The sequence below is a fragment of the Lissotriton vulgaris genome, chromosome 2_1, assembly GCF_964263255.1.
Source record: "Lissotriton vulgaris chromosome 2_1, aLisVul1.2, whole genome shotgun sequence".
Taxonomy (NCBI): domain Eukaryota; kingdom Metazoa; phylum Chordata; class Amphibia; order Caudata; family Salamandridae; genus Lissotriton; species Lissotriton vulgaris.
In genome coordinates, this window is record NC_141687.1 from 1,733,424,464 (window position 1) to 1,733,496,552 (window position 72,089).

The window sequence follows — 72,089 nt, forward strand, 5'->3', positions numbered from 1 at the left end:
TTGCCTGACGCCCCGGAGGAGGAAGGCCCTCAGAGGCGTTGTGGAGGGACACGCTCTAGGCACACCTAGAGAACTGTAATCACCACTGGCACAGGCTGAGGTCAAGCCTGGCAAGCACAGCAGTATGGCGTAATACTGTTTGTGGGACTAATTTGGCACAGACCCTTATATTTACTTTTGTGAATAGAACACGTACTTTGATTTTGACCTTTGGCACAGACCCTTATATATACTTTTGTGATTTGAACAAATACATTTATTTTGACCTTTGGCACAGACCCTTATATATACTTTTGTGATTTGAACAAATACATTTATTTTGACCTTTGGCACAGACCCTTATATATACTTTTGTGATTTGAACAAATACATTTATTTTCCTACACACATTAGCGTTGTGTCATCATTACATTTTGCATGCATTGTTGATTAGTGGGGTGATGGCAGTGGTTGTACTAGAAACTGTTCACTGTGATGTGGTTGCGACGTCTGTGCCCTTCTGCTGGGGTCTCCCCTTGTGCATGGCGCGCATGTGCAGGTGGCCGGTTGTCCCCCTCAGATTCACTGCCAGAGATGTCAACAGGTATCCGGCGCTTGGTTGCAATGTTATGTAGTATTGCGCAGACAGCCACTATGCGGCAGCACTTTGCAGGACTGTAATACATGGCCCCACCTGTCTTGTGCAGTATGCGGAACCTGCTCTTGAGCAGGCCAAATGTCCTTTCTATGCAATTCCTTGTCCGTATGTGAGCAATATTGTAGCGCCGTTGCTGGGGTGTAGCAGGGTTGAGGTATGGGGTCAGGAGGTATTCACGGAGGGCGTAGCCACTGTCACCTGTATGAGAGGAGCAGATGGTGATTGCCTGTGCTGCGCTGTTACATCTTTGCAATGTGACATTTCAATCAAAGTGTACTTACCAAGTAGGTGTCCTTCCCCAAACTCTCCCCTGACCAGCCGTGTGTGGAGTCCGCTGTGCCGGAAGATAAAGGAGTCATGGGTACTCCCTGGGTACCGTGAGACGATGTCAGTGATGTATGTCTTGGCATTGCAGACCATCTGGATGTTGAGGGAGTGGTAGCACTTTCTATTGCGGAACATATACTCCATGCCAGCTGGTGGGCAGATGGCGACGTGGGTACAGTCTATACATCCGAGCACATGTGGAAAATGGGCTACATTGTAGAATTGTAGCTTTGTCATGTCCAATTCCTGTTGGCTGGCGGGGAATTTGATGTGACGGTGTAGCTGGGTGAGCATGGCGTCAACAAAACTGTTGAGGCAGCGTGACATGGTGGGCTGGGATATTCCCCCAGCAGCCGCTACTACCCCCTGGAAGCTTCCGGAGGCCAGGAGGTGCAGGCTACACAATACCTGCACATGTGTAGGCACCGCATTGGTATGGTTTGTTGGGTGCTGCATCAGGGGGTCAAGGTCCTGTATTAGCTGCATTATCATTTCCCCATTCAGCCTGTATTTAGCATATATCTGCTCTCTGGTTTGGCCCAGCAAGGTGACCCGCTGGCGGAATATCCTGGCCTGGATCCTGCGTCTCCTCCGTGCTAATCGCTGTAGCCTGCGACGCCTCACCACCATGTACATTCCTGGCATTGTGGGGCTCCTAATGCTGCTGCTGATGGTCCTTATGTGTGATTGGTCAGGCCAGTACCTGTTGGTGATAGGACAACGGTTTTTTGAAAAAAAAATTCAATGGCTTTCATGGTTACCACCTGCTTTGAGTTGTCCTTATTTTGCGCCGTGCAAATAGCGATTTTTGGGTTTTTCGCTAATTGCGATTTTTCATGAATGCCGATAGCGATTAATTTAGCGAATTCGCTATTATTTTCGCAGATTCCGTGGTGTGTCGCTATTTCCGATTCGCTAATGCTCTGCGGCAGGGATTCTGCGATTATATTAGCGAATTCGCTAATATGTGTTTGCGAATTCGCTATTTTCTTGTTGAATGCCGATTACGGAAATTGCGCCCGCATTTGCGTTTTCGCAGCGATTGCGGGCGCAATTTCACTTCATGAATCAGGCTGTTAGCTCTTCCTGAAGCTTAGCTTCAACAAGGTACTTTCCCATATTTTGTTTCTATCTTTTTTTTAGGAAACATGAGGGGAAACAATTAAAAAGATAGGTTAATTTTGGTAAAACCATCATTTTAATCAAGTTCACCCGCCCATAAATCAACAGTGGTAAGTTTCTCCAACTCATAAGGAGCGATCAATCTCCTTTGCCACATTTCTCATATGATGTGATGGAACAATCCCCAATGAATGAACTTTTGCGATGTCCAAATACTTAAATTCAGTCACCTCCCGATCCCAATTGCTAATATTTCAGCACTAGGGGCTCATTAGGATTGTGGTTTTTCCGCATCCTCGGAGCCGGTGGAAGCCACCGCCGGCCCAGAGGATGCGGAAAAACCGCAGCGGACTGACCAAAGACCCACCGCCACATTAGGATGGCTGGTGGGTCCTGGTTTCCGTCCGCAGCTTTTCCGCCGCGGCTGGGTTACAACCGCGGCGGAAAAGCTCTAATCTGGTGACGGTGTCTCTCAGACACTGTCAGGCAGATTAGGATGGGATGTAAAACATGCTTTTCCGCGGCGGCTTTTCCGCCGTGGAAAAGCATGTGTAAGTTCACTGCGGGGGCCCGTTGCGGGCCCCCTAGGTGAAGGGTGGGTGGGGGGTGCACATGGGGGGTACCTTGTATGCAGAAAGCGGCAGGCACCGCGAGGTGACGGCCTCTTTTTGCATGCAAATGCAATGACTGCATTTTTAACATTGCCGCGGGTGCAGCTTGAAGCCGCACCCGCCGCAATGTTAAAAATAGAGGATGTGACCGCCAGGGTGGCGGTCACATCCTAATCGCACAGGAGGGGACTCCGCAGCCCATGCGGACGTCCCCTCCTCCTCAGTGATCGCGGACGGACGCAAGTCCGTCCGCGATCATAATCGGCCCCTAATCTCTAATTTAGTTGTATTCATGGAATAACCTGACAGTGCCCCAAATTATTCTATTATTTTTTCCAAACTGGGCATTATTTGAAAGGGGTCTGATGTATAGATTATTAAATCACCTGTGTAGAGTGCTATCTTATTCCTTAATTGTTGGATGGAAAAGGGGTTTACCTGGGGGCCTCTTCTAAATAACTGGGCAAATTGTTCAATATAAATATCAAACAAAGGAGGAGAGAGAAGTCACTCCTGCCTCGTACCCCTAGTAATCCTAAAATTCTTTGTCAGAGCACCAATAAATACAATTTGCACTGGCAAGTTTGCATACATTCTCTGAAGAGTCAGAATAAAACATGGGCTAAACCTTAATACTGCCAAGACATCCCACAAATACACCCAACAGACATGGTCAAAGGCCTTGGCAGCATCTATTGAAGCAACAGCCATTGGATTTGAGTGAGCCATGGCCAGATCGATGCATCTAATGAATTGCTGATTGAGATCATAGATTTGATGGTTAGGGACAAACCCATTCTGATCGGGATGAATTATTTGTGGAGCCAGTTCAGCCAACCGACTTGCCAAAATACTGGCAAAAACATGGTAATCCGCAATTAGAAGAGAAAGTGGCCTATATGAGTCTTCCTTGTTAGGATCTTTAGCGGGTTTCAAAAGCAGCAGTAACGTGGCTTCCCTCAATGACTTCGGAATCTTGGGATTCTCAAGACAGATAGAATCAAACAATTTCCCCCGGAACTGAATCACCACCTTCTTTTGTATGTTATATGGCTCAGTGGAAATAATATCAGGCCTGCAACTTTCCCATTCTTAGTCTGTCTCAAATGCTCCCAAATGTCAGCCTCCATAATTTGTTCTTCAAGATACTACCATTGTGTCTCTGTAAGACCCCGGAGCACCTTATCACGGAGCCACCCCCTAAGATTCTACAGGTCTGGAGTAATCTCCTCATTCAAAAAGAACAATTAATGGACAGAATGCAGAACAATATCATACATTCACTCCAGTACAGGGATCTGGGCTTAAATACATAGTTTTTTTCTCATCATGCCATTTCAGTTTGGACCCAGCCATATGCAAATCAGTCTTGACCCTGCGCCAAATGGGAAAGTCCAGTCCGAACTGCCAGGCCAGGTCCTCCCTGTACTGGAAACAAGCATCCTATGACAGGTTTTGGGGTTTCACCCCCTATCAGCCAGGATAGCTTGACTCCAGTGGCATGGAGAGCACGGGACCCATGTCTGGGCATACCCATCCCACTCTGGGTGACAAATGCAAAAAGAACAGTTGATGGACAGAAAGCAGTACAATGTCATACATTCACCCAGGTACAGAGAACTGGGCTTAAATCCATAGTTTTTTTTATCACCATGCTATTCCATTCCAGAAATCTCCTTGGCATATAATGCAGGAAAAAGGGAAACCAGATGACCTTGCATCTCCCCTGCATTTTTGGAGGTGTCACCCTGCGAGTTGATGATTAACTCCTTAATATTATTCCATGACCGCTATGATCAAGATTTCCAGGCTAGACGTGCTCCTGCTGTCTCCCTGTATTCAAAGAGATTCATACTCTTGGCTTGTCACCTATCCCTACACTTCTTTTCCAGCTTGAGATTGAACATTAGGTGGGCATCCTCTAGCCTCTTTCTCGCTCGATCCCTGCCCAGGGGGTACTTTTTTTTTGTTTTACCTCATTCGCCACTAACATCACTTCACTTTGCACCCTAGATGTCTATATCGTTACACAACAACCTGAGAAAGGTAGGCAATTGGAAATTGCCTACCTACAGGTATCATTACCTACTTGGGTGCTAATGAAAACCAACTGAGATAACTCTTCCACATAGCTCCAAGAGCTAGATGACAATCGTCCTGATACTTCCAGGGCCAAGCTGAGAGTAACCGACTTAGCCTGAAGAGTATTAAGGCAGCATAATCATAGGACTCAGAAGAGAGATAAAAAAGAAGAAAAAAAAAACTAATAGTCTAGTTCTGAGCCCAATCTGAGTTGCCACAAGTCCCATACTGCTGTCCTCTGCTTACTGCATGATCTAGCTAGGTCCAGCTTAGAAACCGCCAACACCGAGGTCAGCCAATCTGAAAAGGAGGGGGGAGTGGATTCTGTCCATCTTTTACAGATTTGTCTCCTGGCAAGCAGGATAGCATAGAAAAGCAACAATCTGGATGGGCCCATAACTTTGTGTGTGAAGCCAAAAATAATCAAAGATAAGTCAATGTGACTTGGTCACCCCAAAATGCTCACCAAAAAATTTCCAACACTATCCCAAAAGGTAGCCAAAGCGGAGCATTCTTTAAACATGTGAGTGTCTGAAGCCAAAGCCAGCCCACAATTTGTACAGCTGACCGGTGGGCCTTTAATGATTTTAGAAAGTTTTTTGGGGAAGAAATAAGCCCTGTCAATGGTAAACAGGTGGTTCCTTTTCAGCCATGCCGGTATGACTATCTCATAGAGGATCTTACAGGAATTCTGCCATAGATAGTCACAATCTTGTGCAGGTAAGGAACTCCCCACAGTTCCTTGGCCAGTTTCCTCGGCCAGCCTGATACCAAAAAGAAACCTCCTTCCTCCCACGTGGCTTGGCCATAGGCTGATGTTCTAAAAAGCTGCCACTCCCTACTGGGTTCCTGTGATTTAATTTTGATTGGGCCCAAGTTTTCAACCAAAGATATTTAAACCTTAAGAGGCCTACACCAACTTTGTCCTTAAGGTGTTCCCATGAAACCAGAATGCCGTCAAAGACCAGGTCCCCTCAAACTGCCAGCCCAGCTTCTCTAAAAAGTACAGCCAGCAGATCTCTCGGACACTCAGGGGCACCAGGAGAATCCCAAAGAGAAGCCTGGCTAGAAAAATAACTGAACGCAGCCGACCCCCAAGTTTAGCCCAAGTCTTGGCAAAGCCCTGAAGAACCTTCAACTTGACCTATTAAAAAAAATGTGGGTCATCAAATTTGAACAAAAATCCCACCTCAGGTAAGTTAGCTCTCCTAAGCATGGCAATAAACATCTCCCCACACAGAACTAATAGGCATCTTCAAGAGCATATGCGAATGTGTAAGTTGAAAGGCCCAAGCATAAAGCTGGAGAACGGGCAGGACGAGGCTTCCTTTCTCTCTACTCTGCCTCAGCTTTTTCCATGCTATTCTTGTTGATTTGTACACCCAAACAAATGAATTAATATCCCGCTGTAGCTTGTCTATAGCAGATTTTTCAAAGGGAAGGGGAATGCAATTAAAGAGAAAGGTGACCTTAGGGAGTATCGACATATTAACTATGTTGACCCTCCCAAGAATGGATGAAGGAAGTTGAGCCCAGAATTTCATCAGCCTCTGGCACTCCCTAGCCACCATAGCTAGATTGGTCTCAGCAATCCTTGTGATATCTTGCACAATGTTAATCCCCAAATATCTCATTTTAGAGATGATCTGGTGCTGATGCTGTGTCCTCTCATGGTTCCAGAACATGATTTCTGTCTTCGAGGCATTGATCTCTTAGCCTGAGACAAGACCAACCTCCTGTGCCAGGCTTACCATGGCTGTAAATGCTGTTTGCAGGTTGGCCCAAAAACTAAAATATCGTCAGCATACAGGGCGACCTTCCTCTCCCACTCCCCTTACTTAAAAGACTGGATCTAAGAATCATCCCTGAGCCATTGAGCAAATGGCTCAATATATAAGTCAAAGAGGAGAGGGGAGAGTGGGCAGCCTGCCTGGTCCCCCTCGAGATCTTAAAAGGATCAGTACTATTACAACTAACAAAAAGTCTAGCTGTTGGTTCCTGGTATATCAACTGGATTGTTCGACAAAACTTTTCCCTTAGGTTAAATTTCCCCAAGAATTCAGCCAGATAGGTCCATTTCACCCTGTCTGATGCCTTAGTGGCGTCTAAGGTCATAGCTGCTAATGGGAGAGAATTTGTGGAGGTCAGGTCAATCACCCCTATAAAGTCTTAAGTAAGATCTGATAACTGCCGTCCCCTGACAAAGCCCTTATGATCCAGATGGAGAATGTCCCCTGCCACAAGTCCCAATTTAGCCAACAATAATGAAGCGAAGATTTTTATAGTCCGCAGTCAAAAGTGAAATGGGCCTGTAAGACCGACAACTTGATGACTTTTTCCTAGGTTTCAGGATCAGAATAATTATGGAGTCATTCCATGAGACTGGGAGCTCAAGGCCTTCTGTAATAGCTGATTAAAGAGCATTGTCAGAGTTGGGACAATCTTATCAGGCAATTGCCTGTAGAGCTCGGCTGGGAGCCCATCGGGTCCCCCGGCTTTCCCAACCTGGGGGGACTTTGTGTCTGGATAGTAACGTTCAATGCCCCAATTTCCTGTTCTTGGGCAAAACATTCTGCTCTCTGTGCCCTATTTGTGGCATACCCCACATTTTGCAAAACCCCTCTTATGAAAGATTACATGTTTCCCACACAATAATGAGGAAGGTTAACCCCATCATGTCAGCAAAGAAATAATCGCTAATTTGCTACCATTGTTTTCAGGGTCAAGGTAACTTTTGCATCAAGGAGAAGGGCAGGATTAACCATCCACAAGGGGTTCTGCCTATAGGCAGGACATTGGAAAACCATAGTTACAGCAGAATGATCAGAGACATGCCCTGGCAGAAGTATGTATTCTTTTGACCTTATCTGGTATTGGTGGAGAAGTGTGGCTCACTGGTTAGAGCAGGCAGACCCTGAAGCAGAGGTCAGACCCGGGACCAGGGTTCAATTCCCGATGCGGCAGGGTCTTGAGCTCAAATGTCCATGGACTCGATAATTCTCGCTTCGGTGCCTGACCTAATCATGGGTTCCCACTCTGCAACTCTGTGCATTAAGCTTGCTTAATCTCCACAACGCCCCCCCCCCCCGCGGCGGGATGCCTGGCTTTCACCTTGGGGCTGCCCTGTAGGGGCTATCTCACAGGGAAAAAGCCAGGACGGGTTCCCAAGGCAAGCGCGGAGATACCCCTTCGGGGGTCGATTCTGGCGCTATATAAGAAACATAATAATAATAATTGCTGTATAAACAAAGAAATAGTCAAGCAATATTTCTTGCTATGAAAAGTATATTCCCTTGTGTGGCCAATTTGGTGGCGCCACACATTCACCATCACAGATCTTGGAGCATGCTTCTTAGTGCCTGCCTAGTTTTAGGTGTAGAGCTACCTTCTCTCCTAGTAAATCCATTTAGGGTAGGATCATGCAGAGTATTAAAGTCTCACCTCAAGACTATAAGTGATTCTGCCTCCAACAAATTCCACTCCTGGGTCGAGAGATATGAGGGGTCGTCAGCATTTGGCCCGTAAAACCCCCCACAAATAAGTTCATAGTTAGAGCATCTCATACCCCCAAGACCTATTTATGCTTACTATTCGTTAAAGATGATAGCATCTCCACCCCTGTTCCTTTCCTCAAAAGGATGGCTACGCCCTTACGGAGCTCTACCTGATCCGTAACTGCATAACTCAATCTTCTACTCACTGTCGCTGTTAAATGGGTCCCCTGCAAGATCATTATGTGAGCCCTACTTTCTTCAAGATACCAGAATACCAATCTCTGCCTTCACTATGATCTATGCCCATTAACATTCCAAGTTAAAAAAAATATCCTGACCTACCCTCATTATCCTTTAGGAAAAACTGCTCATATGTATATAAGTGAATAAAACCGCAATCTGGTGATCTCAAGGACTTATTTGTTTTGTTTTTTCCCACTGCTCCCCAACAGTACCCTTATACCACTCCACCCTTGGGGAACCCTCCCTCTACTATTTGGCATTTTGAATGCCAGTGGGCTTCCCCAGGGAAGGAATACCACACAGAGAAAAAAAATACACTCACATTCTAGGTGCATCCCCAGACTCCCCATCCCACCTCTCTGCTGCCCCTTATGGACCCTTAGGTGTTCTTCTTATGTTTCCTGATTGCATCAATAAGACCATCCACCTGTTCAGGAGTACGAAAGTTATACATCTGGTTATTCCACATGATAAGCAGCATTGCTGGGAACTTCAACTGTGCTTTATCCGCCAGTTTATGGAGCTCTTCCTGCCTTTTACCAAGCTAACACAGCCTTAGGTCTGTGATCTTACATACATATGACATAATAGTGAAGGAGTAATATTTAGCAGTGCATATCCCATCTTTCAAATCAATGCCCAAGATGGTCACCTTTGCTGTAATAGTAAGGAAGTTTACCAGGATCCCGACTGGAGCCTCAGGGTTTCTTATGCTTCCTGATTGCATTAATCAGACCATTCACCTGTTCAGGAGTACAAAAATTATACATCTTGTTATTCCACATGAAACGCAGCATTTCTCGGAACGTCAATTTTGCTTTAGCCCCCAATTTATGGAGCTCTTCCAGCCTTCTACCAGCCAGAACAGCCATAGGTCAGTGACCATACATACATCGGTCCTAATAGTGAAGGAGAAATATTTAGAAGGAATATGCCTCTTTACGCTGCATCCCATTATCACACATGCTGTCACAACGCGGTCGTAACAACGACCGCATTGTGGCATCGCATACCATCCGCAAGTTGTTACAACGACTTGCGGAGGGGGCGCTGGATGGTGGAATAGTAACATCTACTATTCCAACTCCAGTCTGTGCGGACTTTAGGAAAGGTGTTTTAAATCCAACACCTTCTCCCCCCTCCGCAAGTCGTTGTAAAAACTTGCAGAGTAATGGTATGCGCTGTCACAACGCGGTCATTATAACAACCTCGTTGTGACAGCATGTGGGGGTCATGGATGCGGGTGAAGGTGCTTTACCATTTAGCAGTGCATGTCCTGATTCAGGTTCATTTTTAATGGTTCCCAGTGCACTCTTTGAATCTCAAGTTCTAGATGAATGGCTTGCCTGTCCTTGTGAACTGTGTCCCATAGTAATGCAACCACAAAAGGACTTGATAGCAGCCCCTTCCTCCATTTATAGGACATTAAGGATATAGAGCGTGTTCCCTCTAGAATGGCTCTCCATCCTTCCCAGATCCTCCCTCAGGCCTTGATTTTGTTTTGTCAGCAGTGAAAATTTGCCTGCATTTTTCTATACATCTTGATTATCCAATACCATTTCTTCCTCCAGCACTTTAGGTTGTGCAGCCAATTCATCCAGATTTTTGTTCAAGGCTAGACCGGGGGCTTTTATTCCAAATTGATAAGCCTCAGAAACCTCAAATTTCTTCTTAATTTCAGTCCTTAGACTCAGTGGTATAGTAGCTAACAACTCCTCCTCCAGTATTCGTACAGCCTAAGCCCCATCTTCTCTGCTAGTCCCACCGGAACACGCCTGGGTGGCAGAATTACTCACCTGGAGCAACTCATCCACCTGCTGTGGGATTTCGGAAGGGGCTAGCACCTCAAATATATTCATAGTAGGGATCTGTGCAGACATCTGAGTGCCTCCATTCTTACCTAAACCTACTACTATGATACAAGCATCTATATTATGTGTACCTATTTATATCCCCATCTCTTCTGAGGCTCTCCTATCTTTGTTTTTCAAGGTAAAGTCGGGGTCTCCGGACAATCCTCTTAAGGCCGACTTTTTCATAAAGTTCCAGGAGTGTTTCCTACCAGGGTGTCAGAAGCTGACCAATCTGTCTTTATCTTCTGCTTCAGTCCCGAAATCCTAGCTGTCCCTCTGCTGAAAAAAACATTGGATGCTTTTAGGCCTGAAAACTTTCGTCCGATCCCCCTCCTCCCGTTCTGTCTAAAATTGTATGTAAACTCTGTTTCTGGAATTCAATATGATCCTAGACCACTCTCAAAATAGTTTTAGGCCTCGGCACAGCACAGAGTCCATTCTCCTTGCAGTTACTGAGCAAACGTGGGCCTCCCTGGATGAAGGCAGAACTTCTGCGCTGAATCTGCTCGTACTAAATGCAGCATTTGACATGGTGCCCCACAAGATCCTGCTACATCGGCTACAGGAGATCGGCATCAGTGACAATGCCTTCTCCTGGTTTACATCTTTTTTGGCTGGTAGGACTTTTCAAGTCATCTCTCCGCCCTTCCACTCCTACACCCATCCGCTATGCTGTGGTGTCCCCCAGGGCCAAGCCATGAGCCCCACTTTGTTCAATGTTTACATTTGGTAACAAAATCTCGCAACATCTCTCTGGTGTCATATGCCAATGACACGCAGATGGTGCTTTCCTTTTCTAATGATCATAGTCAGGAGGACCTGATCAACCTCTCCTAATGGATGGCTGCCATCTGTCTTCAATTGAACTCCACTAAATCAGAAATCCTTCTTGTAGGTAGAGATACACATCTATGGGTACCCATTGTTGATTTCCTGAGTTTGGTCCAGCCCCTCTGCCAAAACCAGAGGTTATGAACCTAGGTGTCCATGTGGACTGCACCTTATCCTTTGACGCCAAGGCTAAATCAGCAGCAGGCACCTGTTTTGGACTTTCCGGCTCCCACACTCACCAGATTATAGTCTAGTCTACCTTTCTAGCTAGGTTGAACTCCTGCAACGCGCTGCTCCTCGGTTCCAACAAGTCAGTGATTAAAAGGCTCCAGCGACCCCAGAATGCTGTATCCCGGATACTGTTTATGTTTCCTAAGTGTTGCCCTGTCTCGGGCCTCCTTCGCCATCTACATTGGCTGCCTATGGAGCAGATCATTCACCTTAAGGTTCTTTTTACCACTCACAAAATCTTCAAAGGCCTCTGCTCTGCTATTTGGAGTGATCTGTGTCTTCCTTATGTGCCTGTCCGTGCCATGAGCTCGGCTGATCTCCACCTTGTTCTTGCGCCCAGGGTACGTAGGGCCAGAGCTGGCGGGGGCTCTTTCAAGGCTCTCACCCGCCCTCTGGAATTCCCTGCCTCCTTATACCGGTGCATTTCTGACCATTGGGCCTTTAGAAGGACCACAAAGACCTGGCTATTCTCTGATCATTAGTTGCCCACCTGCCCGCTGCACTCTGATCATTAGTTGGTCACCTGCCCCACTCCAGCCTGCTGACTTTAGCGCTGGGACACCCCGTTGCTGGGGCAGCCATGCGCTTTATAAATACTTTAACATAACACTAAACAGCTGCTTGTATGCTTTGATTTGGGGCTGTTGCAGCCATCACTCTAAAGAAGAAGTTAAGGGATGGGGCGACTCTTGTCTGGGTGGTTTCCCTTCCCCTAGCACCTGGTGTCTTATTAGACATTATAAAGGATTTTCCAAACTTTGGATTCAGACCCCTCTGTGCTCCCCTAGCAGTGTGGCAATGAGGTTTAGCAGTGTTTTCAGGGACTACCAACAAGGGGTCTCCCTCTGTACTTACCCCATAACTACTGGCAATATAAGTGTGCAGCACATACCTTTAATTTTGCTCCTGGTCTGTACCTCCTCTGATTCATAAGCAACCACATGGGCAGCCCAAACCACCTGATTCAAGGGCAACTATTGTCTGATCCTAACAAAGGTTCAAGCAACAACAATTCATAACATTCACAAAAACATTAATAAATCAATATTTAAATAGCAATGAAAAAAAGCCCAAAAAGGAAAGAAAAATATAGAGGGACCCATATACAATAATATTTTTTGAAAAAATATGACAAATGTATTCTTTTTTATAAATATCAAAATAGGTGAAACAATGACGCTCAATACAGTGTGCTGGTACAAGGACAATGTGTAATACAGACCAAACAGGTGGCAGGCAGAAACTTTTTTCTTTACATCGTGATTTTCCGGGCTTATTTAAAAGTGACCTGAGATTTCTCAATAGAATGATCGTGTTGAGAAAGAGATCGCCTATTTACACTAGAGACGCATCTACCCTGTCTTTACATCTGATGGATGGGGATCAAGGTGCACAAGTGTGTAACCCTAGGGGATTGACACTTTGACATTTTTCTATTGTAATGAACAAATTGTTGTGTCCTTTGGCATTAGGATTACACTGATACAGACGTTGTTTTTATTGTTATGGCCCAATGCAGCCTTAAAGTATTTTGGTGATTGAGTCACCCTTGACTGGGCATGATCTGCTAAGTTATATGTATGGATGCAGCTCTCTATAATAAACCTATTATACCAAATGTAAGAGGCTTGAAAACAGTGATGAAAATCAAAAACCCTTTGAAAATAATGTATGCAACAAATTCTGTGAATATTTTAAAATAGGGTTATTGGAAATAAAAGAACAATTAGACATGTAAACCACATCATTAAATGAGAAATCCTTCAGTCAGGAGCGTTCAAATACAATCCATCATGGTATGAGAGAGTCTTAAAAGTCATTAATTAAGTCATAACATTGTCAGATTAAAAAAGCAGAGTGATATAACTTAAAATCAGGAAAACTGACACCTCCTTCAATCTTTGGACATCTAAGTTTAGGCAACGCAAACTTGGTACCAATAGAAATAATTTGAGAAAAGTGGCAATTGGGTATTTCAAAAGGTAACATAGGTAATGTATAAAGAACGTGTGGTATAATCATCATCTTGAGGGTATCTAATCTACCCCACCATGATAAATGAAGGGGAGACAAGGATGTGAGTAATTTCTGAATTTGGAGCTTTCAAGTATTAATATTGTGGGTAATTATGCTGGAAATAGTAGAAGAAAACCAAATACCCAGGTATTTAGTTCTGGAAGGGCACCATGCAAAATTAGTATTGGCAAACATGTATTGATAGAAGAATTCAGTGGTAAAAAAGGATTTAAAGAAGAGAACCGATAATTCAGTTTCAAGGGAATTGTGTTTGAAGCCAAAGATAAGTTTATCACAACTAATGTGTTCAAGGAAGGGTTCTAATCAAAGCATAAAAAGTAAAGGGGAGAGGGGACAACCCTGAACCCCTTTGCTGCTAGCCCCTCATCCCCCACCTGTGTTAAGCCTTTTATTGGCTATTTGGGGTAGTTTGAACATAGGCCCCTGTAACATTTTGACCACATAAGGTATCTACCCCAAATTTGTGTCCTTTTCATCTAATATCATGGGGATCCTAAAGGTACCCAGGGTTTGTGGATTCCCCTAGGGGGGACCCAGAAATTATCCAAAATACAGCTACATTTTGTTTTTTGGGGGGGAAATGGGAAAAAGGGCTACAGATGAAAGCATCTGTTTTTTTACTTGCAAATGGTATAAATAAAGGGCTTATGGTGCCAAAATCACCATCTTCCCAGCTTTCAGGAACAAACAGAGTTTTGTCAGAAAACCAAAATGTTTTACAGAGTTTTGGCATTTTTCTGAGACCATGCCTATTTTTCTATTTTTTTATGCTTTCAACCTTTTTCCAGTTAATGTTAGAAATGGGTATGAAAGCAATAATGGATCCTAAAAAACTATACATTTTAGAAGAGAAGACAAAACCTTGAATTCAGCAAGGGGTCATTTGTGTAGATCCGTCAAGGTTTCTTTATAGAAACTAACAATTGAATATAGGAAATAATGAAAATTAGTTGACAAAAATAGCCATTTGTGCCAACGTTTTCACCTGTAACTTCTTCTAATTATGACAGCTGTTTAAAAGCAATATACCAATACATTTGATGGACCTTTCTGGTTGTGGGGATCTATAGGGCTTGTATGTTCACTAAGAACCCGACGAACCCAGAGCCAATAACTGAGCAGCATCTTGCAATGGTTTTTTATTATGTACCGGGTATATAGCAATTAATTTGGGCAAATATATACATAGAAAAATCGGTATGAAAGACACCTATGTGTTTCTGAAATTGGAACAAAATATAGAGTTTAGAAACAGTAGATATATGTACATTTCTGAAATTGTGAGTACCCATACTAGCATGAGAATTATAGGACAGTGTCTCTAACCCGTTTAGCGCTCGGACTTTGGACTTTGGCAGTAAGATTGAGACAGCGCTTGTCTGTTTTAAAAAACTCTGTGTTTGAAATAAATTGTTTATTGTATATAGTGTATTGGGACTAGCGCCTTGCTAACTGCTGTGCTTTTGGTAAAATTCACCTTCCCCCTGCACCACACGCCATACTGATAACTGCTGGAACCCCCTCCCTGCATCTCTCGTGAGGGCACTTCCGGTCGCCCTGCTGGAGGAGCGGTTAGAGCTCTAGTGCTCTACTTCCTGCAGGCTACTTAGCACTCGCAGGCTCACGGGCGCGCAGCGATCGCGCGCAGCCCCGCCGAAGACCCGCCAAAGAGCTGCCCGTCTGCGCCCGTCCGCGCTAAGGCAGCGCCAGGCGCCAGTCCCCCTGGCTTCTCGTCTCTCGGTAAGATGTGTTACTCGAGAGCGGACTTGCTTGATCTTCAGCACTCTACGTGCACCTGTGCTAGACGCAACCCAGCCCACATACGACATCCTTTACTATATCCCTCTCAACTTTGCTCTTTTATAAAAACTACACCCAAACCCCCCAAGACCCACACTCTCAGGATAGGTCATCTTAATGTGAGATCTGTGCATAAACACCACTCTGAAATCTCTGACCTCCTCACTGACCACTCTCTCGATGCCCTGTTCATGACTGAGACGTGGCTTCTTGATGAAATGGACTCGGTCTGCAACTTGGCGACTCCTACAGGTTATACCATCCACACTGTGAATAGGAACACGAGAGAGGGGGGCTTGGCCCGAATAATCAAATCCCACCTTGATTGTCAATTCAGCAAAACAGATATTAAGGGCTGTGAAAGTGCGCGTTTCTCGATCAAAGCCAACCCTCAGTTCTGCGCGACGGGGCTCTTAGTCTACAGACCCCCTGGTGCAGATACTCCCTTCATTAGCTCACTCCTTCAGTTTTTAGACACCAACATCCTCAAATCTGCTAATTTTACAATCATGGGTGATCTTAATCTTCACCTTGATAAAGACTCTGAGCCCAAAATGGCCACTTTTCTTGCTGATCTTGCGGCTTTCCAACTTACTCAATTTGTGAGGGGCTCCACTCACAGAGCGGGTCACCTCCTTGACCCCATTTTCTCCAATATCACTAGCTGTTCCGCAGGCACGCCTATCACTATGACCTGGACCGATCATCATTTAGTTACTCTGTCTATCCCATGCACCTTGAGATCTGTAGCGCTACCTACCCCCTCAGTCCAGAAACGACCATGGAGAAAGCTTCATCTTGAAGACCTACACAATCTTCTGGCATTAAATCCTCCACCCCCTACCGAAGACTTAGACGTAAGCTATGACCAGTTCTGCCTTTGGATCACTCAAGCACTTGATACCTTGATCCCGGCCAGATGCACCAAGGCTCGCACCCACACAGCTAGTCCCTGGTATAATTCCGAATTAGCAAGCCTGAAAAAAGAATGTAAAAAGGCAGAGAGGAGTTGGAGGAAAAACTACGATGCCAATCTAAAACTAGACTATGTCATGCTGCAAAAAACCTACCACCGTAAGATCTGCAGAATAAGGGCGGCATACTACGCCAATGAAATCAACAACAGCTCTAACACCTCGAAAGCTGTATTCAAAATTTTGAAAGATCTTACCGCAAAGAAAACGGTCAACACCACTATCATCTCCCCTGACCTCTGTAATAATATGGCCAACTTCTTCACCAGCAAGATCATGAAAATCTACGACACCTTTCCTAAAGGCCCGCAGCCATTGGCCATTTTTGATCCGACTAGGCCCTCTCTCTCCTCCCTACCCACGCTTGAGCGAGAGAGCTTCCAAAAAATCTGTAAAAAGACTAAATCGGGCTCTCCAGCAGATCCCCTTAAACCGGATACCTTCTGTGAAGCCCATGAATCTGTCACTGAGCACATCAGAGATATCATCAACCGGTCCCTTTCGACCGCCAAAGTTCCCTCCAAGTGGAAGCAGGCCTGGGTTTCTCCCATTCTAAAAAAACCCACTCTAGACCCCTCGCTCCCTGAGAACTTCAGACCTATCTCCCTGCTTCCCTGGCCTGCCAAAATTATTGAGGCACACGTCAATAGCATTCTGACAGATTTCCTCCTCACCAACAACATCTTGGATAACTCTCAACACGGGCTTAGAGCTGGTCATAGCACCGAGACCGCCTTACTCAGTGTCTCAGAGGACCTCCGTACCATCCTTGACGCCGGAGGCACGGCAGCACTGGTCCTGTTGGACCTTAGTGCTGCCTTCGATACGGTGTCACACGAGGTCCTCTTGATGAGATTGGAGGAAATTGGTATCACAGGGTCAGCTCTGGGATGGTTTAGAGACTTCCTTTTTAATAGGTCTTTTAGAGTCTCTACCCCTCCACACATCTCTGAGGAACATAGCATTGGACAGGGAGTGCCGCAAGGCTCTTCCTTGAGCCCTACCCTGTTCAATGTATATGTCCGCCCCCTGGCAGAGGTGGCTAGAAGAAATGGACTTGCCCTGGTATCTTATGCAGACGACACCCAGTTGGCGGTGTCACTTATGGACAACAGTGGTCTGGAGGCACAACACTTTAAACAGACACTCACTGACATCACCAACTGGATGACGGCGAATTTTCTTCAATTAAACGCCGGGAATACGGAGATTCTCCTCCTGGGCAAAAACACTTCGTCCTGGGGTGATAACTGGTGGCCGGATGCGCTAGGCCCATCCCCTACGCCTAAGGAATGTGTTAAAAACCTGGGAGTTTGGGTGGATTCTGCTTTAAAGTTCACGCACCACACAAAAAAAGTTGCCGCCACATGCTTTGGCGTCCTGCGTAACATCCGGCCCTTTCTGAAGTTCTTTGACAGCCGCACTCGCCAACTAATCGTCCAGGCGACCATCCTTTCCAGACTGGACTATGCCAGCTCCCTTCTATTGGGGGCGAATCTAGCTGAAATTACTAGATTGCAAAGAGTTCAGAATGCGGCTGCCAGGGCTCTGGTTGGTCTCCCGCGCCAGTCCTCGGTATCTGGAACCCTGAAGAAATTGCACTGGCTCCCGGTGGGCAAAAGGGTCCAGTTCAAAGCATTGTGCCTCGCCTTCAAAATCCTTAAAACCTCTTCCCCCCCAATGCTTCGCCCACTTCTGTCAGAGTACATCCCGAGGAGATCGCTCCGGTCAGAGGGGCAGCATCTTGTGATCATTCCCCGCATCAGACTGGCCAGAATGGGCGGCCGCTCTTTTAGCTTCCTAGCGGCCAAGTTATGGAACAGTCTTCCCGAAGCTATCCGTGGGATACAAGATCTCTTAGCCTTCAGAAAGGCTGTCAAAACACACCTCTTTCAACAATAGCTTCATCCTTAGCGTCTCCACCTCACTGTAAACTGTTTTCTGTCCTTCCGCAGCGCCGGGACGCCCCTTTGCTTGGGCAGCCGTGCGCTATACAAATCACCATAGCATAGCATAGCATAGCATAGCATTTTTCAAAATGACTTCTTCTTTACACATTGGAATGCAGAAACGCATCAAAAGTCAATGGGTAATAACAGTTGCTCTACTATCTCTGTTACTCTTAGTCTCCCGATAAAAATGGTACCTCACTTGTGTGAATAAGCCTAGGGTCCACATCAGGAAATGGCTCAAAACGCAACATGGACATACTGTATTTTTATAGTGAAAACTGGCCGTTTTTTTGCAAAGTGCCCAGCTATAGACTTTGAACCCTAGCTCTCCCGGCACCTCGGGAAACCTAGCAAACCTATACATTTTTGAAAACTAGATACCCAGGGAAATCCAGGATGTGGTGACTTGAATGGCTCTTACCAGGTTCTATTACCCAGAATCCAGTGCAAACCAAAATACATGTTTGAAAAAAAGCACATTTTCCTCAAATTGCTGTGGTAGAAGGTTCTGGAAAATGCGTCAATCCACAAAATTCCTCCCACCCCGTGTTCCACGTCTTCTGAGAAAAATGGTACATCACTTGTGTGGGTAGGTCTAGTGCCAGCGACAGGAAATGGCCCAAAACGCAATGTACACAACACCACATTTTCTTTTTTTCTTTTTTTAATATTTTTATTACATTTTGTGTTACAGCACAACAAGAATCCACTTTCCATACATTGGAAAACCATCATAATCACCTTTCTGGAGATTACAGACATGACATAAAGATTGACTCATTCAATTATTTTAAAATTAAACAGATAAGAAGCGAAGTGTATAGGAAGAAAACGAAAAAGAAAACAACACAGCAATAGTAATAACCTATTGTAAATTTTCCTACCACCTCTGGATGGGTTCCCCGATTCGCCTCCCAAGAGATCTGCCCTTTTTACCCTTTCTTGCATAGATCCCCTTCTCTAAGTTATACACGGCAAGCAACCTGGCTAACAACTGGTGCAGTGTTGGAGTCACTCTATTTAACCATGACTTCGCTATACACATTCGTAGAACTGACATAGCCATAAATAGAAACTGAGCAGAGGGCACTTGTTCAGGCTCTCCATTAATACCAAATATGATCCATGTCAGCGTAAGTGAGATCTTGATCCCCAAATACCTGTCAAAAAAATTTTCATGGCCCTATGGAGTAAGTACAACTGACGACAGGAAGCAAAAATGTGGATTGTATCTGCCTCCAAGCCATCACAGCGTGGGCAGCTAATACCTACAGTTCCCCCCACTGAGCTATCCTTGCGGGTGTATAATATAGGGAGTATATTGTCTTATAGTCCTGGGCCTGTAGCCCATCTGAGCATAGTATAGTCAGTCCCAGATCCAATGGGTCCTGAAAGCAGTCCTGCTCTAACCCTAGTTTCTCTGCCCATGTAGTACCGTATCTCCCCAGATCACCAGTCTTCATTGCAGAGAGCTCTGAGTAAAACCTACGAATAGTGCAATCTGCCCCGCTTTCTATAAAATCTTATTTTTAGTAAACCATACACTTCCTACCCGTTTATTAGCAAAAAAACTCCAGACCTGTAAATATTTGAAAAAGCTCCTTCTGTCAATACCATAAACAGGCTGCAGTTCTGCGAACTGGAGAACCCCATCGATCCCCATCAAATCACCTAGTTTCAAAATTCCCCGTCTTCCCCAGTCAGCCATGACTGAATCCGCAAATATTCCCCCTTACAGGGACACATTCCTGAGCATGTGGGTATATGCATTAAACCTTCCAAGTTCAGCTTTCTTACAGAAGGCTGCCCATATCTTGTAAGCTGCCTGCAGTGTTTTGAACCTCGTTCTTTTGTAATAGCTGGAGTCAGCACATTTAAGAAAGCAGTTCCCTGCTTCCTCACCCAAAAGTATTGCGTATATATCCGTTGACCCAGACTTTTGGGTCCCCTGCTGCCCCAACTAGCAACCTCTGCATGTACTGAAGTGCCCAATCAAACATTTTAAAATCCAGTACTGCCCATCCGCGTCTATCCCTTAGAAGAGTCCCTCCTCATTTTACCATGTGCCCATATGAATCTTTTGACTAATTGTTCCAGTGACAAAAACCATTTGGCCTAAAAGAAAAGTGGAATTGCCCTAAATAAATAAAGAAACTTAGGTAAAATAATCATTTTTATCACATTTGCGCGCCCAACTAGCGACAACTGGAGGTTATGCATCCTATCAAGATCTTGTTTAACTTTAATAATCACAGGCTCAATATTCCTATCCACTGTCAAGATCTGCCGAGATACTCATCCCTAAACATACAGCCGAGTCAACCACCCGCCCATCATTACAAACTGTCCTGCTATTCTTAATTATCTGGGGTTTAGCCCCATTAAGCGCATAACCTGAAGCCTGCCCAAATGACTGAGCTTCTTTCTTCCCCTCTTCTATAGCACTAATAGTCATTGGAGTAACAATTACTACGCCATCTACGTATGCCAATGTTTTGAAATCTCGACCTTGAAATTTTAGTGGCGGAATCCTATAATTTAATTCCAACTTACGCAACAGTGGGACGATGTATAAAGCGAAGAGGAGTGACGAACAAGGGCACCCTTGACGAGTCCCCCGCTTAATCTGGAGAGACGCAGTATACCCTCTATTAATTCTAAGTCAGGCTGTGGAACCTCTATAAAGAGCCTCAATTGCTCTAATGTATCCCTCTCCTATACCACTTCACCTCATAACCATCCAGAGGTACTCCCAGGAGACCCTATAGGACGCCTTTTCTGCATCCAGTAACAGAACAGCCATAGGGTCCCCTGAGACTTCCACTGCATCAAAGAGGGTAATAACTTAAGGTATGTGCTGTGTTGTACCCCTCCTTGGAATAAAACCATCCTGGGTAGGGCTAACCAATCCCCCTATCTCTCTACACAATCTTAGAGTCAAAGCTTTAGAGAAAAATTTTGCATCTGCATTCATGAGGGTTATAGGTCTATAAGATCCTGGCTCTAAATGAAGTTTGCCCTTTTTCAAGATTATTACTATATCTGGCCCTGCCCAAGAATTTGGTATAGAGACTCCCCCTTGTTCTTGCAACATCGTATCCCCCATGTCCAAACAGACAGCCTCTTGGAAAACCTTATAGAACTCGATAGGTATCTGATCAGGACCTGCCGCTTTACCTGATGGGAGATTATTTAATGCTGTGATTATCTCATCCAGGGCCATAGGAAGTTCGAGTGCCACCTTCTCCTACTCAGGAAGCCAAGGAGCTGATATATCTTGGAGATACTGCTGGATATCTGTTAAATCCCTTGGCTGGTCCTCATTATATAATCCTGCATAAAATAGCCTAAAAACCTCCTGGATTGCTTCAAGGTCAGTTACTGTAATTCCTCTGCCATCTGAGATATCCCTTACTTTCCCTGCTGCTGCCTTCTGCCTCGTGCATATTGCTAAGGTGTGCCCCATCCTCTCACTTAATTCATGGCATTGTTCTTTCTTTATTTAAAAAGTTAGCTGCCGCCTTGCTAGCAATACTCTCAATTGCCTCTGCTTTAGTCGCTACAATTTTGAGGAGCGCTTGACCTAAAGGCATCCTTTGATGAATTGCTGTGTTCAGCTCCTCCTCTGCCTCCGCCACAGCTTTAATACGTTTTTAAAATTTTAAATCTTCCTGTTTTTGTTTATGTAAGCTAAAGCTCAGGGTCTCCCCATGTATGCCTGCCTTAAATGCATCCCAAGCGACACCAGACGAGTTGCTTCCTCTGTTAATCTCCCAGAAAGCTACAATCCAATCATTCATATGTTTTATGTAACTCTCGTCCTTGAGCAGTGCTCTTACAAACATCCAGGTGCTTTCCTGTCTAACTGCTCTATCAAGTTTTAGAGTTATTACCAATGGATTGGGATCGGAGATGATCCGGGGGAGTTTCTTGATCTGGGTTCTTGACATTAAAGAATTAGAAACAAAAAAATAGTCCAATCTCACAGAAACCTTATGCAGCCCTGATTAATGTGTACTGCCAGTGCCTAAAGGGTTCAGACGGGCCGAGACATCAGTTAAAGAATTATGCTGAGCCAAGTTTACTATTGTGCGACATGTCTTTTTTTTTATTGCCAAGATAAAAGTGCCCACACTTAGTCCATAATAGAGCCAGCCCATTAATATTGAAGTCTCCGCAGAAGATTGTCGGCTCTCGCCATAAGGCCACTTCTGAATCCAGAAACTCGAAATTGTCCGGGTCGTCCTCCGTAGACCCATAAAACGACACAATGGTAAATGTTTCCCCATTTATTGGGCTTTCAAGGAGAGCCCATATACCCCACTGATCTTCAATCTTTCTTTTAACTGTAATATCACTTCTTTTACCTAATATAGCCAGGCTCCTGATCTTGGAGCATTGTTTAGTATGCGCTAGCCGGGGAAAGCCCAGTTGTTCCAACAGGTAGCCCCTTGTCCCCTCTATGTGCATCTCCTGCAAACAAACAAGATCTAATCGCATTAATCTCAATACAGCCATCACTTGCTGCCTTTTAAGGGGATCATTGAGCCCACAAACATTGTTTGAGGCAATTCCTATACTCATTAAAATACATTGAATGCCAGTCCCGCCTTCTCGGCCAGTGAATTAAAGAACCTTGGATATCGTGTTGTTTAGTGCTGTATGTGCCCCCCCTTGTCCCTCCTCCTCCCCCAGGACCCCAACCCTGCCCGGCCACCCACGAGACCCCCCTTGGAACCACCCCCCAGGCCCCTTACAGGCAAATAGGTCAACCATGACGTGTGTGTGACCGCTTAGCTTGCAGCAATCGCAGCCTCCTCCCTTTCCATTGTTTCAATCAATTGTGCCCCTAAATCATACCATGTCAAATCATATCTTCAAATGCCTAACAAGGAAGAAGAAAAAGAAACAGAATTAATCCCAAAAGCTCTGAGATGGTCAGGAACAGGCAATAAGAAACCCCCTAGTGTTGTCTACCCCTTGACTCCGCAACCTCATCCCCCCTTCTGTCTTTTCAGTTCATCCATGTTCTGCTGGGCTTTAACCTCAGAGAGAAACATTCTGACCTGCCCTTTTGTAATCCACCTTAAGCCTTGCAGGATATAGCAAATACGCCTCAGAGCAAGACACTGGAAAGGAGCTATCAGCTGCCTTAGCCTCAACCTTCTTTCTATGGCAACATGGCAGAAGTCAGGTCGGGCAAAGAATGTGATATTGGTAAATGTATGCCTGGACTCAGGCTTCGCCTTATCCTTGTCTAAGAAGATAGTTACCCACATAGACCAAGATTGCCCTAGGCCTTTCCACCTGTGATGCCCCGTACTCTTTCCTTTGAGTCAGAGGAAACTGGTGCGCTCTCTGTACCTCGCTCTCCCTATTCCAAGAAGCCATCTCCGGGAAGGCGCCCTTCAGTAGGTTGACTACAAAGATCCTAACATCCTGCTTTTCCACCCTTCGTCCACCCCCAGCAGTCTTATGTTATTCCTCCGCTGGTGGTTCTCAAAATCCTCCAGATTTCACTGGACATCCTCAACTGCCTTTTCTTGTGCTTGTTTAAAAGTTTGCCATCTGCTGACATCATCCTCAAGTCTTACAGTTCTTTCCTCCACGTGGGCAACCCTACCTGCCATGTCTTCGTACAGTATATTCATTTTCTTCAGGGAACTTTGTATCTTTTTCATTGCCTCTTTGGCCCTCCGACTCTCTATCCTAGCTTCTCCCGGCATTTGTTTCAGTGTGCTATAGAGTAGATCCAGTGAGGTAGGCTGAGGCTGAGGGGGACTATTTGATGCACTCTGCCCCACTTTTTTGTTCACATTGCCATTATCTTGGTACATTTGTGATTTGGCTTAGTAGTCCCAGACGAGCTTCCAGGCAACTTTGTTTTAACTTTGGACCTCCTTTTCTGCTGGGTGCCCTTTTGAACAGATGACCGTATCCCCAGATGAGCTCCCTTCACTTCAGAGCAACAAGTCTGAATCCTCATTCCATGAGTAAAGAACAGTCTCCCCCACGCGAGCCTGCAGTCCCTCTATCCTGTATTAGCACCTGAAATTGGGACATATTTGCGATATCGGAGCGGTTTGAAATGGGATCAAGTTCCTGAGTACTCACTGCTTCCTCTGATGAGATCAACTCCGCTCCCGCTGAAGCACTAGCATTTCCCTCTGCATTGATGCAAGATTCTGTAGCTGCAGAGCCTCCTGTGTTGCCAAGGTGATCTTTTTGAGCTACGCCCGTCAGCTCTGTGCTCAAGTTCCCGCTCCTCAACACTCCACCAGGCGGAGCCTGCAGTGCTGTATCAGCGCGTTGCCTGGATACCGAGCTTCCAGTGTCCTCGAGGCCGGCTTCGCTGTCTCCCGTCTCCGTGTTCTCCAGCAGTTTTGCAGTAAAAGCCTCAGCTAAGGTAGGCTGTCAAAGTGAGACTTCTTTTGCTTTGAGTGCGTCCTTCACAGTTTTTTGTGGTGGAGCTTTCCGACCGACATCAGCAGAGTCTTTGCTAACAACGGTCGTGGAGCAGCCACCATTGCTCTACTGATCGATCAGCATCTTTGTGAGTGTCCTAAGAACCGTCTCCGTAGAACACTGCGCTGCACTCAAAGCCGGGGTATCCTTGTTTGGCTCTTTGTTAAAATCTTTAGAGTTTCCTGGATCCTTTTGATCTTTCGCTAGTTTCGGCCCACGCAGTGCCATCCTGTGCCCCACTCTCGATCGCAGTAACAGCGCGGCTATTCTTGCGAGGCTGTGTTGGATCAATGCAGCAAATGAAGCTACTGGGTGCATTATCCACTTTGTACCACAATCCTGTTGCCACACTACCGCGGGGTGAGCCTGTAAAGCAGGGAGCCACAGCATCCTTCTTAACTCCCCATCCTACATCGGAAAGGAAGGAGAGAGATCTGCGATTGTGTGCTATGGCCCATCAGCGGCCATATTGCTTCCTCCTCAATTCTTTTTTTTCCGACACACCAGATTTTCACAGTGAAAACTGACCCTTTTCTTACAAAGTGCCTAGCTGTAGCTTTTGAACGCCAGCTTTGCCGGCACCTAAGGAAACCTAGGAAATCTATACATTCTTTAAAACACACCACCCAGGTGAATCCAAGATGGGGTGATTTGACTGGCTCTCACCAGGTTCTGTTACCACAGAATCCCTTGCAAACCTAAAAATGTGTAAAAAAAACCACATTTTCCTCACATTTGTGTGGTGGAAAGTTCTGGAATCTGCGTGGAGCCACAAAATTCCACCCACTCCGCATTTCCCTAAGTCTTCCAAGAAAAATGGTACCTCACTTGTGTGGGTTGGCCTACCGGCCTTGACAGGAAAAACGCAAACGCGGACACATCACATTTTCACAGTGAAAACTGACCCTGTTTTTTCAAAGTGCCTAGCTCTAGATTTTGAACCCTAACTCTGCCAGCACCTAGGGAAACATAGCAAACCTATACATTTTTTAAAACTAGACACGCAAGATAACCCAGGATGGGGTGACTTGACTGGCTCTCACCATGTTCTGTTACCCCGAATCCCTTGCACACCTAAAAATGTGTCCCAAAAAACACATTTTCCTCACAGTTCTGGAACCTGCATTAATCAATAAAATTCCACCCACCCCGCGTTCCCCAAAGTCTTCCAAGAAAAACGATACCTCACTTGCTGTGGGTAGGCCTAGTGCCCGTGACAGGAAATGGCCCAAAACACCACATGGACACACCACATTTTCACAGTGAAATCTGTCAGTTTACTTACCGGAGCTTGAGTCTCCACAGTAGCAGAATGGCTGAACGTAACTGTCTATGATTAATTTTTCCCAACTTCCCAACGTCTCTAAGCCAGAAACAATTCTACCCTCAGAAACGAGGGGTAAAGGTAATGGGAAGAAAAGAGAGACTGCCACTGGTGTGCCTTCTCTGGAAGTAATTCCCAGGAGAGATTATCTGTACTTGAAACCACAAAGCAGATATTACTACAGTACAGAGAGCTACAAATACCTTTAATTCTACTCTATATTCCAATGTAACTGTACCTGAAATAACAGTGGATTTTGCCTCTCTCTTGTTCGTAGTAGATTATAGTAGTTGTACGTAGCAAGTAAACGTTTGTAGTTGGATTAAAGTAGTAGCAACTAAGTCAATATTGTCCTTTTCTTTTTACAGAAGTTCCTGCTGGTCGGGTAGATTAGTTGCTGAATTTGTTGGTAAGTACAAATATATATTATAGTTACATCCAACTTCTCAATAAGGTGCTATTAGTAGAAGGTTCTAACAGTCTCTGAGCAACCTTCGTAGTTAGTCTTTGTATTAGTAGTTGAGCAATTAGTTATCGAATTTTCTCTGTGCTATTGGTCATTGCGCAGTTTGAATGAGATTAATTACAGCGCTAAAATTTGATTAGTCTCTCTCTGTCAGCAAATGTCGAGCAGGTCTCTTTTCTGTAACACAAGCTGACTGAAATACAGTTCTAGTGGCTAACACGTACCTTAAATGGATACTGCACCCTTGTCAAAAAGAAGGTAGAGTATTCTGAAAATTAGCACCGAGCATCTCCCAGAAATGGGAAACGCTCTATGCTGCAGAAGAAATACCTATGATATCCATGGAGGCAACTGGGAATTTTTAGCTGCATACAGACCTCCAGGCTAAATGGTGTTACTGGTGGAGTTCAAATGCTAGTGATAAAAATCCTGAACTACTGAATCAAAACACGGGCTCCTCACTGGAAAGATGGTTGAAGTGCAAAGTGCAATAGGTGCACATGCACAATAACCGCTGCTCTGCTAATAAAGGGGAAAAACACTAGAAAGCTAACCTGCAACTGTGTGAGCCCACTATCTTGAAAAATCAGCTAAGGGAGACGAAGCCTAAATCATCAAATGATTAGGACAGCCTTGCTGCAAGTTGACCCCACTTGATTGAAGTGTGTATGAATTAATAAGAATGCTTTATCTTGAAAATGGGCCCAGAACGACACGACCTAGACAAAAATAGCTCAGTCCTGACAAAAACTGACCCTTTTTTGGCAAAGTCCCAAGCTGTAGATATTGAACCCTAAATCTGCCTGCACCTAGGGAAACCTAGCAAACCTATACATTTTTTTTAAAAACTAGACACCCAGGGGAATCCAGGACGGGGTGACTTGACTGGCTCTCACCAGGTTCTGTTACCCAGAATCCCTTGCAAACCTAAACATTTGTCCAAAAAAAACAAATGTTCCTCACAATTCTGTGGTGGAAAGTTCTGGAACCTGCTTGGATCAAGTGAGGTGCTATTTTTCTCTGAAGACTTTGTGGAATGCGGGCTAGGTGGAATTTTGTGGACTAGAAACAAAACAGGTCCCTGGAGTCTGGATAACTGTTATGGCTTTGATAGTAAACAAAAGTACTTCCTTCCGTTTAAAGCTTAAGAAAAAAGAACCACTGGTGCCACAGGTATCAATATACAATCATAGAAATTACTAAAACAACAAATTAAAAAAAATATACATGATTTATTAACTGCAATGCATTGTTCTGTACAAAAGTTTCATGAGAACAGGTTAAAAACATATCATTTTCTTGATCACATAAATAGGAAAAAAAAGTTGTCTACGCAGCATTTCGGTTTGTGAAATTTACACCTTCTTCAGGACAGTTTTTCTATATAATCGAAAACATACAATTAATTCACCACATTTTAGCACTTTACAGAAAATTTAATTTACACAATGGAAACTATATATAAGACTCACGTCTTAAAAGAATTCATTTAAAAAACATTTTTACAGGCACTGTTATTTGCTAGGGTTCAGAGCTCCGTAGCAGCACATTTTTTGTCTACAAAGTGTATTTGAGACACACATCATTTGATCGGCACATCTATACAAAATGCATCAATAAGTTACAGTTTTCAAATTGAATTGCTTATATTCAATTAACATTCTTCTTTTACAAGCGTAAATATGATTGCATAGCTCCAGTGATGTGTATTTTACACAAGACACCACAGTGCATTGAAGCTCACACTTCCAGTTCTGGGGTCATGGAGTCCATTTCATCAATTATAGAAGATCAATATCCTTCTGATTAAAATAACCTTGGAAACAGAAGGGGGAAACCGAACTCAATATGCTAGTTTCAACATTAAAAATATATCAAGCCTCTTTTTACAGGTTTTTTTTACCTTATGGTTATCAAGTTTATACAGTGTATATATGTACACTGGAGCCACCGTTGTCTGTATTTGATAGACGGTACTGCAAAAGCAAATTAAATTTACACTGTGAATTGGATGGACATTGCTTCCTGCAATCTATCATACCCAAGAATTACTCCAAGTGACTCACCGATAAAAATGATTATGACGGCTAGGGTTACATGCGTGATTGAATCAGGGCATATCCCGGTACATCAGGGGATGTCTTCTTATAGTGGCATTTCAATTTACCATCTGTAAGCAATATCAAAAGCTAATTACTAACTATATCCCTAGTGAACTCCCGCATGTATTAAAGGTTCAGACCCCAAAGTAAACCGTTGTATCATAGATGGAATTTATAAACGTATTGGTTAGAGTATCCACCTATTGGGCCCATATTATCAAGGTTTTCTACTGTTCATGTAAGTTAAAGGACCACCACCCTCGAAAAGGTCAAAAGGAAGCTAGCCCCTATTGTGTCCCTTTTTTTGTAAAAAACTATGGGTGTGGCGATGAGCTCCGGTTGGTATTCATGTCATGAAGCCGCTGTCATAAAAGCCGAAATTTTGTTTAATTTGGGGTTTTTAAACTTTTGTTTACTCTTGTTAGTAAGGGATCCCATTTCTTTACCTAGCATTCAGATCAATGCAAAAAGAACTATTGATTGACAGTATGCAGAACAATGTCATACATTCATCCCAGTACAGAGATCTGGACCTAAATCCATTGTTTTTTTGGTCACCATGCCATTTCAGTTTGGACCCAGCCATTTGCAAATCAGTCTTCACTCTTTGCCCAATGGGAATAGTCCAGCTCGAACTGCCAGGCCAGGTCCTCCCTGGACTGGAAACAAGCATCCTCGGACCGGGTTCGGGGTTTCACCCCTCTTCAGCCAGGATAGCTTAATTCCAGTGGCATGGAGAGCACGGGACTCACGTCTGAGCATACCCGTCCCACTCGGGGTGACACATGCAAAAAGAGCTATTGATGGACAGAATGCAGAACAATGTCATATATTCACCCCAGTACAGAGATCTGGGCCTAAGTCCATTGTTTTTTCCTCACCATGCCATTTCAGTTTGGACCCAGCCATATGCAAATCAGTCTTGACCCTATGCCCAATGGGAACAGTCCAGCCTGAACTGCCAGGCCAGGTCCTCTCTGGACTGGAAACAAGTATCCTAGGACCGGTTTCGGGGTTTCTTTCCACTTCAGCCAGGATAGCTTGATTCCAGTGGCATGAAGAGCACAGGACTCATGTCTGACCATACCCTTCCCATTCAGGGTAACAAATGCAAAAAGAACTATTGATGTACAGAATGCAGAACAATGTCATACATTCACCCCAGCACAGAGATCTGGGCCTAAATGAATTGTTTTTTGTCCCACCATGCCATTCCAGTTTGGACCCAGCCATATGCAAATCAGTCTTGACCCTGTGCCCAATGGGAACAGTCCAGCCCGAACTGCCAGGCCAGGTCCTCTCTGGCCTGGAAACAAGTATCCTAGGACCGGTTTCGGGGTTTCACCCCTCTTCAGCCAGGATAGCTTGATTCCAGTGGCATGGAAGAGCACGGGACTCACGTCTGAGCATGCCCGTCCAACTCGGGGTCACAAATGCAAAAAGAACTATTGATGGACAAAATGTAGAACAATGTCATACATTCACCCCAGTACAGACATCTGGGCCTAACTCCATTGGTTTTTTTTGCTCACCATGACATTCTAGTTTGGACCCAGCCATATGCAAATAAGTATTGGACCTGTGCCCAAGGGGAGCAGTCCAGCATGAACTGCCAGGCCAGGTGCTCCCTGGACTGGAAACATGCATTCATGGACCGGTTTTGGGGTTTCACCCCTCTTCAGCCAAGATAGCTTGATTCCAGTGGCATGGAGTGCACGGGACTCACATCTGAGCATACCCGTCCCACATGGGGTGACAAATGCAAAAAGAACTATTTATGGACAGAATGCAGAACAATGTCATACATTCACCCTAGCACAGAGATCTGGGCCTAAATGAATTGTTTTTTGTCCCACCATGCCATTCCAGTTTGGACCCAGCCATACGCAAATCAGTCTTGACCTTGTGCCCAATGGGAACAGTCTAGCCCGAACTGCCAGGCCAGGTCCTCCCTGGACTGGAGACAAGTATCCTAAGAATGGTTTTGGGGTTTTACCCCTCTTTAGCCAGGATAGCTTGGTTCCAGTGACATGGAGAGCACAGGACACACGTCTGAGCATACCCGTCCCACTCGGGGTGACAAATGCATAAATAACTATTGATGGACAGAATGCAGAACAATGTCATACATTCACCCCAGTACAGAGATCTGGGCCTAAGTCCATTGTTTTTTTGCTCACCATGCCATTTCAGTTTGGACCCAGCCATATGCAAATCAGTCTTGACCCTGTGCCCAATGGGAACAGTCCAGCCCGAACTGCCAGGCCAGGTCCTCTCTGGCCTGGAAACAAGTATCCTAGGACCGGTTTCGGGGTTTCACCCCTCTTCAGCCAGGATAGCTTGATTCCAGTGGCATGGAAGAGCACGGGACTCACGTCTGAGCATGCCCGTCCCACTCGGGGTGACAAATGCAAAAAGAACTGTGGATGGACAGAATGCAGAACAATGTCATATATTCACCCCAGTACAGACATCTGGGCCTAACTCCATTGTTTTTTTTGCTCACCATGACATTTTAGTTTGGACCCAGCCATATGCAAATAAGTATTGAACCTGTGACCAAGGGGAGCAGTCCGGCATGAACTGCCAGGCAAGGTCCTCCCTGGACTGGAAACATGCATTCAAGGACCGGTTTTGGGGTTTCACCCCTCTTCAGCCAAGATAGCTTGATGCCAGTGGCATGGAGAGCACTGGACTCACATCTGAGCATACCCGTCCCACATGGGGTGACAAATGCAAAAAGAACTATTTATGGACAGAATGCAGAACAATGTCATACATTCACCCTAGTACAGAGGTATGGGCCTAAATCCATTGTTTTTTTGCTCACCATCCCATTCCAGTTTGGACCCAGCCATATGCAAATCAGTCTTGACCCTGTGCTGAATAGGAACAGTCCAGCCTGAACTGCCAGGCCAGGTCCTCCCTGGACTGGAAACAAGCATCCTAGGACCGGTTTCTGGGTTTCACCCCTCTTCAGCCAGGATAGCGTGATTTCAGTGGCATGGAGAGCACGGGACTAAAGTCAGAGCATACCTGTCCCACTCGGGGTTACAAATGCAAAAAGAACTATTAATGGACAGAATGCAGAACATTGTCATACATTCACCCCAGTACAGAGATCTGGACCTATATCCATTGTTTTATTGCACATCATTCCATTCCGGCCCATGGAAGACATGGCTTGGCAGTTCAGGCTGGACTGTTCCCACGAGGCACATGGTCAGACTGATTTGCTTATGGGCATGTCTGTACTGGGGTGGCGGAGTGAGCTAAAGAATGATGATGGATTAAACCCAGATCAGTTGACTGGAGGTGAGTGCTTGCAATCTTTAACACTCCCTCCATCATCCCCTTTGGTTTTGCTTTGTTCGTCCTAACTTGGCAGGGTATGCCCAGACGTAGGTCCCTTGCTCACGTTGCCACTGCATTCAAGCTAGCCTGGCTGATGACAGTTGATTAGCCAGAAACCAGTCCAAGGATGCTTGTTTCCGGTCCAGGGAAGACATGGTTTGGCAGTTCAGGCTGGACTGTTCCCATGAGGCAAAGGGTCAGACTGATTTGCATATGGCCATGTCTGAACTGGGGTGGCGGAGTGAGCTACAGAATGATGATGGGATTAAACCCAGATCAGTTGACTGGGGGTGAGTGCTTGCAATCTTCAACACTCCGTCCATCATCCCCTTTGGTTTAGCATTCAGATCAGGCAGAGACATTCAGCTCTCATGTTCAGTTTTTGAGTACCTCTAACCTGCAATAGCTGTTATTACTATGAACTACAGAAACATAACATCAGGGAAGAGGAAGTATTCTCAGTGGCTAGGCACACAAATACCATGTAACATGAACTAAAATGAGTGAAATATAAACACAGACCGCATCACAGGCTTGAATTACATTAACATTCTTGCACACATTGCTGAGTAACAACTGAGGGATTTTCATTTATAAAGTTAAAGACTTGACTATAGGGCCTCTCAGCTTTAATGTCAGCTTGTAATTACTACTGGTGCTGACTAGAAGTAGGACATTTCCACACATAAAGCATAATCATAAATGTAAAAGTAAATGCTTCTTTTATAGGTGCATGTTTAAGAATCTATGTTGCTCCTTTTATCTCACAATTTCTGTCCTTTAACCCCTTGCGTGCGGCGGGAATTCCCAGCCCATGCTGACTCCGCCTTGCGCGGGCGGAGTCATGACGGAACGGTTCCGTCATCAGCACAGCTCACCCGTAGCTGATGACGGAACCGCTCCGTCATCAGCATGCAAGGGGTTAAGTGGGATGAAATAGGCGGGAGGCGGTCTTCAAAAGAAACATGGACATAGAAATCTAATTAGGAATAATTTCTGAAATATGTGGTTTATTTTATGAATGGAGTGGCTTAAAATCTTTGCCCTAGAATCCTGTTCTTTACATGGAGTGCCATCTGCTGATTATTTTTTGGGTCTTCTCAGTTTTCCATAATTGCATCGAGACATATTACACAGCAACAAATGTGTCTAAAACCAGCCAGACCTATTTGCTTTGCAAATGCTTATTACCAGGATCATATAAATGAGTATCACCTTTGATAATGTTGCAAATGATTCAATTCAAAGAAACATCAATTCTGAATTACAAAATTTTGGGGGAAGGGGTAGCTTTGAGTGAATCATTTAACCAGTTCTTCCTTTTGCAACATTTTCCTCTGCAGTCACTCATTCTGTTGGATACTTAGGACCTTGTGTTCGAACACTTTCCGGTCAGACTCTCATTGACTTCAACGGGAGCCGTGTTCCTAACAAGATCACAGGCTCCCATTCAAAAATGGGTTGGTTGGTGAAACCGTTTCACCCTGTGGTAGGCACCCCATGGGGCCTGCCACACTGTGCATGCAGGGGAAGGGGGACCCATGGGTACCCCCTCGGGCCAGATTATCAGGGCCCCGGGTGAAGGGATCTTGCTACGGGCCCCCAAAGTCAGATTTCAGCAGCCGATCCGTGTTGAAACAACGACTCGGAAAGGCTGTCCGATTCCAACATTCTAATTGCTTGTCCAGAAATACGGCCCGTAGACCTGTACGAGTCGGCTCTGACCAACACTGTTGGCCATTGGCCAGTGGAGAAGTGGAGAAGTGTGGCTCAATGGTTAGAGCGGCAGATCCTGATGTAGAGGTTTAGCCCAGGACCAGGGTTCAATTCCCCGCCTGGGTGGGTCTTGGGCTCAAAAATTCCACAGACTTGATAATTCTCGCCTCGGTGCCTATTCCAATCCCAATCATGGAGTCCCACTCTGCAACTCTGGGCAATAGCTTGCTTAATCTCCACAACCGCCCCCACAACGCTAAGGATGCCTGGCCTCCACCTTGGGGGTGCCCAGGAGTGGACGCCTCACAGGGAAAGCCAGGATGGGTTCCACAGCGGTATTCTTACAAGCGCCTTGAGACCCTTGCGGGTGAGTAGTGCGCTATACAAGAATCAATTTACATTCGGAACCGAGTTGGATAGTTCAAACTCTTTTAGGACATCATGATCGGACGTCCGAAAATGTGTCCCAGTTGGTCGGAAATAGAGCGTCCGAATCGGATATGACTGAATTGGATGCCGTTCAGAGCCTTTCCGGATGGCATCGTAATCAACCACTTAAAATATTTTTCTACCCACATCTTTCTGAAATCCTCCATCTTCATTTCTCACACATCATCTCCTTTACCACTGTCATTTCACTCTGACCTTTTACACATACTTCTTTGCATCACCTCCACTGCACTGTGCTCTTGCGCACGCACACCTAGAAGATTCTTAGTTCAGTGTATCTTCTACACAAGAGTCATATGGTGCATGGAAAAAACTACAGAAACATTGCTGTAAAATGCAAACATTATTAGTGGATGCAAGCTGGTGTAAAACATTTGAAATTAAAGAAAGAGCTGCCCTCTGACCTGAATTAGATTATGGGTTGGTATTGAATTGATGAGAAATTGAGGGTTGTTTTGGAATGTAAAGTTAATAACATGGACATAGGGCCCGATTCCTACCTGCTTCAAAGTTAGTATCTTTACCGATGGTAATTATGCAGCAGGGAGGCATTAGCAAGGACATTGTACTCCCATTTCCTTGCCTCTCACCAACAGAAAGTCAATCTTTCAGCCAATTGAGTTTTAAATGATGACAGCTCTCATTTGCTTCTCCTGGTGTGTGGAGCAGCATGAGCGCTTCCACACAGCTTCTCATCAACAGAAAATAGCAGGGTGTGCACACAGGCACCCCTCCACGGAGGATAACTCCCCAACTCCATTTGACACATTTTGACCCCCCCCTCCCCCCTTCCCAGATTGGCACCCAGTGCAGTGGTACCACCCTAATGCGGGCCCGAACAGGCCCACAAACAGCCACAAAAGCAGCCACCACTCTGACCTGCCAGACCAGCCCATCAGCCATTGACTGATCACCTTACAGGCCAGTCCAAAACCTGTTTCTGTTATGACTGGAGCACAGTCGTTCCTGGGCTGATCAGGTCTTAGCTTTCTGGTCCCACCTTCCTGCTGTCGAGGGGTGCATCACTCACCCAGGAGAGAATCCTCTTGCTCTCTGTCTTCCAAGCACATGACTCTTTCCTTCTTGCTGGAGTGACACATAGAGAGCCATGGTAAGAGTTATAGCAGCACATTTGAAGCCATTACTTACCACTAGGATTTTCTAGGCCACTGTTTCCTTTGTTTTCTTGACCCTGTTCAATATCCTTCAAAATTAACCTGGATGAACCATCCAGGTAAATTTTGAAGGATATTCCCAACCTTACAAGATGTAATTTTACTTCCAGTTGCTATAAACAATTCCCCGCTTTTTTAGGTATAAAGGATCGCAGTGAAATTGAATACTTCTTTATGGTGGGGCAAGCTAGAAGGTATAAAAATGGTTCTAACCACACGAATATTGTGTTTACTATCAATTTTACCTATGTCATTTCCAGGCACATTTTTTAAAAATATTATTAAAATTCTCACTAAATTCCTTTGGAATAATAAACCTTCATGGATCCAAGACAAAATATTACAAGTCTTTCAATTGGACGAAGCTTTTGGTATTCCAAACTTTCAGGAATATCACCTCTCCTTTTTAACTACAAAAGGATTAATTGGTTTTCGAAACCAGGGCCATATCTCACTCCCAAATGGGTTATTATACATAGGAATATTGCTGCACCTTTTTCTTTATCAGCTATTCTTCCCATGGATTTTCGAAAACTAGGGTGTCACTCACAAGTTCTCAGCACAACGAAGCTTGCCTTAGCTTATATGGATACACTATTTGTCAATAACATTGTGTCCTCTAAAAAAGTATTAATATGGTATAATTCTAAAATCAAACTACATACACCAGTATCCAATTGGAAAAAAATGCCTATATGGGAGAATATTTTGCATTTCTGACATTTGGCACAACAATGCTAAAACAGAGGTCATAGCATGGAATCTGGAGAGGAAATCTAGCATATGTTAAAAAAAGAGATATTTAGGCATAGAAATCAAACATGATATCAAGGCTCTCCCGGAGGTAAACATCTTAAAAGTAGTGAAGGAAGCTTGCAATCTGATGGTGAGCTGGTCTTACTTACCGCTAACAATTTTAGGGAAACTAAACCTCATAAAAATGTCTATCTATCCTAAATTCACCTTTCTATTCCAGGCAATTCCCCTAAACTTTAAGAACGAGTGGCTGGCAAAGATGCAGGGTAAGATTAGTAGATTCATTTGGTCCTCAAAAGACCCTCGGATTGCCTGGAAGAAACTAAGGAGAAAAAAAGACAAAGGTGGTTTATCTCTACTGGACATGCAATATCATGCCGGGCCCTTTTTATTGAAGAATGGAAACATATTACAATGGGGCCAGATAGCTCAGACATTGCCAGAAAAGTAATGCTATTGGATACGGATCTATGACGTTACAACGCGTTATTTTACAACGCAGACCGTTACAACGCAATTTTTACAACGAAGGTACCATTACAATGCATGCCATTACAACGCATGGCATTACATAGCAGATACTATTACAACGCATGCGATTACATCGTAAGTATAGGTAAGTATATCTTTTAAAAAAAAAGTAATAAATTTAATTTAATTAATTTAAATTAATAAATATAATTTAAAAATTTTAAAAACTGTAATTTAATATATTTAATATAATATAATAAATGAAATATAATAAATGTATAAATAGTAAATAATATAATGTAATTTATTACAATAAATATAATTTAATTAAATTTAAAATAATACTTAATATAATTTAATTTAATATAATTAAAGAAATTTAATTAATTTAAAAATTGTAAATAATATTATTTAATTATAATAAATTAAATAAATAAAAAAAGTAATTAATTTAATTTAATTTAAGTAATGTAATTCAATTATTTTAAAATTGTAAATATTGTAATTAATTTAATTAAATTTAATTAAATTAATTTAATTAATTTAATTTATTTAAAGCCGTAATACCCCTGTACCCCAAAAACCAAACCTAGCCCTAAAACCTAAAAATACCCCTGTACCCCAAAAACCAAACCCAGCCCTAAAACCTAAAAATACCCCTGTACCCCAAAAATCAAACCCAGCCCTAAAACCTAAAAATACCCCTTACCCCAAAAACCAAACCCTGCCCTAAAACCTAAAAATACCCCTATACCCCAAAAACCAAACCTAGCCCTAAAACCTAAAAATACCCCTGTACCCCAAAAACCAATCCCAGCCCTAAAACCTAAAAATACCCCTGTACCCCAAAAACCAAACCCAGCCCTAAAACCTAAAAATACCCCTCTACCCCAAAAACCAAACCTAGCCCTAAAACCTAAAAATACCCCTGTACCCCAAAAACCAAACCTAGCCCTAAAACCTAAAAATACCCCTGTACCCCAAAAACCAAACTTAGCCCTAAAACCTAAAAATACCCCTGTACCCCAAAAACCAAACCCAGCCCTAAAACCTAAAAATACCCCTGTACCCCAAAAACCAAACCCAGCCCTGAAACCTAAAAATACCCCTGTACCCCAAAAACCAATCCCAGCCCTAAAACCTAAAAATACCCCTGTACCCCAAAAACCAAAACCCAGCCCTAAAACCTAAAAATACCCCAAAATTACTTAAATTAATATATTAATATTTTATTTTAATTTTAATATTAATTACATTAATAAAATAATGTAAAATAAAATTAAATAAAAATTATATACTTACCTATACTTACGATGTAATGACATGCGTTGTAATAGTATCTGCTATGTAATGACATGCGTTGTAATGGCATGCATTGTAATGGTATTTGCATTGTAAAAGTTGCGATGTAATGGTAGTGTGTTGTAAAAGTTGCGTTGTAACGGTGCAATACCTTAAATTTCACCCGTTTCTCCACCGTCAGCCAGTGTAGGTCTCGAGGAGTCCCTGAGACAGAGGAGAACTTAGGCACACAACAAAGCAGTTGAAGCAGCGGCATTTTGTACTAGTTAAATTCTCTGGATCGTTGCTGTGTCGGTTCCCAGGTAAAGAACATTACTGTGGTCCAGTCTAGAAGTGATGTCTTTTGCATTATGATGCATACATATTTACTCCACCCTAACCTGGCCCAGTAGCCCATACCAAAAATAAAACGCATGTTATTATCATTTTATTTTTCCTTTTTCTATTGCTCTGATCCCCTTATTGGAGACGTCGCCGCTGCAAAAATTCCAGTCGCATGAGAAACTTAGCTGTCCTATCAAGTGTCACAGCTCATTCCACAAAAGCTTGATTGCGTACAAAATTTAGGGCCTTTTGGAGAGACTACGGAATGGCAGAGACTTCACTAAGTTCCAGGCAGTGTCCCTTGTGCAACATTTTATTTATTTTTAATTTCTGTATTGTTATCTTACAGTGCACGTGGACTGAGAGTAGTTGGTAGTAGAATGCTTCACTTGAAATAGGAAAACAGGAGAATACATAAGTCTGTAGTCAGAATTTAACACGTCAGGGAAACCGCAACAAACTAAAGAATATACAGTGTGCATTGGGCTCTGGGTAAGCTCGGGAGGGCCGTGTTGAGAGTTAGCTAGGGAATTGATGAAAGAGATATGGTTTTGAGGCGTTTCCTCAGGGTGGTGAGGACATGTGTGTAATTAGTTCTAGGAGTAGAGGGCAGAGTCCAGGCCAGGCAGTAGTGGTGGCCCATTGAAGGATATTTTCAGTGTCGAGCAGTTCTGAATTTGGAACTTCAGGGAGTATATTGACCTGACGTCTGTGGCCTCTGAACATCAGAGATGGGTAGTAGACCTTCCAGTTATCGAAGGTTGTTGTATTTGTACTTTTATTGGTAGACATCAGAGTGTGGATTGCATGTTTGCAGGTATGTGACGTCTGTTTTTTGATGTGTCATGCCTGATATGACAAACTGTGAAAAACTTCTCCATGATTACTTTGGGTCCACAGGCCACAAATGCCACTCAGCAGTTGGAATGCCTGCAGGTGAGGTATGTGTCAATCAGCATGACACAAACTGAGCAGTGCTGACAAGCCTGACCATCAAGTGCCAAATAGTTTTTGCAGGGGCGATATGTATTTTGTTGGAATTGCATTTTCAAAGTTTTGTCTGCTATGACAAAACCGTTGGCTGCTGTTTTTGGGCATTTAAGGAAAATTAGGTGACAAGTTCTTTTTTTTTCAGGTCATAGGAATAGACGTTTGTGTTTTAGCAAACTTGTTTATGGGTGGTATGAGCATGAGAGCCTAACCAACATAAAATCCAACAGTTGTTACTTAGGTTGGTAGTGACTGGGTCAAACATTCCTATTTAAATGAGTACAGGATGGACTATAATTGGCTCCTGAGAGAGGACGAAATCAGAAGACATTCAGTCTGTTGGGTTTAGTCATAGAAAGTTAGTGGTTATCTAGTATTGCAGCTGTACAAGACAATTTCTCAGAGTCATGATGTCTTCGATTTGTGATATTTTTAGATACAACTGAGTGTGGTCTGCATTCGTTTTTGATGATCAGATTCAAGTGCCTGGTGTAAAGATTAAATATGGACGGGGCTAGGATGAAACTTGTGGTACAACACATGATACATGGGGGCAGATTTATGATGCCCTTGCGCCTCCTTGCGCCGCAATTGCGTCACTTAATGTGACGCAACGGCGGTGCAAGCAATGCGCCCTATTTACAACGTGACGCATCTAGGAGATGGAGTTGGAGGCGTTCCTGCGCAGGGGGGGCGTTCCTGCGCAGGAACGCCTCCTAAAAGTGGCTGAGTGAAATCTATGAGATTTCACTCAGTCACTTTCTACGTCAATTCCTTACGCCTGCTTGAAGCAGGCGCAAGGGTGACGCACCATGCATTGTAGAGGTGGCTCCTGTGCATTGCAGGAGTCATGTCGCACTTGCGACATGACTCCTGCAATGCGCCGCTCGTGCGCCGAGAGATGCGTCACGCATCTTCACTGTCTTGCACCATGGTGCGCCGCATCTTAAATGCGGTGCACCATGGGTGGCGGAGCAGTGGCGCACTGTGGCGCACGTTAACTGGCGCATCCCTGGGGATGCGCCAGTTAACATAAATCTGCCCTTTAAACTTTAGCCTGTATGTAGTCCCTAGTCCCCACTACTTGGTGAGGACAAAGGCAAACCAATTCAGTATCTTTCCCAGTCCTGCCAAGTACCATGCATCATGCTTTATCATTGCGCTCATCACCTCCAGGCTCGACTATGCCAACATGCTGTACGCGGGAATTCCTGCATGCCACCTCCACCGACTACAGCTGGTGCAGAATCAAGCTGCCCGCCTGATTTTCTGCCAGCCCAAACATCAGCACGTCACTCCCCTCCTCCGTAGTCTGCACTGGCTCCCTATTTCCAAACGTTGCACCTTCAAATTGGCATGCTCAACCTTCAAGGCCCTCTCAGATGCAGCCCCCGCGTTCATCTCTTCGGGCTTGACCCATCACATCCCTTCTAGAGTTCTTCGCTCAGCATCACTTAATCTCCTTGAGGTCCCCAAATTCAAAAGAAAAAAGCACAGTGGTTTGAGCTTTTCTGTCCAGGCCCCCTCCACCTGGAACTCCCTGCCACCCTCACTCCGTCTCTGCCCAAAGTACGACTGTTTCCGCAGACTTTTAAAAACCCTGCTCTTTCAATCCGCATATGACTAACCCTCTCATCCTGGATCACGTTACCTGTCAATGAGCGCCAAGAAACCAATGGTGATAGTGCGCGTTACAAATAATTTTAACGTAACGTAACGTAACGTCATGGGCCGCATCACCGCACTAAAATGCGAGTCCACGCATGTATTGCCCCTCCGACACTGTCAAGTCAAAACGCTATAATTAGCACAGAGGAAAACATGGCTTGGTTGTATCAAATATCTTTATGGTCGATTATCAGGCTTCTGATAGCCGTCCGGAGCAACTCGGGTTCTGTCTATCAGCTGGACAACATGCTAACATAGTGAAAAAAAGTTCATGACTGGCCTGCCGAAACAAAACATGGATACTCCATTCCAGGCAGCGCCGACCATGCCTTGTTGTTTTCCGGCTCCGCAGGTCATGAGGAGATCAGTTAACCTTGGCCATTTCAGGTGGGTCGGCTGTCTGCAACTTTCTTTTTCCTTAGGAACGCCCACCACCAATGAAGAAACTGTAGCCTGGCGCCTTTCCTTCGTTCGCAGACCCCTACTCCGCCCTCACAATCTATGCATTAGCCAGGTCAGACTCTGCTTGCAGGGACTCAAGTCCTCAGGCTGGCCCATCACCCTCCGACCCAGGTGCCTGTGGCCACAAGACATGGGTACAGGGCCCTGGCCTGCCCTCCCTGTTGTTGTAATTAATAAGAACTGCATTTAATGTATAAGCAGGTGACTCAACTCGAAGGGTAATCTCAGCCCTGAAAGTATTTAACAATCCCTTCTAATTGAGCCACGCCCTGTGAAAGCAGCCCCCTCTACCAATGCAGCCCCAGATATCGGCGCGTGCACACTGGAAAGCTCCTGCCCACAGCAGTGCATATTGATAGCTCTTGACTGAGGACCCCAGCGGACCAAGGTCATCAAAGTGACAATGACGGAGAGTAGCCTAGCGCAGTGGCAGTGAGTGGCAGTTCATCAACCAGAGAAGCCAACTTTCTCAGCAGTACAGACAGCCACCTGCAGCCAGTCTGCAGCACTACTGTGTGCAGCTTGAGGGACTCTCTTTCCAACAGCCTGGTTAAAGACGCTCTCTGAAGCACCCTAGTACTGCAGGAGGACCCATCATGGTGGCACAGGTAAGAGCCAACAGTGCACTTAATGGGATGTCTGCGAGTGTCGGAGTGGGGGCAACATATTATGTATTGTTCAGGAGCACATATAGGGGATTCATAGGACTCGGAGGCAGGTTGGGAATTCAGGCATTGGGCGATGGCAAGCAGATTAGGCCCAGCTGTTAGCTGGTGTGTTTTTATCCTCTGTGTGATCATCTGCAAATCCACCTGCCAGGAACACCTTATACAAACCAAAGCTGCTGTAGCCTTAGAAAGCTGTCAGCCTGCTCGGCTCACTCTCATGCACAGAAGGACAGTGGCATCCTCTAGAGATGCCAGGAAGGGCACTCACTATGAATGAGGATGTGTGGGAGGTAGGGGGCGAGGTGGAGTAAAGCAGTTCTGTTGCTCCGGTGCCTCGGTCATTTCACATTAATTGGGCATATAGCAGTCCCCGCGGGCATCAATGCATTACACTGGCTCCTCGGCTTTCAAGCAGCCCACGTGTGTGTAAAGGCTAAGGCAAGAGGATGATGTTTTGCAGCGCATCACGCAAGCTGAGTTGCTTCTAAGAGTTAGGGGAGGTCAGATTGTGGAAGGGGTTGTTGACGGGGCAACATTGAGCACTCCAAAGTTAAAAGCAGTGTGAGTTTCACTTTGTCATAAATGTTTTCTGACAACACACTTATCCAATCTTTGGCCTCTCTGCAGAGCACAGAACAAAGGTCACACTTGTGCCACTTGGAATTACAATTATAGCTGTGAGTGACTGAAATGCTTAGTCTGAAATTATTTGTTACTGTTTATTTCAGTGGGAGAGGTGCCCCATACTTTTGTGGAGTGCCTTGTAAGCATGGGCGAATTTTGCGAATCTCGCGTTCGCGAACTTTGCGGATTTGCGAACTCGCAATCCGCAAAATCAGCGAATTCTCGCGAATTTGCTGATTTTTTTTTGTGTGTTTGCGCGGGTTTCTGCCAGTTCGCAAGGGTTTTGTACACTTTCGCAAATTGCGAACTTACCTGTCGGGTCGCAAGTTTCGCGAACTTGTTGTTTCTACGTGTCCAGCCTGTTTGGGACACTCTTCTTCATCACTGCCACTCTCTGTAACCACTGCCACTCTGACTACTCATGCCACCCTCTGGCCCACCCATGCCACCCTCTGTTTCATCACAGCACCCTCTGGTTGTCCAGTCAGTGTACATTATTGTGGCAACGCAAGCACACCTTCCCTGCCTCAAGTGACCTGAATTAATTTGGGGCTGATTAATGTGTCACAGAATATTTTTTTAGCTGGCACCTGCTTCCTTAGTGCTTCCTGATTAGTGATCTTTTGCACTTGCTAAGTGCTTTCATTGTTGCAAAATTAGTTACAACACCTGCCCTGCCCCAACTGACAATAATGAATTAGGGGCTGATTAATGGATTTGAACTTCCAGCCTGGCTCCTGCTTGTCTCCCTTAGCTGTAATTCAGGACCTTTGTGGCATATGTGTAACTATTCTGAGGTTCAGAGCAGGGTCACATAGTAGTTGCAACTGGCAACTGAACTCTGGAGGGGCCCCTCAGGAAGCACTACAGGAAATGGCTACTAATGATGAGCCTGAACTTTTGAACCTGGTAAGTAGTTTCAGTTTTGCTAAGATCGTATTTCTGCAATTTTGCACTTATTCGCGGGGCGCGAAGTTGTACTGGGAAGCCGCGAACTCACGCGAACAGTGCGAGCAGTGCGAGCAAAATCCGCTGCTCGCGGATTTGCGGATTTTGCGGGAGATTCGCGAATCTCGCGGATTGCGAATTTACCGAAAATCCGCAAAATCCGCGAGCGAAACGGATTTTCCGCCCATGCTTAGTGCCTTGGTACAGCTAAGTGATTACCTGCAGGGGAAGAAGCAGGAGCTGCTGGACTTGGTTCAGTATTGTATTACAGGCAGAACTTTAGTGGAAAAGCACTGGTAAAGGTATTTGAAGGTTACACCACTGGAACAAGAGTCATCAGGACATGGACAATGAAAGCACCTAGAACGTTAAGAGGAAGATCACGAACAAGACAGAAACGTTGCTTATTTAAGAGTCGTACGTTGCACACATGCACAAGTTGATGTTCAGGTGCTTTACAACAAACCATACTTTGTCTCAAGGGAAGGTTACACAACCGAGCCAGTGCAAAAAAATCATAATATGCAAAACTGAAAAAAAGAGCTCGTATTCAAAAGCACCACTCGGCACACATTGGTTATACATAATGTATGCAGTGCATCATGTGGACAGCTCACACTCAGTGGGGCAAGACATGCACCACATAAATACTCCGTCATGAGTTATGTCTTCCGCCTTGGGAGTGCAAAATACAGTTCCATCGAGTTCAGGTGCATCATCCATTTATGGGGTGGATGCAGTAAGTGCCGGTCTACATTTGTAAAAAGTGCATCAGGCCATGACCTGCCCTTGGATAGCGTTCAGGAAACACACCTCAGCTCTGGGGAATGTCCCAGAAGAATGGATCTGTCAGTCTTCAAGATCCAGGAAGCACTTTTGTCACTGAGGACAATGCAAGAAGCCCAGTCATGTCAGGAGTGAAGGCTGCAGAAATAAACAGGTCTACTTGGTACCAGGAGGAATAGAGTAAGCATGACGGTGGAAAAGGCACAGACCTACTGTACTGAGGACTCCTATGTGTAAACTGGCAGAAACAAGCAGTCCTTTCTGCTTGAATGCTTCCCTTTTTAATTGTTGTCCTGGAAAACATACCTAGACTGAAATCACCATAAATGTTTCCAAAACTTAGCCCACTGACACATATTAATCAAGGTTTCATGCTAGGTCATGATCCACAAACATGGGTTGGTTTAAAAGGGTGTCCGGGCCCATTTTTGGTCCCAATCCCCTGCTTGGAAGTGCGCTAGAAACCGGGTCCAATGGAATGGGTGAGGACCGCAGAGTGTCTGTCACTGCAGGAGGCCCTAAGCCTGCTCAGGAATGTGTCAGGGCACAGTGTAACTGATCCTCACACTGCAGGGTGGCTGGAAGGGTTATAGAGTTGTTTCTGCACGCACCTCCTCCAACATGAACCAGGGACAGTCGCAAAACTATATTTTATGAGGATTAGCTGTGAGTTACTGCTTTTTACTAGGTTAACTCTCTTCTATTTGTGGTGCTTTACAGTAGTTTTAAGATCTTGCTAGAGTTTCTCTTTGCTCAAATGGGTGTAATTGCTGATATTTATATGTTTCTCTTATCTAAATTGCTTGATTTTGCTCGCAAGAAAGTGTCACTGATAGTCATTGAATGTCACATAATTGCACTGAAATTATGAAAATGTCACACATAGCAATCTGAAACATTGGCAGCAATGCTTTCCTCGAAAGCCCATGCAATATTCTAATGTTCTAAGTAGCCGCTATGGTTCGTCATGTCGAAGGAAGCAGATACGTGCCCTAAGCAGATCCCCCAAATGTTGAAGGGGCTGCGGTTCTATTGGGAACCGTACCGCATAACTTAAAGGAAGTGTACTGCATAGACATTCACCCATTCCCAGCCTCTACTATTTAGGCCTATCACATACACACACATTCCACTTCGTGGACATTGGGGAGGGCAATAGCCTTAGCTATACAAGCCATACTGGGTCTGTGGGATAGGGAGGAGGCCCCGGATTCCGAAATGTGACCACACCGCCTATGGGCCCTAATGGGGATCGAAATAAACTCAACCTTCGAGAAATCCTGGGGATCATGTCTTAGCTTTCTTAAGTAGTGAGAGTGTAGGGATCTTACATGCCCTAAGTATCTGCAAGTGATCCGACTGATGACCACGTCCGGAATGGTGGACACGCCTTATGACATTATTTAGCGGGTAAGAAAGTCAAGCAGATTTTTCAGGGCGCACTTCACTCTTTCTCCCACTCCATGGACTGCTCCGGGTCTTTTTATGGGGGTAACGTGGGGACTGCTTGCTTGAGGGGTGTAATTTGAGCATTGATGTATTCGCTACTAGTTTCAAAGTTCACCACTTCCACAAACTAGTCCACACTCCTCGATACTTACACTTCATTTAATAGAGTGGGTTCTTAATTTTATCAAATCGCCACTATTTTCTTGTAAATCCACTCTCCGGTATCTATCATTTACTTGGTTTGACCCGTTAAGGAACACTTTGAAGCTATAGCCCTCCTACTCCACTTTTTTTAGCCCAGACCTTTGGAAACCCTGTTCAAGGGTCAGAAATACTATTTTTGTTTGGTAGCAGATTTTCTTTTACCCATACCCAACAAAAAAAAGTGAACATTCATTCCCACCGTACGAGTGTGACTGAGTCGAACCCTCTCCAATAAGGAAGTATAGAGCCTGGCATTTTTGAAAAGCTGAAGTCTGTGCCAGAAATACCAAAGAAAGAATCCTGAAAAGCATGTTATGTTTTTTCTTTCATTGGCCTTCCTTTTCCATTAGTGATCCACAGCCAAGAAACCGGTTCAGCAGTCCTTGTTTAAAAGGGAAGGCTTTCCCTTTCAAACAGGTCCTTCCTGAACTCTGGGGATGCCTTTTTGTCCATGTCCCCCTGCAGGAGTGGGCGAGAATGCCTCGTGGCATACTGACATCCCAGATGGGTGGGTGGAGGGAGATTCTGTGCCTCCCCAAGCAAGAAAAAAAGTAAATCTATGCAATGGGGGGATCTTATCAAAGAAGCTTTATGCAGTTAGCATGTAACTTTTAGCTTCAAGCATGCTGGGCATATCCAACTTCTGCTGGGATATCGATACTCCATGCAGAATAACAGAATAACAGAACATGCAATGTCCGCGATGCAAGAAATAGACTCCACTCCCCTTCCCTGGACGGACCACTTCTTGGTCCTATTCCAACTCCCAGGACCCCTCAAGAAACCTCAGAAACCTCCCTCCTTCACTAAAGGCAGGACTTGGTCCAAACTACCTATCGAAGAGTGGGCCAACACCCTGACATCTACCACCCCCACTCTCGACACTATCCCGGACAACGCCGATAGCGACTTCAGAAACTGGATCACGACCTCTCTTGACTCCGTGCTCCCCCTCAGAATGCGCGAAGATAAGACCAACAACATCGGCTCTGCTCCATGGTACACCCCAGAACTCCGCCAGCTCCGCAAGAACTGTAAAAGAGCTGAACGGCTTTGGAGAAAAGACTGGCACAACGCCAGCAAAGAGGCATACCACTCCTCAGTTAAAACCTACAAAACCGCAATCAAGCTCTCCAAAGCCTCTCACTATGACACCCGGATAAAGGAATCATCCAATTCCTCCAGGGAATCTTATCTCATTGTGAAGGAGCTTCTGAAAGTTCCCATCGCTTCCTCGCCCACCACCCCTCAGGTAGATAGAAGTAATGACCTAGCCTCATACTTCAACAACAAAATTGCCCGCATCATCACTTCCCTCCCCTCCCTCAGCTCCCCTTCCCGCAGAAACACTATTCAGCCCCCAGACGAGACGGGATCACGTCCCCTACTCGAGGCATTCAAGCCGATAACACCCAATGAGGTGGAAACGACATTGAATAAAATAAAAAGTGGATCTCCTTTAGACCCTGCACCTTTAAGATTCCTCAAAAACGTGGCCCCCGCTATCACCCCTACAATTACGGAGCTTATCAACTGCTCACTTGCCCAAGGATCAGTCCCCCACAGCTGGAAAAAAGCAGTGGTGAAGGCACTCCTCAAAAAACCCCAGCTCGACCCTACTGATATGGCAAACTATCGGCCCATATCACTCCTTCCAGGGATTAGCAAGATCACCGAGAAACTGGTGAATAGTCAACTCTCCAGATTTCTCGAGAATAATAACATCCTGCGGCAATCCCAAACAGGGTTCCGTCCGGGACACGGCACAGACACCGCCCTGATTGCCGTCATTGAGGAGGCAAGGCGCATTCTAGACTCAGGGGGATCAGTGGCAGTGATCCTCCTGGACCTGAGTGCCGCCTTTGACACGGTCAATCACCGTGTCCTTCTTCATCGACTGGCTGCAGCAGGGCTTACCGGGATGGCACTCAAATGGATAGAGTCCTTTCTCACTGAACGTACGTTCCAGGTTTGGGATGGCGAATTCCACTCGGCCACACTTCCACTCACCAGCGGGGTTCCTCAGGGCTCCTCCCTGAGCCCCACACTTTTTAATGTGTATATGGCCCCCTTGGAAGACGTGGTAACGCCATACGGGATAAAAATCGTGAGCTACGCTGACGACACACAATTGGTCGTCTCCCTCTCCCAACTTGACGACCACCCAGACAAACTTCCAAACTGTCTCACAGAAATTCACGGGTGGATGTGTGAATCGTCATTAAAACTCAACGGCTCCAAAACCGAGGTGATGCTCATGGGCAAACAATGGGCGACCATCCCCCCGGCAATCTGGCCAGACGTGTTCGGGGAAATTCCCACCCCGAAACACGAAATTAAGACCCTTGGAGTCTGGCTAGAACCCGCTCTCTCAATGAAGACCCAAGCGGCTAAAACCGCCGGAACCTGTCTGGGGCTTTTGCGAACTGTTCGCAAAATTCTCCCCCTCCTACCGCCCGTGTCCAGGAAACTAATAGTACAGGGCCTCATACTGTCACGGCTGGACTACAGCAACCTGGTCTACCTGGGTGCACCGGAAGCCACCGTAGCGAGACTGCAAAGAACCCAGAACGCCGCAGCCCGCCTAATCATGAGCGTACCCCCTAGAGTATCCGCCAAACCCGCCATCAAGGCGCTGCACTGGCTGCCAGTCCGCCAAAGGGTGGAGTTTAAGGCCATGTGCACAGCCCATAAACTAATCAATGGATCGGGACCTGCGATCCTTAGGGGTCTGGTCACCCCCTACATTGCATCAAGGGCCCTACGGTCGGAGAACGAGCACCTGGCCAACATCCCTAAATTCAAAAGAACGCGCACTGGAGGCCGACGATTCTCTGTCAAAGCGTCCACCGGCTGGAACTCTCTCCCACGCTCCCTCAGACTGGAACCCAACTACCTGACATTCAGGAAAAAACTTAAGACCCTTCTGTTCCCTAAATAATCCCCCTCTTTTCCCCCCCTCAGCAGGACTCAATATTAACAGCGCGGGGATGCCCTCGGGTCACCAGGCGCTATACAAATTGCTAAATAAATAATAAATAAATAAACATGTTCTTCCGTCTCCCGAGTTAACGGCATGCAGGGCGCCTGTTTGAAACCTGATCTTTGGCCCAATTACTAGTACTCCTTAGCTGTAAGCAGCCCTTGTGGAATCGCACATAAAAGCTTTTCTCTGAAGGTGGCGAGATCATATCTAGGGATAGTTCAAATTTAGGGCTTGGTTTAGGAACTGATTAGTTAAGCGTCCTGAGGCTGCACTTGTAGCATATTGATCCTTCTAAAATGCCCAACAACCCTCTGCCTTTCGTATATCCTCAAGGTAGTCCCACATTCTAGCCAACAAAAGTGTCCTTCACCAAGTTGCAATTTGCTTCAACCAAGGGAGTTTTGTAGCACTTTTCGTCTTCAACAGTTCCTCCAATGCCTCTCGATAATTGATTAACTCAGGTGTAGACCATAATCGTGACCAACACATCAGGAGTTTTAATAGTGATGCATCTGCAATTCTTTTTCTGCCTAGATCAAAAAATAAAGGTGTGTTGGTTGGGACAGAGATAAGAGATCTAACAAGTTTTTTTTTTGGCTACTGCCAGTTTATGAGTATCAGTGTAGCCCCAAATTTCAGCTCTGAAAAATGCAGCACTTTTGGGCATTGGCATGGTAAACCTCCAGGGCTGGAGTTAATGATTTTGACTGTGCCTGCTTGTGAAATCTCAGTATGGCTTTATATCTTTGCAATATAAGCAAGTAGCTTTAGCTGAGCAGTAATTCCCAGCACAGCTTGTCAGTCAGCTTGACGCCCAAGTAATCATAGATATGGACCCTCTCAAGTGGTTCGTTGGTGCCATTACCAATGTTACTTCTGGAATTGTTCTTCCCAAATACCATACATTTTGTCTTAGTTGCATTAAATTCAAGAAGCACACAAACCCAAAAACGTATATAATGCGTACCGAAGGCATGTTGGAGTCTTTGAGATGAGTAAGGAATCATCACGTAGATCAAGATTGGTATTTTCTTCTCATTCAGGGTGGGGGAGTAATTTCTGCAATCCGTAATTTGCTGACCACGTAGTTTTTGTATGGGTAAACAGAGTAGGTGTGAGGGCACACCCTTTGGCATGTCCCACATTGGATAGATATTCTGCTAGTTAACTTTCCCTGTTTCCCCCATTGGACCTGGGCATAGTTGTCTATATGCAGTCTGGCTATCAAATTTGCCATATTTTTAGGCCATAGGGAAGAAAACCACTAGACACCAGGGATAGTTTCTGTGTGTGTGTGTGTGCGTGAACTGGAGATCAGCTGATGGTCTGTGTGTACTTGGTGTGTGTGGGCTAGCGCTTGGCTGTCGATGAGTATAGAATGGTGCTTAGCTGGTGGTGTGTGTAAAGTGGGACTGGGCTGGCAGTGAGTATGGACTGGCACTTCTCTGGTGGTGTGCGTGAAGTGGCACTTGGCTTGTGGTGAGCATGGACTGGCACTTGGTTGGCAGTGTTTTTGGACTGGTGCTTGGCTGATTGTGTGCGTGAATTTTCACTTGGCTGGCAGTGAGCATTTGGGCTTGTGCTTGGCTGGCGGTGTACGTGGACTGGCATTTGGCTGGCGGTGTGTGTAGACAGGTGCTTGACTGGTGGTGTGCGTGGACTGGCACGTGACTGGCGCTGTCTGTGACGTGCCACTTGACTGGTGGTGTGAGTGGAGTGGCACTTGGCTGGTGACATGCGTGAAGTGGCACTGGCTGGCAGTCTGCGTGGACTGCCACTTGGCTGGCGGTGTGCATGGACTGGCGCTTGGCTGGCGGTGTGTGTGAAGTGGCACTTTGCTGGCACTGAGCGTGGACTGGAACTTGGTTAGCAGTGTTTGTGGGCTGGTGCTTGGCTGGCGGTGTTTGTGGACTGGCATTTGGCTACCAATGTGTGTGGCTGGCATTTGAATGGTGATGGGCAGACTTTATAGTGTTTTAGAATGTTAACTGTTTTATTTCTTGTCACCATTTGTTATCGTAATGTTTTATTTCCCCTTTTTATTCTAGTGCAAAGCTTTTATTTTTCTTTGGTGGGGGTTTTGTTTGCGGTTTCCGCACTGGGAGATCTGCAGTTTGTTAAGAAGAGGTTTTTTGTACTATTTACTTAAAATTAGAATAATTGCCCTCCATGAATGTGTTTTTTGTAAATGCTGTAATAATGGCAGCATATTTAGGTTATGTTCATGTGTGAAATTATACTTGGATTTGTGCACAATGTGTATTGTGTTGTCTTGTGTGTTATTTTCTTTTGTTTGTCCTTTTTGTGTCATACAGAATAGATGCTGGTGAGTTATGTTAATGTTAATGTTATAACAATTTATTATGCGCACAGCGACTCCAGCGAAGGAGCATCCTGGCGCAGAGACAAGGAGCAAACATAACACAGCAAGGCGAAAAGCAACAGAAAAGTGCTGAACCAAGGGGACTAAAATAGAAATGTTTTTATGGCTCTACGAAACGACAGCAAGTCTTCTAACTGCCGAATTTCAACAGGGAGGGTGTTCCAGATTGACGCAGCTCTCACCCTGAAAGAACGGCCGCCCATCCTGCTGAGCCTAAATCTGGGGACAACAGCAAGGGCCTGACCTTGCGATCGAAGGTTGCGGGTAGGGACATAGAAGGAGATAGAGTTGGCCAAGATCTCAGGGCCTATGCCTCTAAGAATTTTAAAGGTCAAGCACAATACCTTGAAAAGTATACGCTTCCTGACCGGGAGCCAGTGCAGGGAGCGGATAACATGAGACACCGGGGAGAACTTAGGGAGACCAACAATAGCTCTCGCTGCGGCGTTCTGCACCCGCTGCAGGCGAGTAAGCTCAGCCTGATTAGCCCCAGCCAGCAAAGAGCTGGCGTAGTCCAGACGAGAGATGATCGTTGCCTGGACCACAAGCTGTCTGGTCGGGGCGTCGAAAAACTTAAGCACCGGCCTAAGCCCTCTTAGGAGACCAAAGCAACAGGCTGCGATTTTTTTGGTGTGCCCTATGAAAGTGAGACCAGCGTCTAGCCAGACCCCGAGATTCTTCACCTCCGGCACTGGGATCGGAGTGGGGCCAAGCTCCGAGGGCCACCACTGATCGCCCCAAAGCTCCACTCCCTTCCCGACAACCATCACCTCAGTTTTTGTGGCATTAAGCTGGAGACAGTTACCTGTCAGCCAGCTGGCCACCGCCTTCAGGCCGGACTGAAGCCTGGGGGCGTCCTGTTCCGCATCCCCGCTGAGAGTAACCGCCAGCTGTGTGTCGTCGGCATATGAGACCATGGTTAGGCCCCACTGCCTAGCGACATCAGCCAGCGGTCTCACGTAAAGATTGAACAACGTGGGACTCAGCGAGGATCCCTGCGGAACCCCCATGGCCAGAGGCTGGAACCCGGACTTGAAGGGAGGGATGGCAACACAGAAGGAGCGGTTGTCTAGGAAGGAGCGGAACCATTGTAGCGCCTGGCCGCCGATACCAATCTCCTCGAGCCGCCCAAGGAGGATGCTGTGCGACACAGTATCGAATGCGGCGCTGAGATCTAACAAGATCAGCGCCGACGTCTGTCCAGCATCCAACCTTGCGCGAAGATGTTCCACCATCACCAGAAGGGCTGTCTCCGTGCTGTGCCCAGCACGGAAGCCATTCTGTGTGGGATCGAGAGCATTGGACCGGGCTAAGTGTTCAGACAGGGCCAGGTTGACATGGGCCTCTGTCAACTTAGCTGGCCAGGGCAGCAGCGAGATGGGACGGTAGCTTTCCGGCTTAGACGGGTCAAGAGATGGCTTTTTAATAATCGGAGACACCACCGCCTGCTTCCAACTGATGGGAACAACCCCGGTCTCTAGGGAGAGGTTGACAAGAGAGCGTATAGCCACACGCCCCACAAAGGTCTGATCTCGAAAGAGCGCAGGCCTCACAGGATCGGATGGAGACCCAGATTTAACTTGCGTGGCAAGTTTGTCAAACCCTTCCAGAGTGAGAGGGGGAAGAGTGAGGAGAGCGGGCTGGTAGGGTGTCTCCTTAGGGCTACCCAACGCTGTCCCCGAGTCTAGATGTCTCTGGCAAGTGAGTGGTGTCATTGTACTTTATTTAGGTCTTTGTGTGATTTTAATTGATTTACTTTACCTTGCAATAGCTAAGCCAGTAATTTTACTTTCCGCTGATAAAGCCATACTTTGATTATAACTTATTTGACAGTGTTTGGTATTGTTGTCTTATTTGTCAAGCTACTTTTGTTAGTAAAGATTATAGCTAGCCGCAACATTACCACTCTGCAGGTTATTGATATGCTTTTCAAATCTTCCTCTGACCATGATTATGAGATTGACTCTGCATCTGAGGCAGAGGAGGAAGTCCAGGATTATGGCAGTGACTTGTTCTGTCCGAGAGGTATCATCTGATGATGAAGCAACTCTCAGTGTGGATGACATACTGCTTTTAGAGGAAGACACTGATATGCCAATAGTGCAGGAAAACACATCTGGATTAAAGCCTGGGGCCGAAAGCCTTCACATTTGAAGAGCTGAACTCTGGGTTTTCCCAAACATGGTGCAACCGGCATTGCCTGCCTTTAGTGGTGTCTCAGGGTGTAGAGTGAATACTGAACACCTCTTTGCCTATACATGTCTTTCAGTTGTTTATGAACAATGTATTTTTGGATGAGATTGCTGGCTAGACTAATTTGTATGATGAACACTATTTGTGGGACAACAGTGCCAGACTTTAGCCCCACCTTAGAGGCACCTGGTAGACTCCCACAAATCTGGATGAGTTGAAGAAGCTTTTGGGTTTATCTTTTTTGATGAGCTTGAAAAGGAAGCCAACGCTGCCTTCATAGTTGTCTACTAGTCCCTTCCTGGCAACAGCTACATTTCCTGCAACCATGAGTCATGATCAGAACATGGGATCTGTGCACACGTCAATTATTAAACTGTACAATATCGACAGTTGAGTTACACAATTCCGAGACAAAAATTGTTGATTCAGTCTTGATTGTTGTGATCTTCAATTTTAATTTTGCAACGCCCAGCCAACACGTGTTTCGTCAGGGTAGTATACCCTCGACTTCGTCAGGGCTCCAAGTGGGCAGCGATAATCCAATGACTGTTGCAACAAGTTTGTATGCTCTCCGCCGGTTATACTTCCGTCCCGGCTGTGAGGTATCTTGCGGTACTCGAGCTGCGGCGTCCGATTCGGAACTATACGGGGCACACACAAGTGCCTTACAACTCAGATACTTGGATACTGAGATTATACCTGCTGAATTTCAAGCGGTGTCGATCATTTAATTCTTCAAGATACCTAACAGCCGGGACGGAAGTACAACCGGCGGAGAGCATACAAACTTGTTGGAACAGTCATTGGATTATCGCTGCCCACTTGGAGCCCTGAGGAAGTCGAGGGTATACCACCCTGACTAAACACGTGTTGGCTGGGCGTTGCAAAATTAAAATTGAAGATCACAACAATCAAGATTGAATCAACAATTTTTGTCTCGGAATTGTGTAACTCAGCTGTCGATACTGTACAGTTTAATAATTGACGTGTGCACAGATCCCATGTTTTGTTGTATTTAGGACCAAGGTCCGACTTGGGGGTTTCAGGCTATTCCTCCTTTCTGGGGCACCGTCGCAGATTGAACTACGGAAATCATAATACGTGACACACAGCAGGCGCCACCATTGATCGTACCTCAATTAGCCTTTTCTGATTTGTCATAATGAGTCATGATCAGTATTTGCTTCTTCTTTGGATGCTGCACTTTGTTGATACTGATTGAGCATTGCATCAAGATCACCCCAATTGTTACCATCTTTATAAGATTCTTCCTGTCCTTGATCACTTTATAGATCGATTTTAAGAGATCTTTGTTCCATGGAGAGAAATAGCTAGGGATGAGTCTTTGATCTTGGTTTTCAGGCAGTACATTCGTAGCAAGAGGGCCATTATCAAATTAGGATGTATATACTGGGCAAGAGTAGGGCTGAATATCTCTATAATTTCAGGGTGTACACCGATAGGGATTCCAGTATTGAACCCCATTCCCTCACCCCGGTTGTCTGTCCAGTTTCGGAGTTAGCGAGAAAATTGTGTGGGAAATTAGTAGAGGACATTTTAATAAAGGTCACCATTTATACGCAGATAACTTCTACACTTGTGTGTAATTGTTCAGAGAATTGTTCAAAGTGGACACTGTTGCTTGTGGCACAATCTGATCTAACCGTAAAGGTTACCCAAAAGAGCTTGTTTGTAAAATACTTGAGAAGAAGCAGTGCAGTGTCTTGTGTAGTAATGAACTTCTAGCTGTGAAATATTCTGACAGGCTAGAAGTCTGCATGCTAACTACTATACATGATGAAAGTACTTCACCTGTGACTGTTTGGGGTCGGGTTTCTGAAGTAGCCAAACCTGTGTGAATTTTAGACTACAATAAGCATATGGGAGGTGTCAATAGAGTGGATCAGAGGTTGGAACCTGCACTGCTGATCGTAAGGCTTACATTTGGTGTAAGAAATTGGCTATCCCTTTATTCCATTTAGCAACCTTCAATGCTTTTGTTGTGTTCAAGGAGTGTCTCCAGAGTCAAAGATGGCATTTTTTCAGTTTCAGCAGTCTGTGATAGTCAGCCTTGTTGTAGTGGTGCAGGCAAGAGTTCCTAGAGTTGCAGCAGTGGAGGATGTGGCTAGATTGACTGTCCTGTAAGTGAATGGATAAGAATGGAAGAAGTTTGGCATGATCATTAATAAAAACATGGATTATACATGAATTTCTTGATGAACAGTGTTTTATTGCGAGAAAAAAGATTTTCTCTCAAGGCTGAGCGACTTAGAGTTGGCGCGTAAGTGAGCCACACACACTGCAAATTACATACTTGTGCTATTTGGGGCAGAGCACATTATCATTCCGCATGCCACAACTTTACAACCAAAAATGTCAACAGTAATAAGTACAAGGAGGTGTGCATTCTCTCACTTTGTTCACTAGATTGAGATATCACCACTTTTCTGATCACATTCCTCCCATGTCCAAAAATACTTTCCCAGTTAAAAATGTAGAGTCTGTGCCTGAAGTGGTATGCAGAAGGAGAGTTTTCTGTACTGCCTAGATTGTCCTTATAATCCTGGACTGTTTGTGCCCACATGTTTTGAATTTTACCACACACAACAGAGTTTTGGGGTGCAACTCCGAGCATAAATGTAAAATGACTGGTCTATATTGTTTTATATTGTTTATTCAGACTTCACAGTTGGCATTAGTGTGGTGTATTTAGTTAGAGTTGTTGTATTTGTAGTTATAGTTTTGTGTCTACTTACAATTCTTTTGTGTTTTTTTTTGTTACAAAATAAAATGTGATGACAGTGTGCATGGACTGGCACTTGGCTGGTGGTGTGCATGGACTGACATTTGGCTGGTAGTGTGCGTTGGCAAGCTCTTGGCTGGTGCTGTGCATGGGCTAGTGTTTGGCTGGTGGTGCACGTGGACTGATTTTTGGCTGGCAGCGTGTGTGGACTAACATTTGGCTGGCGGTGTGCATGGACTGGCACTTGGCTGTCAGTGTTGTGGACTGGTGCTTGGCTGCTGGTGTGTATGAGCTGGTACTTGGCTGGCGGTGTGTGGGAGCTGGCGCTTGCCGGGGCGGTGTGTGAGAGCTAACATTTGGCTGCCAGTGTATGACTAGTGACTTACTGCTGGTCACTACACACACTGCTAGCCAAACGACAGTGCACACACTCCATCAGCCACCAGCCATTGTGATTGCTGTCCAAGTCATGTGGGCATATGAAAGTGATGGGCCCTTGAATGGTGCTGTCCTTTGATATGAGTGTTTTAATGTGTTGGGTCGGGAGTTGGTGGTGTGAATGGTCTTGTGTGTGTCATGTATGAAAGGTATGTGAGTGGCCTGTAAAGGGGATGGTGCCTTGTTGCAACTTTACAGCCCCTGAGCTGGGAGGCATTGGTTCAGTTTTTTTACCTTTAAATTACTAACAGAGCATTTCGTTTTTGTGAAATCTCTTGGTAATACAATTTTACGTTCCAAACCTTCACTTACTCTCATGCTAAATCCAACCAGTTTGAGTGTGTACTTGAGGAATAGATTGGTGTGAAGTAATATTTATCTTTTCTGTCTTTCTCTACCAGGGTGTACATTGTCTCTACATTGTCTGTTGGTGTGAGTGTTGTAATGTGCTAGGCCCGTGGCTGGTGTTGTAAATCAAATAAAATCGAATCAGGTGTTTGTTAAGCACGATTACTCACCCGTAAGGGTCTCAAGACGCAGGAGGTGTGGGGGGTTCGCAGATTCCAGTCCATCAAGAAGGGGGTCTGTCGAAGAGCCAGGTTTTGAGGTTTCTTGTGAAGATGGGGAGCGATGTTATCTGTCTCAGGTGGAGCGGAAGGCCGTTCCAGGCACTGACCGCATGGAAGGAAAAGTAGCGGTCTCCCGATCTAGTCTTTCTGGTGCGGGGGACCAAGACGTAGGAGAGCTGGGCTGATTGTAGGGTCCTTTGGGGTGCGTGGAATTTGCGTCGGCTGTTCAGGTATGCTCGTCCGGTGTTGTGGAGGGCCTTGTGAGCGTGGGTTAGCATCTTGAAGAGGACTCTAGCTTTGATGGGGAGCCAGTGGAGTGTGCGCAGGTGCTGGGAGATGAGGCAGTGGCTTGGCAGGTTGAGGACTAGTCTTGCGGCAGCGTTTTGGATGTTCTGTAGCTTGCGGGTGAGGTTTTTGTTTATTCCCGCATAGAGTGTATTGCCGTAGTCAAGCCTGCTGGTGACCAGGGCGTGAGGGACTGTCTTTCTGTGTTCGAGGGGGATCCATTTGACGGTCTTACGTTGGAGGCGGAGGATGTGGAAACAGGAGGATGAGACGGAGTTGATCTCGAGGTCTATTTTGAGCTCTGAGTCCAGGATGATTCCCATGTTGCGTGCGTGGTCCGTGGGGGTGGGCGGGCTTCCAAGGGCGGGGGGCCACCAGGTGTCATTACAGGCGTCTGGGTTTGGGCCCATGTAGAGTACTTCCATTATGTTTGTGTTTAGTTGTAGTCAATTGTTTTTCATCCATTTGGCGACAGCTTCCATGCCTTCTCGAAAGTTGTGTCTGGCGGTGTTGGGTTCATTGGATAGGGAGGGAATGAGTTGGGTGTCATCTGCGTATGACACAATGTTGAATCCGCAGGTTCTGACGATAGGGGCGAGCGGAGCCATGTAGACGTTAAAGAGCGTAGGGCTGAGGGAGGACCCCTGGGGGACTCCGCAGGTGGTAGGTGTAGGGTATGAGAGTAAAGGGAGGTGTCTGACCTGCTGCATTCTGCTGGAGAGGAAGGAGCGGATCCAGTCAAGGGGCTTGTCTTGGATCCCTGCGTCATAGAGTCTGCGTATTAGGGTGCGGTGAGAGACTGTGTCCAACGCCTCTAAGAGGTCAAGGAGGATAAGGGCTGCTGTTTCTCCTTTGTCCAGTAAGGTACAGATATCATCTGTTGCAGCAAGGAGGGCAGTTTCCGCACTGTGTTTTTTTTCTGAAGCCGGATTGGGAGGAGTTGAGGATGTTGTGTTCTTTGATGAATGTGGCGAGTTGGGTGTTGATGGCTTTCTCGATGACTTTCGCTGGGAACATAAGCAGGGAGATGGTCTTGTGTGTGTCACATATGAAAGCCATTTGAATGGCCTGTAAAGCGGTTGGTGCCTCATCACAGCTTTACATCTCATGAGCTGTAAGTCATGGATTCAGTTTTTGACCTTTCAATGATCAACAGTGTATTTCATTTTGTGAAATCACCTGTCTCCTTTCACTCACCCTTGTGTCAATTCCAACCAGTATGTGTGTGTACTTGAGGATTTGATGGTTGTGCATTAATATTTGTCTTTTCTGTCTTTCTCTGCCATGGTGTACATTGCCTTTATGGAAAATCTACCAACTCTAGATATTTTTGTAAAGTAGACACCCAGGGAATTACAGGGCGATGTTCCTTTCATGGATCTCAGCAAGGTTGTTTACCCCAGTGCCCTGCAGACCTCAGAATGTGACTAAAATCACACATCTTCCTTGCATTTCTATGCCATATTCTTTTAGAATCAGAAGGAAATCACAAATATCCTACCACCCAGTGTTCTCTAAGGTCTCCCAATGAAAATGCTACCTCACTTGTATGGGTGGGCCAAGTGCCCGCGACAGGGTAGGGCCCGAAATGCATTGTGGAAACATCAAAATTATCTATCACGAAACAACCTGGTTTTAGAAGGGACCACCTGTGTTTTTGTTCCTAGGCCCAGCGGCCATCTAGGAAAACCTACCAAGCCAAGGCATTTCTGAAAAATAGTGACCCAGGGGGAGTCCAGGGAGGTGTGGCTTGTGTGAACCTCCCCTGCAAACCTCAAATTTAAAAAACAAAAATCCAATTTTCCTCACAATTTTGTGTGGGAAAGTTGTGGGATCACGCACGCAACCTCAGACTCATTCTGGACGCTGGACGCAAAATGGACCGCCAAATCAACGCTGTCACTGCCGCCTGTTTCCACACCCTCTGTCTCCTACGAAAGACCTTCAACTGGATTCCCCTTGAACACAGGAAAACCGTCACCCACGCCCTCATCAGCAGCACACTGGACTACGGCAGCACACTCTATGCCGGGATCAACAAGCACCTCACCGGCAAACTCCAGAACGTCCAAATCGCCTCCGCCAAACAAGCCCTCAACCTACTGCACCAATGCTACATCGCCCAATACCTTCGGACACTACACTGGTTTCCCATCGAGAAGAGAATCACCTTCAAGCTTCTCACCCATGCCCACAAAGCTCTCCACAAAAACCAGACCTGCCTACCTGAACCACCACTCGTTCCACGCACCTCAAAGATTCCTCCGCTTAGCCCGGCTCTCCCTTGCTACAGTGTCCCACATCAAGATGACCAGAACAGGAGGTCGTTCCTTCTCCTTCCTCATGGCCAAGGCATGGAACACCCTCCCTCTCCACCTCCGACAGACACGAACACTCTCCAAGTTCTTGAATCACCTCAAGACCTGACTCTTCAACAAATCGCCATGACCATCCTTGAGCTGCCCCCCTTCACCCCCCCAGAGTGACTTGAGACCCTTTCGTGTGAGTAGTTGCGCTTAACAAACTCTGATTGATTGATCAACGGGCCGGCACAAATATCCTACCCCCAGCATTTCCCCAGATGAAGAAAATGAGATTTCGTTTTAGCTAAATTTGAGGTTTGCAGGGGATTCTGGGTAAGACAATTTTGGGGGATCCACACAAGCCAAACCTCCCTGGACTCCAGCTGGTGTCTAGTTTAGAAATATCTGGGGTTGGTAGGTTTCCCTAGATGGCCGCCGAGCCCGGGACCAAAACACAGGTTACCCTCGAGAAAATCCAGGTTGTTTTGTGAAAGATCATTGTGATGTCTCCACAATATGTTTTGGACCATTTCTTGTCACTGGCACAAGTGAGGTACCATTTCTATTGGGAGGTTTTGATGGAATGAGGGGTAGACAGAAGATTGTGGAGCCTTGCAGATTCCAGAGCTTTTGATCACAGAAATGGGAGTCAAAGTTTAAGATTTGCAAGGGATTCAGGGTAAGATAATCTGGTTAGGACACAGAAGTCACCCACTCAGAATTCCCCTGGGGGTCTAGTTTCTAATAATGTACAGGTTTGCTAGGTTTCCCTGGGTGCCGTCTGAGCTGGGCCCAAAATCCACATTGCACATTGCAAAAAGGGTCAGTTTTCAGTGGAAAATGTGACGTGTCTATGTTGTGTATTGGGATGTGCCTGTCGTGGGCAGTAAACCTACCAACACAAATGAGGTACCATTTTTATCAGGAGACCTAGGGAAACATAGAATAGTAGAACAAGTGTTATTACCAATTGCCCTTCTCTGCAAGGTGTGCCTTCCAAATGTAAGACAGTGTGTTACATAGAAGTCATTTTGAAAAATGCCCTCTAATTCACATGCTAGTATGGGTACCCACAAATTCAGAGATGTGCAAATGCCCACTGCTTGTAAAATCCATATCTTGCTCTCATTTCAGAAATACATAGGTTTCCGTGATAACTGTTTTTCACTCTCTATATTTTACCAAATGAATTACTGTGTACCCCGTACACAATGAAAAACCATTGCAAAGTTAAACTCAATTACTGGGTCTGTATACCTCGGGTTCTTGGTGAACCTACTACCGCTATATATCCTAACAACCAGAAAGGTTGGATGTAACAGTATTTTACTTTAAAAATCTGCAATAGTTAAAAAAAGTTTCTGGTAAAAATGTAGGCAAAAATGGCTGTATTTTTCAACTCTATTTCAATATTTATTTATTTCAACTGTTACTTTCTATAAGAAAACCTTAAAGAAACTACACAAATAGCCCCTTGCTGAATTCAGAATTTTGTCTGGTTTTCAGAAATGTTTAGCTTATTAGGATCCACTATTGGTTTCATACCAATGTCTACCACTAACTGAAAGGAGGGTGAAAGCACAAAAATAGAGACAATGGACTATGTCCCAGTAAAATGCCAAAACTGTGTTGAAAAATCTGGCTTTCTGTCAAAAGTATGCCTGTTCCTGAAAGCTGGGAGGATGGTAATTTAAGCGCTATAATTCCTTTTGTAAACTTTTCGCAAAGAAAAAAACAGAGACTTTCTTCTGCAGCACTTTTTGTCCATTTTTTCCTAAATATCACAAACTGTTGCTGTATTTTGCAGAATTTCTCGTTCAACTCCGGGGGAATCCACAAACCCTGGGAAATTTTAGAATTTCTAGGATGTTTGAAAAAAGGACGTAAATTTGGCATAGATACCTTATATGGCCACAACGTTATGAGGATCTAAGCGCAAACTATCCCAAATAGCCAATAAAAAGGCTTAGCATAGGGGAGGAGGCCTACCAGCAAAGGGCTTAAGGCATTTGTTTAAAAATAACTGCATCTAACACCTGGAGATGACAGCAATGATAAAAAAAGAACTCAAGAACCTAGTTAAAAAATATAACTGGTCACACATAAGACATTACTAAAAGAAATGAGAAAGGTGAACACTAAATTCAAATCTACAGATAGTAACCTTCAAGGGGAAGAGGAAAAGTCGAAATGCATATAGAGCGAAAGTAAACATATACTGAGGAGAAACATACACAGAAAGTAGGACAAAGAAAGAGAAAGCATTTTCAAAGCAGCCTGAAATGAAAACACACCTAAGGATTCATTGTTTGATAAGGAAGCAGCATAATTTGGTGATCATTACATTTTTGCACCAAATATTCATCTGTGTACTCAAATATTAATCAGTGAGCAAACGTATTTATCAGAATGTTAGCAAGTGCCTATATTTACTTAGAGCAAAAGACACTTTTATATAATCAAATTATAATTGCATTTATTGCTAATGCTAACTGTATTCATTGACTGCCATTCTCCTAACGTATGTTCAACTGTGTCTAGGCCTTAAGCCTGACCAGATTCTTCGTAAGGTCTTTCCTCGTGTTCAGAATAAAATGTTCTTCTTAAGTTCTTACCATGTTTTATTTAAATTTTAGGTGTCCTATCTACTGTGTTAGTTAGAATAGGCTTTTGTTTAAGATGAAAACAGATAGATTAGTGAATAGTAATTGGAACCTGTCCATGGACATGCAATGCCCTGGGATGGGAGAGAGCTTCCTGTAGCAGGCAGAATAGACCGTTGCTACTTTCAAGGCCATGCAGATGTGTGCTTCTTTGTTTGGTGATGGGAACGTGGGGAGTTGACCTGGTTGGTCCAACCAGAGGCAGGTAGTTGGACAAAGCTTCAGGAATTTTCTACCGTGTATAAATTGTGTGTCCTTTAGTATAATTTAAGTGATCCTGTCTTTCCTGAGGGAAGATCAGTCCCGAATTTTGCTGATTGCAGATACTTGTGGTGTAGAGCTTCATGCCTGCACACCTGCGCCTATTTCCCCTGAAACTTAATTTTGTTCTACAGATGCTGACAACTTCCTCTTAATTTCCCTTTTCCACTTTTTTTTTTTTTTTTTTTTTTTTTTTTGAAAAACCTTTATTGACCAAAAAAAAAGTACACCGCTATTCAGCCATACATCCCGGAGGCCAGGCAGCATTGAAGTGGCATATAAGTCATGTACAAAACAGCACATAGGATTAATCAGGTTTAATTTTATAATAGAGAACTACTAAATAAACTTAGAGGAGTAGGGCCCCAAGAGGCCACTAAAGAACTAGGTGCCGAAGCACCAATAGGTAAGGAACAGAGAAAGAAAGAGAGAAATGGCCGAGGACAGCGCAGACCTAACGTAAGGGCACTTTGGGGGGGGGGGGTCAGGGGCCACACATCCAGATCAGCACAAGATGTAACACGATGAGCTGGGGGGGGTAAACGGTACAGGATGTCACAACCAGAAGTACGGGAAGGGTAGTTCTCTAAGGGGAGGGTAAGGCGTCCACCTCAGGCTCAAGCGGGGGTTCACACAAGTCACCCCGATAAGAGTTCCAGGCTCCCCACACGGCCCTCCACATTTTCGGCTTGCCCCTGGTAACATACACCGTCTTCTCTCTCACCATACACCAGTCCATACTTTCCATCCAACGACTGAGGGACGGGGGAGCAGGCGCGCCCCACTTCTGGGCAATGTCCCTCTTGGCCACCATATTCCCCAAAGTCACCCACCGGGTTTGGGCCACACTGTAGTCATTCGGGCACCACACGTTGAGGAGGCAACGTCGCGCCTCAGCTGGCAGGGCCACGCCCGTCACCTCCTCCATCACCTCATGCACACGCATCCAGTACCGGGCCACACCGGGACACTCCCAGATAATGTGTAGGAAGGTGGCGAGTGAACCGCAACCCCGCCGACACAGGCCATCCGTAGAAAGCCCCATGTGGATGAGCCTGGGGCCGGTAACATACACCCTGTGGAGAATTTTCAGCTGGACCAAGCGGAACCGCGCCGATATTGCCACCTCCCTGGGGGACGAAGCCGCCGACTGCCATTCCTCGTCATCCATCTCTATACCATCATTCACCCAGTGCGTCCGCAATCGCTCAAGCAAATCCACCCTCACGTTGATCAGCTTCTTATAAGTCAGGGAAATGGCGCCGTCTGGCATGTGGCCGTCCAGCACCCGATCCTCCAGGGGCGAAGACTCGGGGATGGCTACGCCGTCTGCGACGTGAGGGGAGAGGGCATGGCTTAGCTGGGCGTGCCGGAAAAATTCCGTCGGCGCCAGCTGGTACTCCTGTTGCAGCGAAGCAAATGTTTTAATGCCGCCCCGCACTACCATGTCACCAACTTTAGATATACCGATGGTGTCCCACCGATCGAAGCCTTTGGTCTTCCACAGCTTCCCCAGCACGTCGGAATCGTACAGGGGAGTGGCTAGTGTGACCCTATCCTTCCAACCGAGAGTGTCTGTCACCGTACGCCACACGTGCACCATGTTCTTGGCGGGGCCCGTCAACCGACGATCCAGTGACTTGGAGTAAAGAGCCCTATAGTAGTTGCCATCGCCCACTAACCATCGGTCCATAGCATAGCCCGGACTAACCGCTGGACCATATAAGCCGTGGTTGACCGCCGCGAGCTGGGACGCCCAATAGTACCTCCGCATATCCGGCAGCGCAATGCCACCGTCGTAGCTAGGGATGGTCAATTTGGACAACGATATTCTCGGCCGACCGTCCCACAGCAGTGCCCGTTGCAAGGATTCAATCTCGCCGAAGTACTTAGCAGGGATCGGGTCCTGTGAATTCTGCAGGGCGTACAGGAAGCGGGGTAGCGCCATCATCTTAAACAGGGCCGCCCTGCCCATCAAAGAGATGGGCAGTTTCTTCCACAATGCAACATCTCTCCGTAGGCGCTCCAGCGGTGGCAGGAGGTTGCGCGCGTATCGGGCCCGGGGGTCAAGCGACACGTAGATGCCCAAGTACCGGAAGCCCCGCTCGGCCACCTGGATTGAGCACCCACGGGGGAGGCGCGGGGTGTCCCCACATATCGTGTATAGGGAGGATTTGGACCAGTTGATGACCAACCCCGAAAACGACCCGAAGACTCCCAGCAGGTCAAAAACCACAATAAGCGATCGACAAGGAGAGGTAAGGTAAAGGAGGATGTCGTCCGCGTACAGCGACACTCGATCCTCAAAGCCAGGCGACCACGCAATCCCGGAAACATCTGGGTGCATTCTAATCTTAGCCGCCAGGGGTTCCAGTGCCAGCGCAAACAGAAGTGGAGAGAGCGGGCAGCCTTGTCTGGTACCTCTGTGTAGCGCAAAAGATGCCGAAAGCCTGCCGTTGACGGCCACGTTGGCCAGCGGAGCAGAGTACAGCAATCGGACCCATCCAATGTACGAAGGCCCGAAGCCCAGCTTAGCTAGGACTGCCCACAAGTAATCCCATTCGAGGGAGTCAAAGGCCATAGTAGCGTCAAGGGAAGCCACCACCGCCGGATCGCGAAGCAAGTGGGCACGTGCCAAAGCTGCGTGGAGCCTCCTCAGGTTAAGCGCCGTGTTCCGGTGCGGGATGAACCCGGACTGGTCCGGGTGTACCAAGTCCGAGATCACGCCCACCAGCCGGTTGGCCAACACTTTAGCCAAGATCTTGGGTTCAGCGTTTAACAATGAAATGGGTCTGTACGATCGGGGCAGGTCCCGCGGCTTTCCTTCCTTGTGGATTACCACTATGGTGGCTAGCCTCTGGTCGGGTGGAAGTTCTCCCTGCACACGGGCCTCAAGAAACATCTTACGCAACGGTGCAGCCAGCGCGTCAGCCCTGAGCTTATACAGTTCCACCGGGATTCCATTCGGGCCCGGTGCTTTACCCGATCGCAGCGAGCGAATCGCCAGGGCGATCTCATCGTCCGACAGGTCTCGGTCCATATCCTCCCGTTCAGGGTCAGATAAGCAAGGAAGGTCAATATCGTCCAAGTAGGCGACTGACGCGGACATCGGGAGAGAGGTTGCGGAGGTATACACCTGCTCAAAATAGTCAGCGAAGGACTCAGCTATAGCCGCCGGGTCCGTCAAGGTTATGCCGTCCGCACCCACTAATTCCGGGACTACCCGGGACGCCAATGCCCGCTTATCGAGCCAGGCCAAGAGCTTACCAGCCTTATCGCCGGCATCATAAATCCGTCCCTGCTGTTCCCTGCTCAAGGCCTTCGCTGCATCAGTAGCGGTGGCCCGAAGTTCAGACTGCTTAAGAGAGAGGGCATGGACCAATTCAGGCGACGAGCCAAGCTCCAGCTGGGCACTAAGGTCCGCGAGCTCAGATTCCAACCTTACCACGTTTTTATCGCGGCGGCGGCGCGCTTCAGCAATCAGTGAGAAAGCCTCACCACGAAGCACGGTTTTAAAGGCCTCCCACAAGGAGACGGCCGAAGTCACGGATCCAGTGTTCTCCACGAAATATCGATCCATAGCCTTGACCAGGAGAGAACGGGTTTTCGGATCGCGAAAGTACCACGGGTTAATAGGGGCGACCCGCGAGGATGCCGGAATCTGGAAGTCGAAGGAGATCCAGACCGGAGAGTGATCTGAAATACCCCGGGCCAGGAGGCGTGCGGAGGAAACGGACTGCGCCTGGGCCGCCGGCGCCAGGACGTAGTCCAACCTGGAGAAGCTACCATGTGCGCCCGAGAGAAAGGAGTACTGTCGCTGTGTAGGGTGGAGCAGACGCCAACAGTCAACCATCCCCATGGAACATACAAAATCAGACATCCAGGATTGGGAAGGGCGAAGACCCCTGGGAGGAAAGCGGTCCAGTTCCCCTGAGACAACACAATTGAAGTCCCCACCCACCAGCACCAGGCCTTCGGGGAGTCCTAAGATGGCGCCTCCCAAATCCCTGAACGTAGTCTCCTGCAACCCCGGGGGGACGTAAACCGAAACCAAAACCAGCGTGCGGCCCTCCCACCTACCCACCAAAGCCACATATCTGCCTCTATCATCAGTCAGCACAGACTCCACCTCCAACGGGAGGGACGCACGCACCATGATGCCCACCCCCCTGGAGCCCGAGGAGAAACCTGCGTGAGCCACCATTTTGTAACCCCGTCTGTCCAGGGCCTTACATGCGTGACCCACCAAGTGGGTCTCTTGCAATAGTACTACATCAGGAGAACACCGTTTAAGCATTTGCAACACTACACCTCTCTTAATACGATCCCCCAACCCGTTAACATTCCAGCTAAGCAAATGAAGCAGTTTACCCCCCATCGTCAAGGACCATTCGCGACCCTCCCCCAACCCCCCATTTCAGTGCCCAGTGCAACAATACTACACAGTAGGAATACCTCAGCCAAGAAAGGAAAATAGAGAAAAAACAAGACCACACATCCCAACTACCCCCCACCCTGCACCCCTGCATCAAATTAAGATCCACCCCAACTAGCAGTGTGCCTGTCGCCCCCAAAACTAACCTACAGAAAGCCCACGAAGGAGAAAGGAGGCATCCCATCCCCTCCCGTCACCCCCCATATCAATAGCAGAATGAGTCAATAAGTACAACAGTTGTCGAAAGTCGAAGCACCTCACGGCGTCCCGTGCCTCGGGAGACAAATGAGCAGAAAGTCACTCCTGTGCAGCAGCACCTCCGGTGGCGTCCTCCGTCTGGTCGGTAGCTTCAGGTCGTTCCTGGGGCAGGGTGTCGAGCCAGTGTCCCGCATCCTCAGGGAATTCAAAAAAGAAAGTCCGGTGGTCGCGCTCAACGCGAAGCTTAGCAGGGTACAGCATAGAGTACCGCAGGCCCATATCCCTGAGTCTCCGTTTCACTCCTGCGAAGCTCTGCCGCTGTTTCTGAACAGCCTGAGTGAAGTCCGGGAAAAAGTTCACTTCTGAGTTCTGGAAGTGGAGCGGGCCCATCGTCCTCGATGCCTGTAGGATAGCATCCCTGTCTCTATAGTTAAACAGCCGCGCAATGATGGGGCGCGGGGTCGCACCCGACTTGGGCGGCCCACCGGGAATCCTGTGGGCCCTCTCCACCGAGAAGAACTTACTCAGGCCTCCCGGTTGCAAGTTCTTGACCACCAAATCCTCCACAAAAAGTTCAGCAGAGTCCTCCTCGGCTTTCTCCGGCACTCCGGTGATACGGACATTCTGGCGACGCGCGCGGCCTTCGAACTCGTCCAGCCGTCGCGCCAGTACGCCATTAGCCTGTTTCAAGGCGCGCACCTCCGTCTGTATGTCCGAGACATCCGTGACCAGGCTGGAAGTTTTGAGGTCCAAAGATTTTACCCGGTCGTTTGTCTTCCCAAGGTCCGTCCTGATAAGGTTCAGGTCGATTTTCAGGGAATCGACCTTGCTGGACAGCTCCTCACGAAGCGAGTGCATCTCCATCTTCACCCCCGATATCGCTCCCATGACGTCCCTGAGCGTTATGTCGGAGTCGTCCGGTGATTCATCCCGTCTCGGGTCTTTTGAATGTACCACCTGCACCGGCGATCCCTTAGACTGGGAAAAGCGCTCGGGAATAGTAGACTGGGATTGGGTCGGCCTCCGATTGAGCCGTTGCGTCTTGCCCACATCCGAGCCACCCTTGCCCGCCATGTTGGCAGCCACGGGACAGGGGGGGATGGGACACCAGGGGCGAAGGAGTCCAGCTGAGTTCTCCCGATGCACACAAGGCAAAGTGCAGTGTTCAGGGTCGAAAGCCGCCAGCAAGGTGATCGGCACTCAGGAACGTCCCTCGGGCGTGAGGGCCGCTGGCCGGGAGGAGCTCCGTGGGGACACCGCTGCAAGCCACCCTGGCATCAACTACGCTGAGGCGCCTCCGGGAACATCGACACAACTCGAGTCAGGAGTGTCCGATTTTCAATCCGATTGCGGGTGCCGCATCGGGCCCGGCTCAGCAACCGATACCCACCATCGTGGGACAGAATAGACAGCAGGATTATTGCGGGAGATCGGGAGGTCTTCGGAGCTCCGAGCTCACGCGGCCATCTTGGTTGGCAGCGAAGCTCCTCCCCCCTTTTCCACTTTTGATGCATTATTTAGATTTTAGAAGTTTCTTTATGGAACCAATATATTTTTGTATTTTGTACTTTGTATCTTGTTATATTTTACATTGTCCTTTTAATGATATACAAAGTTAGGTTGCCTGATCACATTGATATATGTGCTTACTTGATAACTTGATTTACTGATTAACTAAAGCACAATTTTGACGTATTTGTTAATAAATCTTCATGGCTTGAACACCATCCTGGCAAGAGAGGAAACAGAAGAATTACTTTGAGACTGAAAATACAGTCTAAGAAACAAATGATATATTTCGCTGAGGAGACCTCTAATTAATGGTTTTCAAGTTCATTCCATCTTCAGCTGTATTAGTGAAATCCCACACAGCGAAACATTTTTTATTTCGAAAGGTGCTCTTTTCTGTATATATATCATATGCTGAATTATCAGTAAACATTAAAAAGCCTAATTTAGAGTTTGGCAGACAGGTTACCTTATTCGCCAAACCCGTGGTCTACTCGCCTCATTTGGAGATAAGTGGGCCTTAGGTATTCTCTGCCTGGAGTCCCCAATGGCTCTGTGGAAGCAATACTTCCTCCAATAAACTGATGGAGTAGGGACTGTTAAATGAAGGACATTACATTGGCTGCCCTATTTAGAGAGGAATGTATAATGTCTGTTTTTTGGCCGTCACTGCCAGGAAACACCTGGTGGTGAGGAAAAGAGAAACATACTCCCAGCACCTTGTAGAAACAGCCAGTTTATTGGGGGGGTCATAATTCTTTTTGTCTTTCAGAAGCAAACTCCCGCTTTGGTATTTTGTTTGTGAAAAAGAAAGTTATGCTGCCCGTGGCCATCCTTCTTGTACATCGAAATGAACCAGAGTGACAGCGGTTCTTTCAATGTACAGAGATGACCACTAGACTAGTGGTCATCTCTAAAATTGGTAAATGGTTGTTGTAGTGGTAAGTGTTTAGTGTACATTGTGCGGTGCATTGCGCAATGTCTATTCAATGTTCTTATTTCCTCGGGCATTTCACGCGCTTCATATTTTGCCTTATGTTATGTTTCAAATGTGAAGACTCACGCATGATGGGTTCGTTCTGTGGAGAGTTCTAACGATGTAACCAGTCACCGTTGGGCTTTCTAGTGGTTGGATGCATCATGTGCTGGGTGGAGTAATTATGGCAATAAACTACGACTTCTAAACCTTCTGGCTTTCATGGATTTCCTCATTTAACATTTGGCCACGATCGGGAAACTCCACCCACACCCACGCAGAATATTTAAAATAATTTTCTGCAAACTCAGATTTTCGAGTGGGGGACCTACCTTCCAGAAATCCGGTTGATCTCATTCAGCGAGAATATTCCGGTAGAATTTGCTTCAAAAGTCCCATTTCCTTCTGATGAGGTATGAGGAAAACTATTTCTGAAGCGCGATTGGTTAATTCAGAAGCCCGTTTTCTGGCTTTCCTATTCGATACTCTGTGACTTTCTCTCTTCATGATTGGTCAGTGACATTTACAAAATTTAGCTTGTGACTCCTGTTTGTGACGCCTCCGATAATTTAAGGAACCAACCTCCTTCTTTTTTTTTGCCCACGCTGATTGGTTCAGCGTAATTTCTACTATGATTGGTTCATCGGAGTGACACTCCTTCCAGTCCGTGTTGTGGAAAGTGTATTTCATCAACACCAGCGCTTTGCTACAGCGACTCACACACTTGATTATTTGTTGTAATTAGTGTATTTCTACAGCGATACGCAAGCTTGCCTCGCATGTCATTATACCAACACATCAATGCAGTGATACACGCGCTTGTCTTTTCAATTGTTGTCAGTTAAACCTGCGTACTGTTTCTGCGATATGCACGCTTGCCTGGTATCCTAGCAACGTTTATCTACATCGCATTTTTTCTTTTTTTCCACAGCTACACGCACGCTCAACTGATAATTTTAAGCCTGCCTGTGTGTCACTTTTCATCAGCGATACACACGCTTGAGTGTCTATTATTATCGTTAATATTTATAATTTATTATTTATCATATGGAGTTAGCAATGATCATTATTTCATTTGCTTTATTGTTAGCAATGATCATTATTTCATTTGCTTAATTGTTAGCAATGATCATTATTTCATTTGTTTAATTTTTAGCAATGATCATTATTTCATTTGCTTAATTTTGTGTTGTGATTTTCACAGTCTTTACAGCAGTAATTGTAAGTTTTCAATATTTTCTTACAAATCCAATTGACCTCGCATTAAGCATTGAGCGTTCCACAATCTCTAGTAAAGTGATGATGGATACAGCAAATGGCGGAGTTAACTTGATCAACCCATCTGATTCTAACTAGGACAATGCTATTTGTGCAGTAAATATGAAAAACAAAAATGTTAAGTTTCCTCAAAAGAAACAAGCTATATTTTGTTATAGATGTGGATCCAAAAAACCACATTGGAAATTTTCCAGGATGTCCTGCCATCTACAAACATTGTGTAATTTGCAAAAAAGTGGGACACTTTAAAGGGGTATGTAGAAATGTTAGGAAGCCACCTAATGTGAATTATATTGACTCCGATGTTGATTATTGTAGCAACTCTATCAGCAACATAGTGGTTACCTTAGACTGTGATGGTGAAGTTGATTCTATAAAAGGTCCTTTATGTTCTGCAATAATCGATAATGTTCCTTTACAGATTATGGCAGACTCCGGATCCCCATTCACCATACTGAGAGATACAACTTTTTATGATTTGTGGAAAAGAAAGGTTGACCTGTTACAATCCAAAATAAATCCAAAAGTGTTTGTGGAAAAGGACATTAACATGATTGGGTATTTCTCTGGGTTAGTCCAATGTCTGGGAAGAGAAACCATGACTAAAATCTATGTTGCAGAGAAAGGAAAGAATATAGTAGGTTGGAAGGATCTTGCTTGCATGGGTTTGTACTTAGTTCCTGGGGACGATAATCCAGTCAAGGTTGGGGAACTACCTGTGTCTAGTATGGATTGTGGCATGCCTATGTCTGATTCTTTTACTTTAAAACAAAATATTGATGAGCTCAAGTCAGTGTTTAGTGACACTGTGGGCAGTGTAAAAGGTTTTGAGCACAAGATCAGATTAATTCCGGGAGCTCAGCCTTTTTCTCATAGAGTTCGATTTGTCCCTCTGACTGTTAGGAGTAAATTTAAAGATTCGTTGAAAAATGTATGCGATCAAGGTATCATAGAACCTGTTGATTCTTCTC